The sequence below is a fragment of the Pygocentrus nattereri genome, chromosome 2 (genome assembly GCF_015220715.1).
Source record: "Pygocentrus nattereri isolate fPygNat1 chromosome 2, fPygNat1.pri, whole genome shotgun sequence".
In the NCBI taxonomy this organism is placed as follows: domain Eukaryota; kingdom Metazoa; phylum Chordata; class Actinopteri; order Characiformes; family Serrasalmidae; genus Pygocentrus; species Pygocentrus nattereri.
In genome coordinates this window covers 34,350,777-34,422,865 of record NC_051212.1, presented here as the reverse complement: position 1 = coordinate 34,422,865, position 72,089 = coordinate 34,350,777, and the positions used below count along the sequence as shown (strand labels likewise).

Genomic DNA, 72,089 nt, shown 5'->3' with positions numbered 1-72,089 from the left:
TGAACAGTTTTTCACAAATAGCTTTAAATTTCTTAATTCTCATATGTATTCTGACAAAATGGACAAAAAAGCACAATTTTGAACAGATAAATAGATTAGAACACAAAGTAGTGTGCACAGTATTAGCCTGCTAATATGTTTGGTGGGTAAACTGCATGGCACAGTTGAGTTACAACCGCTCCACATACAGTACCGTGTATGACTGTACATAATTATATCATTAGGTCATTACTGTTTATTCATCATTTCTTGACTAGGTTAAAATAGGTGAAATGCATAAACCTTACAGGAAATGATTGAAATCTTACAGGATTTATTTATTTATTTATTTATGAAACAACATAAACCCCACAGGAAATGACAGAAGCCTCATGGAAAAGACACAAATCTCAGTCTAGGACAAGGAAAAGATCCAGTATGACACCTATAGTAGCAGCAGTTGTAGCAAATAAAAATAGTAAAACACATAATACAATTCTTCAGTAACTCTGTGGGTCATTTTGATAATTAAAGTGTATGTCTATATATGGGTCCTTAGACTGAAGTGGGTTGAAAGATTGCCTAATAAGACCTCATATTTCTCAATAATATCTTTTTACTTGATTATGATTTGCTTATGACAGTGTCTTGTACTGTGTCATTAAGAAGCATGCAGAAGAGGAGCACTCATCCTTGACACCCGACTGACCCGTCACAGTCTTATTTAATTAGCCCACTGCAGTAACCTAAAGGCTGAATTCACTAATGTAAAAGTCTGATTCATCCACGCTGATCAGATGGTCATCAGAGGTCAGTGAAGCCTGGTGGCTAATCAAAGTCTGACAAGTTTTCCATCTCACATACACTTGGAGTCTGATCAGACAAAACTTAGGGTTGCTCACAGTGACCCAGTCAGGCCCTGTGAGCTGTTGTTGAGCACAGTGGGGATTTAAGGGGGGATTTCGTGTTTCATTCGTCCATGTTGGGATTAACACCAATACCGTGTAAATCCGCCACAGCAACATCATCACCGCTGTAATGCCTGTGCAACATTCTCCTACAAAGGACACTGATAGACAGTTCCTTCTTTCTTCTTATCTTTTAATAGTGCTTTGATGAGGACAATCTTTCCTTACTCTAAAACAAAGTCAATTAGCTGAGACACGTTTAGTGATGTTTGGTGCTGGAGCTATGTGGCTAATGTAGCTAACAAACAACGGAAGCATATGTACTTCAGTTATCTTTGCATTCACTGCTTTCTTAAATCATCACACATTTACCTCAGAATGAGTTGAGTTATTAAGCAATTTTAAATAGGCTTGATTATGTAGGAATTAACTACATTGGTAAAATTAACTAGAGCATATTCAAAATGTGCACTGTGCATATGTATTATCTACAAAAGGGAATTATTATCAGCTGATATACTTAATATTACATAACTCAGATCAAATCATGGGAGCAAAAAATTAACTGGTACATCTTTAACCTGAAATAGACTCACTAATGTGTGTTTCTGACACTGTTACCTATTAAAAGTCAGAAAATGGTTTTTAGCTAAGCAATGTACTTTTGTCCGTTACAACAGTATGTCAGTCAGTGTCGGAACCTTCATAAGTAAGTCTGTTTGAGATTAGTTAAACGGCTTTTTAAAGTTTCAAAACAAACTATTTACTCCCCAGTCCGGACAGTCCATGTGAAAAGATCAAGCCACAAAAGCGACCTATTTTGAATTTGTTGTTATTATGATGTCCTGAAAGCCAGCCTGCAGCAGTTTCCACGTGCCCATTCATGTTATTCACAAAGTTGTAAGGAAAGTTACAACCTAAACTGTTTTTTGGATAAACAGCAGCCAATCAGAACATAAATCTCTCATAAAGATGACAAAAATGGCCTGCTTAGTACTAAGAGATACATAGAGCTTGGAAAATGATCATCTAATAATGAAATGATTACAATGACAAAGATGTTATGAGTGGACCTCAGGGGGGAAAAGAAAAGACAAATGTAGGATATAGGCCCTTTAACCACTTGTCACAGTTTGAGGCTAATATGTAATGATTTAGGCAAAACTAATCTAGTGGTAATACACTTCCCTTACATATTAGTGCCATTAGCCTTAGTTCCAGTGTAAATTAAAAAACTAAACCTCAGACACCAAATGTCCCTTGGCTAAATTGTGGTCTAATGCCTCCTGTGAGGTCACTGTTCATTAATGAGTATGAAACTACAGACAGTGTTTATATGTGTGCGCATTCCACATGATATAAAGAGACAATGAGTTTTGGAAAGACACAAAAGTTCCTTTAATTTGCTAATTAACGTCTGACAAGAAAGCCGGAGGGAGGTTAATATTTATTACAGTTCACATGCAGCAATAAAGGGGTATGTAAGCACAAGTTTTGGGCCATAATTAACTCTCTCTGCAGATTTTCAGGCTGTTATAAAAAAAGCCAAAACAAGAAAGTAGTTTAAAACAAACAGGGTGAAAACAGCTTGTAAATGTGTTGAGTAGGAACTACCATAAAATCACAATTACTAAGCATTACTAATACAAAGGAATGTATGTAAGAGCTAAATTAAACAAAAATAAAAGTTATGATCAAGGGGAGTTGAGCCTTGCAGCAAGATTTGTCCAATTAGTGTTTTTTAGATTTCAAAGAGAGGGAAAAAAAACATAATTGGGGAAGATATTTTTGTGCATCAATGGATAATGCTATGCAAAGAGCTCTGGCAGCAATCAGGGAGAGAGAGGTTTTGGATAGCGGTTAGCAGAGTTTCATCCTGATTTATTCTGCTTAGTTCCCTCAACATACAGTATCTCTCTCTTGCTGTCTCTCTCTCTTTTTATCAGGCCATATTCCTTGCAATTTGCAATTTGTAGTAGGCTATAGCCTGCAGCAGAATAGCCCTGTGAATAACTGCAATGTACCCAGTGTAAATAGGAGCAGATAATTCGATGCTAAATCTTGATCCTGTCATTTTAAGTAGCTCGCTTCATTTACACTAAAGGTTTCATGACACGCGCACAATCAGGTCTCAATCACAGTTAAGAAATATACATCACTATGTCTTCTTGTTTCGGCTGCTCCCTTTAGGGGTCGCCACAGCGGATCATCTGCCTCCAACTTGCCCTATCCACTGCCTCCTCTACGTTTACACCAACCATCTCCATGTCCACCTTCACTACATCCATAAACCTTCTCTGAGGTCTACCTCTTCTCCTTCTACCCGGCAGCTTCATCTCCAACATTCTTTGCCCAATATATCCACTATTCCTCCTCAACACATGTCCAAACCATCTCAACCGGGCCTCTCTGGCTTTATCTCCAAACTGCTCCACCTTCACTGTCTGTCTGATCTGCTCATTTCTAATCTTGTCCATCCTTGTCACTCCCAACGAAAATCTCAGCATCTTCATCTCTGCCACCTCCAGCTCAGCCTCCTGTCTTTTAGACAGAGCCACAGTCTCCAAACCATACATCATAGCAGGACGCACTACTGTCTTGTAAACCTTCCCTTTCACTCTTGCTGCTATCCTTCTGTCACACATCAGCTACACCTGACTTCCTCATACAGTACCACAGTTCCTGTCTTGGCACCCTATCATATGCCTTCTCTAGATCCACAAAGACACAATGCAGCTCCTTCTGACCTTCTCTGTACTTCTCTACCAACACTCTCAACGCAAAAATTGCATCTGTGGTACTCTTTCTGGGCATGAAACCAAACTGCTGCTCACTGATCTGAACCTCTCGGCTTAGCCTTGCTTCAACAACTCTTTCTCATACCTTCATGGTGTGGCTCATCAACTTTATACCTCTGTAGTTACTGCAGCTCTGCACGGGCAGCACGGTGGCGTGGTGGGTAGCGCTGTCGCCTCACAGCAAGGAGGGCCTGGGTTCGATTCCCTGGCCGGGCGACCGGTGTCCTCTCTGTGTGGAGTTTGCATGTTCTCCCCGTGTCTGCATGGGTTTTCTCTGGTTTCCTCCCACAGTCCAAAAGACATGCAGTCAGGCCAATTGTGTAGGGTGATCGAATCGTAAGTCGCTCTGGATAAGAGCGTCAGCCAAAAATGCTGTTAAAAATCATCACCCTTGTTCTTAAAAATGGGGACCAGTACACTACTTTTCCACTCATCAGACATCCTCGCACTCTCCAGGATTTTGTTAAACAACCTGGTTAAAAAGTCCACTGCCTTCTCTCCTAAACATCTCCATACCTCCACAGGTATGTCATCTGGACCAACTGCCTTTCCATTCTTCATCCTTTTTAAAGCTGCCCTCACTTCCACCTTACTAATTCTCTGCACTTCCTGATCCACTATCTCTCCCCCAATTGTCCTCCTCTCTCTCATTTTCCTCATTCATTAGTTCTTCAAAGTACTCCTTCCATCTACTCAACACTCTCTGTTCACTCACTAGTACATTTCCCTCTCTATCCTTTATCAGCCTAACCTGCTGTACATCCTTTCCAGCTCTATCTCTCTGTTTAGCCAAACGATACAAGTCCTGTACTCCTTCTTTACTGTCCAGCCTCTCATACAGCTCATCATAGGCCTGAGCCTTTGCCAACATTCTTTTCGCTATGCGACTAGCCTCACAGTACTCCTGCCTACTTCCTTCATCTCTCCCACTTTTTCTTAGCTGCCTTCTTCTTCTGAATACTCTCCTGGACTTCTTCATTCCACCACCAACTTTCCTTGTCTTCTTTCCTCTGACCAGACGAAACACTCAACACATTCTTGCCAGTTTCTCTCACCACCTTAGCTGTAGTTTCCCAGTCCTCAGGTAGCTCCTCACTGCCCCCAAGGGCCTGTTGCAATTTTTCTCTGAACTGCCAGCAACCATCCTCCTCCTTCAGCTTCCACCATCTAATCTTTGGCTCTGTCTTCACTCTCTTCCTCTTCTTTGTTTCTAATCTCATTCTACAGACAACCACCCTATGCTGCCTTGCTACACTATCCCCTGGTACCACTTTACAATCTCCAATCTCCTTTAGGTGGCATCTCCTGCTAAGGATATAATCCACCTGTGTGCACCTCCCTCCACTCTTGTATGTCACCCTGTGTTCTTCCCTCTTCTGAAAATACGTGTTCACCACAGCCATTTCCATTCTCTTTGCAAAATCTACAACCATCTAACCTTCCACATTTCTGTCTTTCACACCATACATACCCAGCACCTCTTCATCCCCTCTGTTCCCTTCACCAACATGTCCATTGAAGTCTGCACCAATCACTAATCTCTCCTATCTAGGGACACCATCTACCACTACATCCATCTTACTCCAAAATTCCTCTTTCTCCTCTAACTGACAACAAACCTGTGGTGCATATTTACTCACCACATTCAAAATCACACCATCAACCTCCAACTTCAGGCTCATGATCCTGTCTGACACTCTCTTTACATCCAACATCCAGAACACTGTTCACAAGCTGTTCCTTTAGGATTATCCCTACTCCATTTCTCTTCCTTTCTACACCATGATAGAACAGTTTGAATGCACCTCCAATGTTCCTGGCTTTGCTTCTTTTCCATCTGGTCTCCTGGACACACAGAATATCTACCTTCCTTCTCTCCATCATGTCTGCAAGCTCTCTGCCTTTACCAGTCATTGTCCCTAAGTTCAGAGTCCCTACTCTAACCTCCACACTCCTGCCTTTCCTTCTCTCTTGCTGCCTTCTAACCCGCCTTCCTCCTCTCCTCTTTGATGGTCTTCGACCAACAGTAGTCCAATTTCCACCGGCACCCTGCTGGTCAACATCACCGGAGGCGGTCGTTGTTAACCTGGGCCTCGACCGATCTGGTATGGCAATCATATTTGTGATCCGCATGATAGTTTTGGCACAAGTTTTACGCTAGATGCCCTTCCTGATGCAACCCTCACCATTTATCCGGGCTTGGGACCGGCACCAGAAGTATACAAAGTACACCCCTAAGGGCTGTTTTGTATACATAGCTATGTAAGCTTTTTTTATTTAACTGGAAGTTTTTGCTGCCTAATGTGGCATTCACACTGGAACAGTGTTTAAAACTCAATCAGGATTTACTGCTGGTAAAATCAGACCATAGGTGTGTATTCTAAGCCAATTACCTATAGATAAAAATAATACTGCTTCTGTGATACACTCAAGTATAACAGCATGAGCTCAAAAACTGAAAGTACTGAGTAACTTATAGAACTGCAGGGGAACTTCTTAGTCCATTCAGCATGTTTTAGCAAAGACACTAACAAGCGTGTATTCTTCTCTGTTTTGGGACTGTTTTGGTCTAAAATGGAATTATAAGCCTCTAAAGTGAGAAGTGAAGGCAATCAAATGTGCAGATGCTGTCACCATCTTGATGTCATGAAATTAAACAGAATGAGTGACTAAGTGTTAATACTGTGTTTTATATGGCCATTCTTTAGGGTCTGTTTCTGCTTGGCTGAGATGAGGGATGTAAGTGCATCAGATGGCTTCCACGTTGGTTCCTCGCAGTCATGTGACCTGTATAGTGCAGTATTGGCCACCTGTGGGGATTTCACCTCACTGACCCTGACTTGTCATAGATGCATGCATCACCACAGTACTGGAAATCTCCATGATGAAACAGTGCTAATGAGATTATTTTCTACAACACCCAAACAAATGTCAGTAAGGCGGGCTAATAACTTTAATAACATGGGAGGACCTCTTGATGCTACTGGACGCTGAGAGCAAAAATCAAATTAAGTTATCCAAGTAGAGTAAAGAAATGCAAAAACTGGAAGGAAAGATAGAGGTGTCTTGCTACATTACCAAAACTAACTTACACCAATCAGGCATAACATTATGACCACCTCCTTGTTTCTACGCTCATTTTCCATTTTATCAGCTCCACTTAATATATAGGTGCACTTTGTAGTTCTACAATTACAGACTGTAGTCCATCTGTTTCTCTGCATAGTTTGTTAACCTCCTTTTACCCTGTTCCTCAGTGTTCAGGACCCTCATGGACCTTCACAGAGCAGGTCCTATTTGGGTGGTGGATCATTCTCAGCATTGCAGTAACACTGATGTGGTGGTGATGTGTTAGTATGTGTTGTGCTGGTACTAGTGGATCAGACACAGCAGTGCTGCTGGAAATGGATAAAAATATCCAGTCAAAAGCGTCCTGTGGGCAGCGTCTTGCAACCACAGTTGAAGGACTATAGGATGACCAACACAAACTGTGCGGCAGCAGATGAGTTGCTGTCCTGACTTTACATCTACAAGGTGGACTGACAAGGTAGGAGTGTCTAATAGAGTGGACAGTGAGGGGACACAGTGTTTGAAAACTCCAGCAGCACTGCTGTGTCTGATGTGTGTGTTTTTTCTCAGTCAGAGCGAGGTGCTTCATAAGCTCAGCAGAGATTATATATTGCTAGCATTAATGTAAGTATCAATACTGACAGTGATGGGGTAGTTAATCAAAAAAGGAATTCATTACAAGTTATTAATTGCTTCTCTGCTGCTGAGAGCAGTTGCAACATAAAGTGAATTTTAATATGACCAATTCATGTTCATGTTGCCCCTTTTTCACTGCCATTGCTTATTAAAACATATATGCATGGGCTTGGCAACAACAGACTTTCAAATAATACCAAAGCATCAAGACAGTTTCTATGCAGCACTGTTTTTGTAGTTCCTGATAGACATTTTCAGAGCTTGAAGATTAGCCCCAGGATTTGGCCTAGTCTCAGTTACAGTCCATTTCTAGTCTAAAGCTTACTAGATAATATGATAATACCACAGGAAACACCTCAGTTTGTGTGTGTGTGTGTGTGTGTGTGTGTGTGTGTGTGTGTGTGTGTGTGTGTGTGTGTGTGTGTGTGTGTGTGTGTGTGTGTGTGAGTTTTTCTTCCTTGCTCTGGTCAATTAAAGTAATGTATCTAGACGCATCTCTTCACACGCACATTAAATGGAATTAAATCTCAAGCCCAAATGAGCTCACAGACCACTACTGAATTGATCGAGCGTGCTAGATTGAGAGAAGGCAAGAACTAGAGGCACATCATGAGAGAACTCAGACTGAAAACACTCATAAGATTTTAATTTTAATTTGAATTGATTAAATCAATGAATATCTAAACAAAAGGACTAAAGTTAACCTTCAGGTCTGTATGTGGGTCTGCACTCCAATTCTTTACTCCCATAACTATATAGCTTACCTAGTAGTTTCATTATAGTTACCAAATAATTATTATCTAGTAACTACTATTAGTAATGAGTATTTTAATCTTAAGATGTGGTATCTAGTAACTACTATTAGTGATGATGATAAGAGTAGTTAATGGATAATAAATATTAAGATTAAAGGACACATCCTCCTAGTCCTGAATTTATCTTTTTTTTTCACCTGAAGGTTTAAGTACCACCAGTAATTTTCCAACTCCTTCTAAATTACCATCCCCTTTTTAATGGGCTTTTTTTGGTTGAAATGCTGTAATAATGTCAGCATGAGTGGGCAGGGCTAAACTATTGCTGGCTTAATAGGTCGACGGGTTTTCATGACATCACAAAATATATGTTGACTGTATGGATTTTGCAGTGAATGGCATATTTTGAATCTTTGACTTTGTTCATCTATTATATTAGTTATTAGTTTATTTATTTGATTGAGGAAAATTAGCCTGTCCATGACACGATCTGTTTAATAACTGAAAATAAGTTTAATGAGATAGGGCTGCACACACTTTTATATGTTACAGTAACATATAGTATAATAATTTCTTTCTGTCTATTTCTTCCTGCTTTGGTCAAAATAGCCCAAAGGAGAGACATCTCACACAGACTGACCCTCATAACACTAATCTCCTTACAGTCACTGAGTCACCGATTCACTGTTTCAGAACATGTTGTTCTTGTTTTTTGTGTTGACATTCTATGATAAGCCTTGTTCTTTATGTTATGACTTATCACACCATTCGCACGCTTTGTAGATCTCGTGATGGAACACATTAAATGTGATATTTCTCTCTCTCTCTCTCTCTCTCTCTCTCTCTCTCTCTCTCTGTGTGTGTGTGTGTGTGTGTGTGTGTGTGTGTGTGTGTGTGTGTGTGTGTGTGTGTGTGTGTGTGTGTGTGTGTGTGTGTGTGTGTGTGTTGATCTGTCCCACGCACCTCGTGTTGTTAATGACAGAGGTCAAAGAAGAGAGTACTGGGCAATTTTCTGAATGATTGAATGAGTAGTCGACACAAGACTCATCAGACAGCAGTTTACAGAGGTGTTCAAAGGCAACAAAAGCAGCAGTGGAGCAGTGATTCAGTGAGTATTGGAGGGAAGAACTTTATGATTGACATTTAGCACTAAGAAACAGCAATAACAAAAAAAATCTATTTTGTGGAGGTAAATGAAGCAAGTAATAGAATGACACTTGGCAGGCAGTAAACAAGGCGATTAGAAAAGCTAGCAAAAGTAGCTTGGATGACAAGGTAAATGATGCATGATAAACCAAAAATTAACATTTTTCCCCCAAATCATTTGATAATAAACCAGTTTATTTTTCATTAAATTTCAATTTACAGAAATTTTATTGACCCCTATAATTAAATTACATACATTTTTATGTATCATTTCAAGTCTCATGCCACCGCACGTATACAGTATCTTTATATTTGCTTTTTTGTCTTTGTATGGATTTTTGTAAATTGCTTTGAGAAGGTGCTATACACTCTACAAAAACAGTTCCTGGCTCGGACGCAAGGCATAACATGTAACATTGATTTTTGCTATGTAGTTAAACAAGTAGAATGTGCTTTTTACATCTTCCTGTGTCCCCATAACAACATAATCTTTGAATTTTGATAACAATTGTAATACTTATATTATTTGGACTTATTCCATTATCATGTTTGTAGATGGTACATTCTGGAAACAAAGTACTGTATTTAGCAGAGATGTGTTTTTTATCAAAAAGATTAATTATATACATTTTTTGCAAAAAAAAGGAAAACAAAGAAACATGTCATACGCATATCACATAGCACTCTCACACCCCATACCATGACAGACCATGGCTTTTGAACTTTACACTGGTAACATTCTAGATGGTCCTTTTCTTCTTTGGCCCAGAGATCACAACCTACATTATTTTCATGAGCAAACTGAAAGGTTTATTCGTCAAACCACAACACATGTTTCCACTGTGCATATTACTATTATTATTATTATTATTATTATTACTATTATTATTACTACTACTGGAGAAAGAAAGAGAGAGAGAAAGACAGGCAGAGAGAGAATAAAGTGTGACAGGTCATTAGCACATTTCCTCTGTTTCTCACTGTGCTTGTGATCATTCTGTACGTGTTCCTGTCGAAGTGCATAGCGGGACAGAGTGGCCTCTGCTTAAGAGCTGCTGACATAAAAGAGCTATTAGCAAGCTTTCACCCAGGGTCTGAGGAACTGCCACAATACAATAATCACCTGAAGACCCATTAGAGGCAGATACGCACAAAGCTGAGGGTATTTGCTACCTTGAATGTAACGTTCATCAGTCACATGTTTTTCCTAAAAAAAAAATAGAAACGGTTCACAAATTACCATCTCTTCCGTCATGCCGCATTGTTTGATTTCACAGGTTCATAGCTCCATCTAAATGCTAATGAATCAATGTTACTTCTTTCCGTGTTTAAAGTGGACACAGAAAGGCATGAAAAGCCTCATTAACCTTTTGAACACCAGTCTTCAGCCCCAGATAAATGTAAGCTGGTCACTCACCCCATGATTTTAAGCTAACTACGAGAGAGAGAGAGAGAGAGAGAGAGAAAGAGAGAGAGAAAGGGATGAGCCATATTATTCCAGTCTGTGCTCTCACCTACGGGAAACACATTGTACCATGAAATTGAGAGCTAAGGAATGAGAGAATTCAGTTTGATTGATTTTGCAGGGTGTCTGCGTGTGTGTGTGCATGTGTTTGTGTGTGTGTGTGTATGTGTGTGTGTGTTTGTGTGCAATTTGTCAGGCCCGTATTTTCGCTGTCTGCCATACAACCATGGACAAGTCAAAGCTAAGCTATTCACTGCAAGGGAGTGGATAGGAGGATATAGAGAAATTTTAGGTGATTATTCAAAACAAATTAATTTGGTTTACAAGCATCAGACACTTTTATTTCTACACGAATGCACTGCCTGGGTCAGAGTTGAAATTCCAGTGTTCTGTGTGCAAGGTCATTGCATTAGCCAATGCACCTCTTTCACATGGATATGATCATTTGTGAAAAAATTTTAAAAACTAAAAAAGTTACCTACCATCTTCAGAGTAAATCCAGAGTAAGATCAAACTAATCTTAAAGTTAGCTGGCTAAGCAAGAAATCCTGCTTTGTGAGACACCTAGTACTAGGCAAAAGAAGTGTAAAGGATTGTGCAGTGGGCAACGCAGTCACTCTGCATAACAATAAATAATAATATAAATAAGCATGTATGAATACTTAACTAATGCTTTCATCACAGACAATTAATGCATGGCCTAATGCTTAACACATCAGGAAATAATAAAGGTAATTATTTTTTTAAAGGTATCAACACATTTCTAACTCTCTTTATTAATTAATACCATTACTTGATATATTATTCAAAACCCTTTCTATAATGCATAATGTTTGTTTGGAGATGATATAGATTAACGCAAATTATAGGCTAATGACTATTACACTCATCTGCAGGGAAATCAGTGGCTTGCATCCAGAAGGTTAAACATGTTTACCAAAATGCAATATTACAGATCTTTAAAACTGTTTTGGGGCTGAGCTCAGACTGAAAAGATTTTCCACAGTCAACCTTCAGTGGTATTATAACAAAGTGGAAGTGATTGGGAACGACAGCAACTCAGTCACAAAGTGGTAGGCCACATAAAATGACAGAGCGAGGTCAGTGGATGCTGAGGTGTATAGTGTGAAGAGGCCACCAACTTTCTGCAGAGTCAATTGCTATTGAATGCAGTGGTGTGGAGCACCGCCACTGGACTCTAGAGCAGTCTAGACATGTTCTCTGGAGTGATGAATCACGCTTCTCCACCTGGCAATCCGATGGATTACTCTGGGTTTGGCGGTTGCCAGGAGAACAGTGCTTGTTTTACTGCATTGTGTCAAGTGCAAAGTTTGGTGGAGGGGGGATAATGGTGTGGGGTTGTTTTTCAGGAGTTGGGCTCGGCCCCTTAGTTCCAGTGAAAGGAACTCTTGATGCTTCAGCAGGCCAAGAGACTTTGGACAATTTCATGCTCCCAACTTTGTGGGAACAGTTTGTTCCAACATGAGTGTGCACCAGTGCACAAAGCAAGGTCCATAAAGACATGGATGAGCAAGTTTGCTGTGGAAGAACTTGACTGGCCTGCACAGATTCCTGACCTCAATCCAATTTTTCTACATTTCTGATGATTTCTGTCTGAACTTAACAGAATGTTCCACATTTCAGCCCAGACTACATTTTATACACAAGGCAAGCCAAGTTTATTTGTATAGGACCTTTCATACGCTGTCATTCAAAGTGCTTTACAAATGAGAAAGGCAGGACTAACTGATTAGTTCCTAATGATCTGAAAGTTCTGCTTGGCTCATATTGCTGCAACATATAAAATTAATATACTGGTCCTACACCACTGAGCAAATTAGAGAGCAGCAATAGCATCTTAAAGTCTATTCTGTAACAGACTGGTAGCCAATGTGTTTCCTTCTTTTATTCCTATTGAGACTCTGGCAGCTGCATAGTGACTCATCTGAAGCTGTTTGATTGTCTTTTTAAGGAGTCCAGTTAGGAGATCATTACAGTAATCAATCCTGCTAGAAATAAAAATGTGGATGAGTTTCTTCAGATTTGGTTTAGTCAGATAATCTCTGATTTTGTTGATGTTTTAAGGTGATAAAAAACTGATTTAGTAACTGCTTTGACATAAAATAAGATCAGAGTCCATTAGTACACCAACGTTATCTACTAATTTCAGGGCTCTTGAATCCAGACTGGCAACTTGTCTTTGCCTCTCAGTGCTATTCCCTTACAAAAAATCTCTGTTTTCAACTGCTGAACATTTTGCTTGATGGGACAACACTTTGTGCAGCTGAAAACCCAAACACAGAACAGCCAGTCGAAGGACAAGTCATTTAAACATATCAGTTTTAAAGTTGCAGTAATAAAAACAGCCTGTTTAATTCTGCAAGTTGGAAAAAGGTCATGTAAAAATAAATTGTTTTTTCCTACACACATCCTAAAAGGTTTTCCACAATCACTAATTGGACACCTGAGGTAAAAATACAATAAATAGATTTCCTTTAAAATCTTTGAGAGGATTCACTGACACTGTTTCTACCACATTCTGATGGTCTTAGTGTAATACTTTACAGAGCCTGATTTTAAGCTTTGCTGGTGGAGGTGGCAAAAGGCCCCCAGGCATTTAAATCACAGAACTCCTGCTGCTGTTCTGTTCATCTCTTCACAGCCTATGAGGAAGCTAAACCAGAATGTCTAGAGAGATGAGCATGTTTGCTGGATGATCTTTTTCCAGAGTGAGTCAGTTGAAGCTACCTGATGGACCTGAAGTATGTAGTGATAGCATACAGCGTGGATCAATTCAAATCTATGTAAGACTTTCTCTCTGATGGTTATTATTGCTGTCCAAAAATAATATACCTCTCTATTTATTATTTTTACTTTTCTTCATTATTCATATAGAGCAGGCATCCTTTACGTTAGTCCATAAAGGCATGGCTGGGTGAGTTTGGTTTGGAAGAACTTGACCAGCCTACACAGAGCCATCACCTCAGCCCCACCAAACATGGGATGCACTAGAACAGAGATTCCAAGCCAGGCCCTCTTGTTCAACATCAGTGTTCGACCTCACAAATGCTCTTCTGGATGAATGGGCAAAAATTCCCACAGACACACTCCAAAATCATGCACGAAGCTTCCCAGGGTGGAAGCTGTTTTAGTAGCAAAGAGGATACCAACTACATATTAATGCCTATAGATTTAGAATGGGATATCACAAAAGCTCCTGTGAGTGTAATGTGTAGCTGTTCCAATACCTTTCTTTATATAGTTTGTACATGTGAACACTCAGCACACAAATGTGAGCTCAGAGTGAATGTGAGCAGTGAGCCATGCCACATGCCATCAGTGAATGGAGGTTTCAATTGGAGGCTGGGTTTGGGTAATAAGGGTTATTCAGGCTGATTTAAGTGTCCACAGGGAAAGCTGCACAGCAGAGACACTCAAATGAGGTCTTAATGAGGCCGTGTACTGAAATCTGCAATGTTTTGACCCACGAGTACTGGATTCTGACATGTACTATAGATACAGAAAAAGAGTGGCTGCATGCAAAACCAAACACAACCATACTAATTAGTATCAAACATCAAAATGAGTACGCCACCATTAGAAGCCCATTCATCTGTATAGCATGTATAGTGTAGTAGTATTTATCTGTTGTTTTTGTACACAGCCAGTATCTTTCTCACACATGTACAGATACACAGAAGCAGTGTGTACACAGTTGTAGTTAGGAGTGCCTTTACAGAACAGTGCTATTGCCCTCTAGTGTCGACACTGCTCCTTTTACTAGACAAACCCTAAAGTAATGCCATCTTTAAGATTCAAAATCTTTAGTCAACACCACCTTTATGTTCATAAATGAAAGATGACAATTGGAAATGGGCGATATGCCTAACATGTAATATCGCAATATTTCAAGAAATTTTCACAATACGTTATACGTCACAATATTTCTTTTTAAAAATGTATTCCAAGCTGGAAAAACAGGCTTAGACCAGCATGCATGATGGAATTGTGCTGGCTTGTGCTGTTTTTTTCAGCAGTGTGATCAGTTGGAATAGCGAAAAATGAACCGGTACGGCTACATTTAAAAAACATTCTAACTTTAAACACAATGATTTTTATTCAATGTTTGTCATGCTATGTTGCACTAAATCAATTTAAGCAGTTTTTATAATGAAACATGCAGTTGTTCAGTGCTCTACAAGGATGACATAACAGTATGTCCATGATATGTTCAGAAAAGCACAGTATATTGTATTTTAACATAATTTATCATGAGAAAATTGGTCATATTGCTCAGCTCTAAACTGAATTTGATGAAAAATTAGTTTTGTATATGCCACCCAGTTTTGCCATGTTTTTGTCATTGTTTAACAAAAAACAGAATGTAATCCATTAAATTGATCATGATAAATGTCTTTGAACAGTGAAATCATATATCATGATGTTATGTATTTATCATATCACCCACCCTTATTTAATTAACTATGCTGTCAAAAATGGTTACTTAACAAAATTATGACAAGTGACGTAATATAATTGAATACATTTTGTCTAAACTTTGATTAAAATGCATTAAATAAGTGAACTAAATTTAAGCAAAAAAAATCTGTAAACGTTAATAAAAGCAACAGTTCAAATGTGCTGTATTTAGCAATAAAATGCCACATTATGAGCTAATGTAGCCCACAAATATTGAGTAAATACAAATTAATTCAACATTTAGTAATATCTACCAAGTGAAAATTTAGTAAGATTTACCAAGTGTCTGAGCAAAATTGCTTAATATTTACTCAATATCTGGGGAAAATGTATGCCACGAAGAATTAAGGCAGTTCTGAAGGCAAAAGGGGGGTCAAACCTTTAACTAGCATGGTGTACCTAATAAAGTGGCCGGTGAATGTATAGTGTAAAAGTCATTACAGTATGCTTTTTTGCCAACCATAAATTTCTCTGTTGAGAACTGTTGTTTGTTTACGGTTAATTACTTTGAAAAAAAAAGCATATTGTAAATCTGTACACAGTAAATTATTTTGAAAACAACAGATATACTATTAACATAATTACAGTCTATCAGTGATAAACACAGTACAACCAAATGACACATCACAATATTTTATTGCAAAGTTAAACTTTACAGTCAATTACCAGCAGCTGTGGTTTCCAGAATTTTACTGCAAAAAAATACAGAACAACCAATAAGGAATTACAATTAGTTAGCACAGATTTAACAGTTAACAACTGCTTATGGTAAATTACAAAGGAAACAACAAATAACACCCATTACAATCCAAAGTACAGACTACATCGATGAACTTCAAGACACTTTTCTTGGATGATTGAATAAAATGTCAAGGATACTCACAAAGCTATGTCGAGATGATAAAAAAGCAGCATGAGTCCATATATATATAACGGATAATCCATGATGTAACGAATAAAGATCATGAAAAGAATTAGACACTTGCCCAGGTTGATCAAGAATAATGAGTCACTGAGTCCAGACATGACTGAAGAAGGTGCTCAACATAGGATAGAGTCTCACACGGACATGATGTTGGATGATTACTGAAATTTAAAGTGTGCACTGCCACCAGTTCTGCATGAGAACTCACATACTGTCCATCAGGTGTTCACCAAGGACCTTCATGACTCTCAATGTAGCCAGAAAACATAAACAAAGTAAAAGTTAGATCAGAGCTTTGCTTCAGCATGATGCCTACACAAAGATAAACTCAAGGCCTTCTGCTGTTAAAGTGAGCTCCAATGTAGTAAATATATGAGAAACAAGCATTCAGCATTCATACCAATTTCCCCTGGCTTTATCTTGTTTGGTCAACTTCCATAAATGACTGGCTTTACTGACTGATATCGGTCAGCACTACTATTTACTTCAGCTAACATTAAGTTTGAGCTAACTATTAAGTTTAAAACACTGACTTCAATTAAAGCCAGACATATGCATCTTAAGACGACTACAAAAAATGAGCGTAAACAAACCATCCACATACCAGAGAAAGAGATGTAAATAAAAGCTGCTTCCATACTGGAGAATGCTGATGGTAGGTGTAGGAAACTTTAGTTAAATTAACTGCAAGAAGAAAAGATCTGGTTAAGCCTGAAAATAGTGACTTGAGGAGAAGAAAGAACAGATTTCACAAACTTTAGTGTGATGTAGGATTGTTAGCATGTAAAATCACTTGCCAGCTTGTTGGAAAATAGAAGCTCACTTGACCTTAATAAACTAATGCTTTATCTGTACCAGTCACTCGACATCTCTCCCTCAGATTTCTGTGTTTTCATCGAACATGCTGTGGTGTGCAAGGCCGTTAGTCTGCTGGCCACCAAGCCAACAGCCCCACACATCACAGACCGTAGTTAGCCAGGTAAGCTAGCTAGTTCCTGCTTTTCTGTCATTCTAACACCAGTCAAGTCTCTCGACGTCTCCCATTCAGATTTGAGCCCAGCATGGTCAGCATAGGTCAGCCGCAGTGAACTGGTCGTGCAGCAGACCTATTCACTTAGCCTGAGCTCGCGCATACGTAGCTAAGATAGCTAGTTAGGTTATTCAACTGTCTAGCAACTCTAAGTGTACACATTAGTTTATTATGCCATAAATTCGACACCGTCTCACTATAAAATTGTAATTTAGCTAAAAAGGTGCCTCTCATATTTTGTGAGAGCAAACAGTCATCTAAAAGAGGTGACTCGCTAGCGAGCTAACGTTAGTTAGCTAACTTACGCTACCTGTTAGCAAGTGATGCTTATTTTTGTTTTGACAAAACCTACAGAGTTCAACATTCACAAGTTACAGAATTAGGTTTGAAGAAATATCCGATTGAAAAGCTGCAAACAAGCCAATAATTTAATAATAATTTTCAGTTATCGTCTCTGCGGTGAAACGTTGGTGACGGTTTGGAGCTCAATACGGGTAATAATCTGGTCTCCTCAATACGGGTGTAATCTGGTCTCCTCAATACGGGTATAATCTGGTCTCCTCAATACGGGTGTAATCTGGTCTCTTCAATACGGGTATAATCTGGTCTCTTCAATACGGGTGTAATCTGGTCTCCTCAATACGGGTATAATCTGGTCTCTTCAATACGAGTATAATCTGGTCTCCTCAATACGGGTGTAATCTGGTCTCCTCAATACAGGTGTAATCTGGTCTCTTCAATACGGGTATAATCTGGTCTCTTCAATACGGGTGTAATCTGGTCTCCTCAATACGGGTATAATCTGGTCTCTTCAATACGAGTATAATCTGGTCTCCTCAATACGGGTGTAATCTGGTCTCCTCAATACGGGCATAATCTGGTCTCCTCAATACGGGTGTAATCTGGTCTCTTCAATACGGGTATAATCTGGTCTCCTCAATACGGGTGTAATCTGGTCTCTTGAATACGGGTATAATCTGGTCTCTTCAATACGGGTATAATCTGGTCTCCTCAATACGGGTATAATCTGGTCTCCTCAATACGGGCATAATCTGGTCTCTTCAATACGAGTATAATCTGGTCTCCTCAATACGGGTATAATCTGGCCTCCTCAATACAGGTATAATCTGGTCTCCTCAATACGAGTCTAATCTGGTCTCCTCATTACAGGTGGAATCTTCCAGTATGTTTTCTCGCCTCTGTCTGTACCCCAACAGCAAAATCTGTAGTTTAAGTCCAGGCCTGGCTTCTAAACTAAGCAATGCTAAAATGCATTACCTAGCTGCTATCTTACATTTGACTTAGAGCACATGTTTGGTAGCTGCAGTAACTTAAAAGAATGGACAACTGCCACAGCAACATACTTGGAAATTGTTTGTTTCCTAGCAATTACCTTTGGGAAGTTGAAGGACTGCAACTCCTGAAACATGTAGTCACTGGTGTCCATGAGGCACAGAATGCCTTGGGCAGAAGTGTGAGGTGATTAAAACCAATGACCTCCCAATGAGTAAAATCTATTGATTTTCTGCTTCACTGTTGTTCCTGATAAAACATAAATAATTTCTACTCAGTGTATCACAGTTACTGCATAAAATACAATTAATAAAACATTCAAATGTATTGAATTCAGCTCAGTTGGATTTCTAACTGAACGTAGTCTTTTTTATTATGTAGAAGTTACTATTAGTTTATTTCTATAGTAAATATTAATTAACCCCAGTCTCACTTTTTACAGTGATTACATTATTCCATTTAAACAGCAAAGCAAAAAACACAATAATAACTCTAGATTATAGTCCTTCATGGTGAAGCCATTCCTGATTATGGCCTCCTCCCATATGGTGATGTAATGCCAAAACTCATTAGGCCAATTAGAAGGGCTGCCGTTTAGAAACTGCTTGTATACAAGAACAATGTACAAAGCATAATCTGGTATAAGCAGCACAAGTGAGCTTTCAGCCTTTTTTTCAACCTCTGTATCTAGATGTGTTTATGTTTGAAGAAATCTAAAGACCATTTTCATTTCAATGTCAGTTGAAACTGTTTGACTCTGTTATAATTATACTGGTATGTGTTGCAATCTTGTCACTCATTTTGCTGTTTATTGTTGGGTAACAACAAGAATTTGAGCCTGTGATAGACCCCCACAGTGACATTGTCCCTATATAAATTACTAAATATATTCAAGAGTGATTTCATGAATGTCAGGATGGAACACTGAGCATAACCTCCCAGACAACATTGCATTGAACTTTTCTGGAATGTTCTGGAGCAGCACGTTTAAAGTAGATCTCCATCTCTTTCACCCTTCTAAGAGCAGGGACTTTTCTCCAAAACGCACAGTCCAAGAAAGACTGACGCTGATCCGATAGCAAAGGGAGGGCTGAGTAATTTTAGCTAGGCCAACTGGTTATTAATATAGGGTTTGGCATTTCTGCTATGTACACCCCATGTCCATATTTATGCTTCAGTAATTAAGCAGATGTTAAACATGTTAGCAGATTTAAAAGCAGAACAAATAAGCCCTGGAGTCTACTGTCACATCTTAATAAGGAAAGAGCCAATAATATAGCTTGTAATCATGTCTGGACAACATTAACTGATGAGAGGCCCGTACCTTTGTACTGTTACCTCTTTATGGGAAAAGACCATAATAGATCAGCCTCAACTTTGAGTCCAGCTTTTTGATACCTCTTTGTTTCACATGATATTTGATGGTTCTGACTATGCTGTATGTATCTTATGATGGTGCAGCATTATTAGAGAATATTGTTTTTCCGGTCTGACTCAATTGTTCTGCAGATAATTACAGAGTTATAGACTTTGCTTGTGCAGGTGATGAAAGAACAACTTGCTGGCCTTTTTCTTAAAGTACTGTACCAGATGAATTTTTTCAACCTCTCTGCCTTAAAATAAAATTAAAAAAAGACAAATAATGGTTTTAAAAATTAACAAACTTCCAGTGCATATATTCACTTTGAATTTGTATGTATTTCATATTTGTATATATTTTTATATGCTTGTTGGCTTTGTACTCATAAATATGAATGTAAAAGTTTGATCATGCCTGGTCAAATTACATGCTTTGTTGATTTGAGCACAGGTTAACACATCGTCTACAGAGAGCACACTTAGATATGAGATTTTCAGCAAATGTTAGTGCACAGCATCCATTTATTGAACATAGTGGAAAAACATTTTGCCACATAGATACATATGCAATATGTAAAGTAAAGCAAATAATTAGTAATTGCACATTCAAATGAAAAAAAAAGTTTTTCATATCATTTGCACTTTTAGTGCATTTGCATTTTACATATTTAGTGACAGTAAGTTAACAGAGCATAAATCTCTCTCATGTTAAGACATCAAAACGTTTACAGTGTGCTTAGTACTATGCAAAGTCTTAGGCTTCACAGAAAAAGAGAGTATGTTTGTGGGAAGTGTACACAATCACCCCCATTCTTGATTTTATACTGTAATGTATGTTATTGCTTATAGGTGGAAAATAATGAAAATAAATAAATAATTGATCAAAAAAAAAAGAAAAAGAGAGTATGTTATTTGTTTAAATAATAACATTAGAACAAACACAAATGAGCAAATAAACAATGAGTTGTGTATTAGGATTTAAATGATAATACTACAGAGCCCTACTGGAGACATCATGTATAATTAAAAATAATACATGGCCATGACTTAGTAAGGCATGATAATGACATAATTAAGCCTTGATTTGATTTGATCACAGCTTAATAAGACATGATCGCATTCCCACAACTTACTAAGCCACAGCCACAATTTAATTATATTCCCACACCTGACTAAAGTCATAGCCAGACATTAGGATCTTGTTCCTATGCATTAGTATGGGGTGGCCACGCATTATTGATATTTATACAGGATGTCACCAGCAGGTCTCTGTCAAATTCCAATGTTTTGTTTTTTTTTTCTGGAAAACTTTCTAAGATGTACACGACAGCATTCAGAGTGGTTTGATGTGAAGTGCTCTGTTGTAGAGGAACTTGCAGAGTCAGAATATTTCACAGCGGTGGTGGTGATTGGAACTATAGACGTCTAAAATGTGTAATGCTTCTAAAAACTCCCTTAAGAAAATGAAATGGTTAAGAATTCTCTGTTTTACGCCTGATTGCACTGCTTGATTGTTTTGTGGAACTTATGCACTAAGAATTTGACCTAAAAATATTTTTTTTCAATGCATGCAGAGAGCCCTAAGGACAAGTAGTTCACCGAGAAAGCATTTTAACACTCTTTTAACGTTATCATCACACTCAGGATGAGTGATTAGTAACTCATAAAGGATCATGTAGGGTCACTGATCACTTTGGATTGTAAAAAAAATGGCTGTTTTCTTTGCTGACATTGCAATCGCTGGTTCGTATCACCACCACTATAAAGAAATCAGAGTTTGTAAGCTTCACTACAAATAAATCATATCACATCAGACCTCTCTGAATGACTTTGTTTACATCTCAACCACTCAGTTATGCACATATTTTAAAAACAACTGGAATTTCCCTTTAACAGGTCCATGCGATGTCTGGAGTCCACTGAGAAGTCAGGAACCACACTTGTGCCCTTCTAAGCAAGATAGCAATGACTTAAAAAAAAAATCTTGTTGTCTCATACTGCATTTGTGTTTTATGTATTTATTCTGAGATTATATCACATTTTCACTGGAAAAACACATTTGTTGCTGAGGTAAATCAATTTAAACAACTTTATTGGCTGCCTAAGGCTTTTCCACAGAAGTATACAGTACTATATGTACACAGTACACACACAGAGAGAGAGAGAGAGAGAGAGAGAGAGAGAGAGAGAGATGCAGAGGTGTAGAGGAGTGCCATAGCCTGACAGAGGCTTAATATAGCATTCAACACATATGTGTATGAACTGAACTGTGAGTGTGTGTTTGATTTAATAGGCTTAACACTGCCATGTGCCAGTAAAGCTTTTTAAAACTGAATTAAAATTAAGGAAGATAGATAGATAGATAGATAGATAGATAGATAGATAGATAGATAGATAGATAGATAGATAGATAGATAGATAGATAGATAGATAGATAGAAAATTTGAGAGAGATAAAAACTGATAGAGAAAAAGGGTGGAAAATAGAAAGTGAGCGTGAAGGAAAGACAGGAAGAGTAAGAGAGACAGAAAGAGAGAGAGAGAGAGAGAGAGAGAGAGAGAGAGAGAGAGAGAGAGAGAGAGACTATATATTATGTAATAGTAAGTGGTAAAGGTTGGAGAATAAGTTCAGTATCTTATACTTACATTATTAGGCCCTATATTATCATTATATATACAGTACTAGGTATTATTCCATGTATTCATTTGAATATGAAGGTAAATAATTGTATAAGATGTAAATAGATCAGTTTGGTGCTGCTGTGCTCCGTCAGTGTTTTTTTTTTTATTTCTTTTTTCGTTTTTCTCTGAGGACGGTTGGCAGCGCGCATGCGCATGGAGATGGACGCGGACTGGAGGAGAGCGCTGAGATGATGATGATGATGATGATGAGGATGAAAATGAGGATGATGAAGATGGGCGTGTGAGACGCGCGCCAGGAGCAGTCCACCCCGGGCACCAATGCTTAGACGGTAAGTCGCGCTAAAATGAGCAGATTGACGTTCAGTTTCGGTGCTGCTGCTCGAGCCTCGCGGTCGAGTGAAGGAGCGCCGTCAGACACCGAGAAGCTGCACTGATGGACGGAGCGGAGTGGAGGGGAATTTCAGCGTCCCAGCCTTTCATGCTCGAATAACGTGCTCAGACCCGAAAGGGCTGTAAATAACTGATATTCGGTCGGTGAGTAGTGCAGGTGCTAAACATACAGAGCTACAGTTTTACGGCCTGAACCGGAGCCGTTTTCTCTGGGATGTGTGCTGCTATGCTTTATGGCCTATTGGACGTATTTATGTGCTTCCTAAATGCAGTGAATTTTCCTTGACTGGATATGACTCGCCTCAGGTTCTCAATTTACAGACTGATTCAGGCACAGAGTCTTTCACAGGGAACATATTTGCTTTTTGTCCTGCTTTTGAAAAAAAAAAACATGAAGAAATGAGAATCGTAGATGATCAAATGTAGAAATGAATGGAGTAGCCATTCAGTGTATGTGTTGTGGTGCTGTGCTCAGGTGCTGTGTTGTAATTGATCTCAATGGATTTTAGTCATTGCTACATGCCTGCTGTGTATTGTGGCATGCAGGCTTCCTGCTTGACTAGTCCCAGTGGACAGCTGCTTAAATTAATTAAGAATGTTTCAGCTCTCAGTGCTCACACACTAAATTACTGCACTAATTTCAGGACATGCACCTGTATGACTGCACTAGACTGTGTAGGATTGGACATTACATTTGTGTTATGAGCTTATGGACTGTGCAGGCCAAAAAATACAGTTCATGCAATGTTCCCGATAAACCAAGACATGTTTACAGTCTGACGTTTGTTTCTGTAGTTTTGCACTGGAACTATGGGTCTAATGTAGCTAACAAGTACTGGAAGATGAAACCGTGCTGCGTTGTTAAGCAATGCCAAACAAACTTGCTTATGTGATTATTAAGGGTCAGAGATCAGAGATTTACAGAGTAAAAAAGCAACAGTGATGTTATTAAAGCAATGAACGTTATGAAATAGCAACATTTGAAACAAAACCTGTGCTTTGTCTCAGTCTAATGCTTTATTCACAGGTTGATGTTAGACCAAAGCTAACATACTTGCCACAAGCTAACATGCTGTAATTATGATATGATCATGCCTGTCGTTGGCCATGAGACTCACACAGCGGGGCCAGATCTCATGATCTCACACCAACTCATTCAAATTTCATTTATTACTGAAAATTTCCTGCTTAAGATTAATTTAACAAGTGTATTAGTATATAAGTGTATAGTATGGAGTTAACCACTGTGTGCTGTATTAAGATATAAGATATAATTAAGATTTCAGTATATATATATATATATATATATATATATATATATATATATATATATTTTTTTTTTTTTTCCCCCCCAAGTAAAACCATATTGGGTGCTTAAATAAACCTTTTTGTAGATTCCATTTTTCTGGATTTCTTTTCATAACCATATTTAATAACTGAAGCAAATCTAAAATATTTTTATTGGGGTGAAACAGTCAAAAGAGAAATTATGTATGACAGATTTCAATATTTGTTTTTAACCATAATGAGATAAAGACAAGTGGATGTAAAGCCCACAGCAGCTACTCTGAGCGCAGCAAAATGTGTATGAAGCTAACATAAGCTTCTTTTTCACCAGCTTCTTTGAATTTTCCTGTACCTTACATGTAACTGCAACACCATTTAGGTGGAACTGCTGGAATTTAGTCAATGTTACAAGCCGTTCACACTGTCAGTTTTAGCTGAGAAGCTGTGGAGCCTCTCGGCTTGTAGGCCGAGATTATAGTGATGCCTGAAGATGCTGGCTGAGCGAAGAGCACTGACTAGTCTCCATGCTTGGCTAATGGTTAATGGTTAACCCCAAGAGACTGATTTTCCTTGCACACTCTTTCTTACCCCCCCCCCCCCCCCCCCTTACTCATTAAGTCATTATAGTCTACTTTCTGCTCTTTTGACAATAAACTGGACTAACCTGAGGCTACAACTCACTACTTGTGAGGTGAGTAAATCAATGTGTTTTGCACTGTTTGTACACCACATTATCTACATGTGCATGCCTGCTGGTACAACTGTAATAACAAAACTAATACCTTAACAAGAATTGCAGCTGGCATGCCGGATATGCTGTTATATTGCCCACTGCTGCACAGGGGCAGATAATTTTTCAGTCACTCAGATGTGTCACTGAAACTAACTGTTGCATAAGGAGCCATTTCTATGTATTTTTCCAACTTTCTCCTGCTTTTAACTGCTGGGTGAGGAGCTTCCTTTTGCCAACCAAGGAGACTGTAAATCTCACACATTGAAATTTCTGAATTTTTATACATTTTTTTATTTATTTTTATTTAATTTTTTTTACACAGTGTCAGAAACTACATTAGCCTCATAGCTCCAGTGTAAGACTAAAGAATAAAATGTCAGACACTTTACATGTCTTGGTAGATTGGCTGTGTTTGGGGTAAAGACAAACATTAGACACTAAATGTGATTTTTAGCGAAATGGCTTTACATACTTCTTTAAGTTTTACTTTGGGTACAGTGTTGTAGGTTTCCTTTTAACTTTAGATGGTGGACACACTACTCACATCACCTGACCCATAATATGATTGTTTACTTATGATTAGAGATAAGGGTATATTACATTAATATTAATGTTAATAAATGTTTATTTAAACAAATAAACAAATTTAAACAAACAGGCTGAACTGTCAAACCTCTGTTCACCAAAAAATATTCACAATTATAACATCATAACAATGTTGTAACTGGCTTCTTGATCAAATTCGTTAACATTTGGTTTTATATAAAAGTGTTCATCACCCTCAGTAATAGATGCTTGACTAACATTGAATCACTATTACTGTTGTATTTACTAAAATAATATACTTCTAAACAAATAGCTTCATTGTGATCGGCGTTACCAACAACAGAGCTCAAAACCAGACTCTCTGGTCCAAAACTGATCTCTGGCAAGCCTAGTTAGACATACATAGGTGTCACACAGACAGAGCAGTACACTATTAGATGCAGGAGCTCTTTTCTTGGCTTAATGAAGTAAATAAACCTGCAAGACATGTTAAACTAGTTAGCTAAGCTTACAGTAGTCTTTTTAATTCAGAGGAGATCAACACTAGATAACAAACAGGCAGCCTCTTACATTATCACAGGTAGTCTGTTTAGTTCTGCCCACATTTGAACATCCTTGACAGTCTTGAACATCAGAAAAGTCAAGATTGGACAATCTGCTACAGTAAAGGAACATGAAAGATTGCTGACTGTATACAGGCTTCATATATATATATATATATATATATATGTATGTATGTATCGCTATTGTCGGAAAAACCTCATATCTAGAAAATGTTAACTTTACAGGAGAAGGAAAAAACACATTTTGCTTTTAATGTAAGTCAGTGGAACCAGATTTTTTCCAAGACATTTTAGGTCATTTCTTTTAGTCTTTTAGTCCATTCGTCATGGAGATACAAGGTAAAGAAATGGAGATACAACAGCAGTATATGTTTATATATATAAACAGCTTCGTCCTCCTCCAAGCATTAAAGGATACACTTCCCATCTCTCCTCTATATCTACAACTATGTTTCCAAAATGAAAATTTTATAGAAGCAGTAATTGTGCTTCACTTTAATTGATGTCAATGTCACAGGACTTCCATGTAATGTTTGGCCATCTCTATTGGTCTGTTAGTGGAGTTGTGAGGTTTTGATATGATAGCAAAACTTTTTTGATGTGATGGTTCATGAAAGTTCTTGTTCTGCTGCAGCTCATGGGGTCAGAGCGGGTGGAGATGGGGAAACGTCCACAGCAGGATACTGGGAACGCCGGCCACACAAGGATCACTTCTTCCAACTCACACATGCTGGACAGCGTGAACACACACACTCTGGGCTGGCTTAATGCACCCCCCAATGCCTGCTGCTTCTGCTGGTGCTGCTGCTGCAGCTGCTCCTGGTAAAACACTCACGCTTCTGCCCGCCTCTGGACAGAACAACACATACTCTGCACATATACAGACTACAAAGTGCAGAATGTGCCACGATAGTTTTTTAAAACAGGCACTCACAGAGTCTGCACTCAAATCAGTTTATATAGAAAATAAATAAAGCCAGACCCAGTCTAGCACATGTGAATCAAACCTGTTCTTTGATGCCATTACTTTTCACACAATTCTCTTTTTGTGATCATAGAGTTTTTTTCTCTGCAATTGCATTTTGTTTTAGTTTGTTGAGCAATGGACATTATTATTTTAATTTAGTTTTTATGCCATTTTACATGTCATAATTTTGTTATTGTAAAGAAATTATTTTTTTACTGCTAGTTTTCATTTTAGTAAATGTTTCTATTAACAATAAAAGTCTGATGGTCAAATTGTAAATAATTGGAAGGCATATTGAGAGTTCAAATACTGAGTTTAAGTAGTAACATGTATAAATATTAATATTAGCATATTGCAACATTGGCTATGAAGCGTGCACTCTATTTTAATTAATGTGATAATAGAGTTCTAAGAGAAGCCTTCCAAGATATATAAGCTCATTCACTTGTATGCAATGTTTGGGCACCTTTAGCAACATTGTTACTAAACTAACTAATGTTTACTTAATTTAATATGTAATATAATTAATTAATAGTTCATTACTAAATTGTGTTTCGTTGTTTTGGTTTGTAGGGAATATAAGTTAACATTCTCTACAGACAAGGTTGATGTGGTGTTTTTCTGTACATTTTATTGTAAAATTTCTGTCTATTTTCTGACTTTAACATTATTTGAAAAAAGAAACACCCGACGTAAAAATTGCCATATCTTTTATACAGGCCACATTTTTTGTGATATGTTAAATTCAGCAAATAAACAGTAATTTTGCATTAAATTGTGCAGAAGTGTGTTCTCTGTAGAGAATCTGGAAAAAAAAAATCAACAAAACATCATTTGACCACAGGCATCCAAACTTTTGCATTCTTCTGTTTTGTTTCATTAAGTATACATATTTTCACTTTGAGTCAATGCTGGTTATAACAGGCTACCTGTTTTTTCTCTTTCATTTTGAAGAAAATCTGTAGACCTTGCCAGATCAATAGCGGTAGCTTTGCCCCTTCTGAATATGAAGGTTTAGTCATCTTGACTGAATCACAAGTCTGTGAAAAACGAAGTTGCGCATTTCTGCAGAGCTCCCAAGTCTGTGCACATGTGCTCTGCTGACTGTAACTTATGATTTAACCTGAAGAGCCCCAAACTCATTCAGGGCAAATTGGTGTGTAAATCTCAAATATGGATGAAATTAAAGTATAGATGACAGACATCTAATGTAACATCACATAACAACGTCAATCCAAAGGGGATGGAAAGGGAATAGTAGAAAGGAAATGATCTGAATAATTTATTGAGCCTTGCTTATGCACTACTGAAGACTGTGAATGTGCTGGGTGCACCTATGTTATTATTTTGTATGAGGGAGTGTTGGGGAGGGGGGTCGTGGATTAGGTGCAGGTGTGCTGGGAACATTCATTAAGCTTCAGGACGTTTGTGGTGTTATCCCAGCGGAAACGCACGTACAGACCTGTATACACAGTGGAATACTGCTTACTCTCGAGTCTCACACTAAGAGTGTGTTTGTAGTGTAGATAAAAACATGTTGTTGCATTATATGCATGTGTGTATAGTCTTACAGCACGTCCTTTCAAGGATGAAAGGATTCCGGAGGGGATCCGTGAAAAACAAACTGAAGCTGAGGCTGAAGTTGAGGAACTGTAAGTACCAGCGTCATTGCAAACTGTTAAGTTTTAAAAAAACTTCAATAATATAAAAACTATTTGGTTACAGACAAAAAAACAGGTTTCAAATAATTAGTACATTTTATATGGGTTCAGAATGATGAACAGAGCTGTAAATGATTCTAAAATGACTGCGAAAGTTGTATCAATAATGAAGTTCTAAAATAAAATGAATATATATACAGAGAACACAGCGATTTTGAAAGATGGTGATCAAACCTTGAGGCAGATAGTGTAACAAAAACACTGTAAATAGATAATTGCATTGAATTATTTAGGATATTTATCATATCAACAAGAGAGCCCATTCATGTCAGATGAAGGAGAAAAAAATTATGATTTACCTCAGTTTGCTCAAAATACTCTAATAAAATGTTTAGTATATCAAAATAATGACTTCTCTTCCCAAGTTCTTAAGTTATTAAGGTGCCACTGAAGTTATTAATTTACATAATTGTTTGGGTATATACATCACTTTGAGATGTGTTAGATGTGAATTAAACTGATTCACTACCATTTTACTTAAAATATTGCCTGCAATGCTGTGAAAATAAAGACAATGTAAGTTTTAAGCTTTTAAATGATCGTTCAGTTTATTGAAGATAAAGATTTATTCACAACCTATATCACCCATGTGAAAATGTTATTGCCCCTAAACCTAATAAGTGGTTGTGCCACCCTTGGCAGGAACAACTGCAATCAAACAATAACTTGCGATGAGTCTTTTACATTGCTCTGGGGAATTTTGGCCCACTCTTCATTACAGAACTGTTTTAACTGGGCTACACTGGAGGGTTTTCAAGCAGGAACTGCCCATTTAAGGTCGTGCCACAGCATCTCAATCAAATCAGGACTTTGGTTTGGCCACTCCAAAACCTTCATTTTGTTTCTTTTGAGCCACGCAGGGGTGGACTTGCTTGTGTGCTTTGGATTATTGTCCTGCTACATAACACAACTGCACTTGTGCTTTAGATTACAAAATCATCCATCAGGATTTTCTGATAGAGAAAATCCATCAGTGATGACAAGTTGTCTAGGTCCTGCAGAAGAAAAGCAGCCCCAGACCATCACACTACCACTACCATGTTTGACATGTTTAAGCCAGATGTAATGGGACTCATGTCTTCCTAAAAGTTTCACCTTTGACTCATCAGTCCACAGAACATTATCCCAAAAGTTTTGGGGGTCATCTAGATGTTTCTTTTGTAAATGTCAGACGAGCCTTTGTGTTCTTCTTAAACAGCAGTGGTTTGCGCCTTGTGGCTCTCTTATGGATGCCACTTTCGCCCTTTGTCTTTCTCATTGTAAAACTATACTGAGGCAAATGAGGTTTGCTTTTCTTCAGATGTTCGTCTGGGTTCTTCTGTGACCTCCTGGATGAGTTGGTGAAATTTTGGTAGGCCGGCTCACCACTATTCCAAGTTTTCTCTATTTGTGGACAATGGCACTGTGATTCGCTGAAGTCCCAGAGCCTTAGTAACATCTTTGTAACCTTTTCCAGACTTTTTCAATGACTTTGTTTCGCTACTGTATTTGAATCTCTTTAGAATGTGGCATCATGTGCTGCTTTTAGTCTGCTTCACATTGCCAGACAGGTACTATATAAGTGATGTCTAGATTCAACAGGTCTGGCAGAAATCATGCCTGGGTGTAGATAGTGAAATTGAACCCAATAGCCAAATGAATTTGGCTAACTTGTTGATAGAATAGCTAAGGGGACAATTACTTTTTAACAGCTGAACAGCATTTTTCCTTCAATAAATGGAAACGTTTTTTTAAAAACAGTATCCTATGTTTACTTGGGTTATCTTTGTCTAATATTGAAAGTAGTTTCATGATCTGAAACATTTAAATGTGACAAATATTCAAAAACAGAAGAAATTGGGACAGGGCAGATCATTTTTCACAGCACTGCACAGCACAACAGAATTAATGTAACAAGTGATTATATGAATAGATTTTACATTTACCTGCATCACTGTGCAAAAGTCAGAGAATCCTCTTCATTTGTAGTCAAAAGCACCATTAAATACACTCTTTTCATTTTTCAGGAAACATTTCTGAGGAGGTTAGATATCAGACGACCTACATGTATAAGAAATGTTAAAACAAATAAAAATGAAAATAAGTAAAAAAAAACAAACAAACAAACAAGAAAAAAAAAAAAACAGGAATTCCAAAACTGAAGTTCAGAAAATGGGTCTTCTAACAACTGCGCAAGACCAGGCAGAGCACCAAAACTGGCAGCAGCCGATAAACAGTACTTAAAGTTTTCATCTTTGAGTGGATGTGATTTCTGCTTCTCTTACACTGAAAAATGAAGAGCTTGTACCTAAAGGCTGTTTTGATTGGAAATGATCTAAATGAAAGTGTGGTCTCTGACTGTTGCACAGTACTGAATAAAAAATATGAAACATAAATAATATGAAATGAAAATGAATATCCATCTGTGAGAAATAATGCTTTGATCATTTTAAGCAGGTGTAAATCAGTAGAAGACTGCACCAGTGGTTAAATCAGAAGTGGAATGCAATCTTTCACGGAGTGTTTCCTTTTTTCCTATTTGGCTGTATAGACGTGGCCCCACGCTGGAAGACGTGCATTTGTGGGCGCAGACATTCGAACAGTTGATTAAGAGCCCTCATGGCCGCGCTAGCTTCCGGCAGTTTCTGAAGACAGAGTTCAGTGAGGAGAACCTGCTGTTCTGGCTGGCCTGTGAGGAGCTGAAGAAAGAGACCAACCGAACTGTGGTGGAGCAGACTGTTAAGCAAATATACGAGGACTACGTCTCTATACTATCACCCAGAGAGGTATGTTTACATCCATACACACACAAACACCCAGAACATTCAGTCAGACCTATGAAATCTGTGTCTCCTTAGTATGTAGCCGCTTTGAAAATTGTCTAAAACTACACTGCAAAAAAGGGTTCTATTATAGTTACTTGTAATAGCAGCAGAACCCTTTAAACATACCAAGAACAATTTGTGCAATAAATGGTTCTCTCAGATGTCACAGTTAAACAGATTAAAAGTAAAAGTTAACACAAAGAGCAAAAGTTTACAAGAGCAAACTTTTCCTTCATTTTCATGCAGTTTATATTGATTCACGTTCAACATATTATAAAATACAAAACGTACCATAACTGCACATTTTCCTGATATCTTCAGCAAATATACAGTAGCAGTGGTATATTAAACCGTACTGAGGTGTGTTCTCTGTAGAAGACGTGTAACTTCACTTAGAAAATCAACAAAACATGTTTGACCAGGAGCGCCCAAACCTTTCCATACAACTGTAAATGTGCAAAATGATTCAAATATATTGTGGGTGCAACATTATGTCTGTCAAATCATTAAAACTGCAAAAAAAAAGAAGCACGTCAAGAATGTTGAACGGAGCTGTAGATGATTCTAAAACATCAGATAAGATGTTCTACAGGGTTGTCCAACCTTACCCACAAACAGCTGCTGTGGCTGCAGGTTTTCAATCCAGCAAAGCAGGAGATCACCTGATCAGCAGTTTGAAGACTGAAACCAACTGATTAAACAAATGTCAGTCAGGTGCGCTCCAGCTTGTTTTGAGTGAAAACCTGCAGCCACACCGGTCCTTTGTGAATAAGGTTGGACACCCCTGCTCTAGAACATCGGCAGTGAGGTTCTAGTAAATTTATATGAAAATCAGCAAAACATTTCATTTGACAAAGGGTGCACAAACCTTTGTGAACAGAAATGTTTAAAACATCTAACATTTGAATAAATACAGGTAAGTACATATACAGTAAGATTTTTAGGGATTTTTCTGAGTTATTTATATCTTGGTTACAAGAATACAGTCAGAAATAGCATCGGGCCAGTGAGGCTGCAGGTTTTCCTTTCAGACAAGCTGACACATCTCATTAGATTCAGTTGGTCTCAGCTGTTAAACGATAGATCATGTGTGCTCCTGCTTTGTTGGAATAATAAAACCAGCATTTGCCAATGAGATTAGACACCCCTGAATTTTAAGAACACGATGCTTGGTTCCTGGTTTTTTGCTGAACTCCAGTCACTTAATTGATTTATTACATTCCATCAGCAGCACCTGCTTTAATCGGATGGTAACTGTAAATACCGCAGTTACTTGCATACTCAAATCACGTGACAAATACAAACAATGTTTATTTGTATTTATTCGAGTTAGTAGTTTTTGAATAAATAAGCACTTTGCTGCCCAGATGATTTGCTCATTTACTCAGATGACTAAGACATTTGCAAAGTGCTTTATATTTGTTTTGTTGTGTGTTTTGCTCTGCGTAGGTGAGCCTGGACTCTCGTGTGCGGGAAGTGATCAACAAGAACATGCTGGAGCCGACCTCACACACCTTCGATGATGCACAGCAGCAAATATACACACTCATGCAGCGAGACTCCTATCCACGATTCATCAACTCCAGTGTATACGCAGATCTTATTAAAGGTTTGGAAGAACCTCAAACACCCAATGAGTCCTAACACACACACACACACACACACACACACACACACACACACACACACACACACACACACTTATTAAGGCCATAGAGCAGCCTGATGCTTCTTGACACAGCTGCAGTGAAACTGTTGTGTGATAAGTAAACATGCCCAAGTCCCAGCAAAAAAAAAACACCTTGATAAAATGAAATGTTAGAAGCATTTAGAAGCATCAGTGACTCTGAATCAGGTCTGAATCACCATACATTACTTATATACTGTCTGAAAAAAGGGTACTGGACAGTTACATTTTAGTTTATCAAGGTACAAACAGTGTAAATGTACCCTCGAAGGCAAAACAGTTGTCCTTAAGGTCTAACTCTGTACCTTAAATGAGTTTTAAAGGACGCTACATTCACTCATCAGAGGAAAGGTGCATATTTGTGCCTTTTCATAAAGAAAAGTCTTAAGATAGAAACATTAAATAAAATAAAAATAAAAAGGATGTATGAAGTCTGTGCAACCTAAAAAAACATAATTACAACAAAATGTGGTACAATTATGTTCCCTAACTGAAGACTGAAGACGTAACCTTGAGGGGATGACCCCACTGACCAGGAGGGGACACGCTAATGGCAGTTTAGTACCTTTTTTTCTGGGAGTGTACACAGCACCTAGACCACACTCACTTTACAATGTCTCTATGTACTGTAATGCGGTTCCTGTGTATTTTTATAACACTTTGACTCCACTGAATTATTTAGTTGTTGACTGAAAAGGGAAAATGTTAGTGTCTTGCTTTGGTTTTAAGGTTCCACAAATTATATGAAGATATATTTGACTATTTTTCTGCCTCAGTTCTGCAAAAGGCACTGATAATGGCAGATGCATACTTGTGCCTTGCTATACACATAGAGGATCTAGATTATGTATATATATATATATATATATAATTGTTCTAAATACACATCTCACGTCAAATCAAGGTGCTTTCAGTTATACTAGAGCAGAAATTACTATTATATTTAAAACAAATCTACACCCATTTCTCTCTCTCTCACATACACACACACATAAACACACACACACACGCATAGATTAAAGCAGAACTGAAATAGATCTCCTTGGACCAATAAAACTCAGTTTTGTGATCTTATATTTCTGACGACATGCATGTTTTTGAAGTTCAGAGAATGCATTTGATATATTCACTTATGTATACCGGGATAAACTGTATAAAGAGAGATAAATCAATAATAAAGCACAAATATTTGCCAATGATTTTGTCAATCATTTAAGTAATTGTGATCGCCCTACATAGAAGTGGAATAACTACTGGGGGTAAGTGTGTGGGGCCCCTCTTTTTGGGCCCCTGATATAGATGCTGACAGAATTGTACCAGTTGTGCTTTTTTGTTTTTCTTTTAAATAAAGTACTTGACTAATTAGTTTTCATCAATACAACACAGACAGCACTAACATCTCTATCTCACTTTTATTCATAATGCATATACATGAAAACTACTTTCAAACATATCCTTCACAATGTTATATTAATATAAAATAGTCTATATTTAACATTTATAAACGTGTGTGTGTATATATGTATAATTAATATATGTATAATATATTTTAAAAATATATTAATATATATATATATATATATATATATATATATATATATATATATATATATATATATATAAAACCTAATGTCCAAAAATAGCTGTGACGCTGTAAAAAAAAAAAAAAAAAGTAATGATGTGCAAATCATTTAAACCCTATATTTCAATTTATATCTATTAAAAATAGATATGATTCTGTAGTGGAAATCACTACATGGGCTCAGAAACACTTCTGAAAAACATGGTCTATGAAAACAGTTCAGCGCTGCATCCACAAATGCTAATTAAAACTCTTGAATGCAAAGAAGAATCTGTAAATAAATAGGATCCAGGAATGCTGGCACCTTCTCTGGTTCTGAGCTCATTAAAATGGACTCAGGTGAAGTGGAAAAGTGTCCTGTGGTCCAACAAATCTAAATTTGAAATTTGTTTTGGAAATCATGGAAACTCTGTCCTCCGGGCTAAAGACCATTCAGCTTGTTATCAGCACACAGTTCAAAAGCCAGTATTCATGATGGTTTAGGGGTGCATTGGTGTACATGGCATGGGTGACGTGCACATCTGTGAAGGAACCATTAATGCTGAATGATAGATGCACGTTTTGGCAACATATGCTGCCATCCAGACGACATCTTTTTCTCCTCAGTTCCCAAACGTTTACAGTGTTGTTAAAAGAAGAGGTGATGAAACACAGTGGTAAACATGCCCCTGTCCCAACTTTTTTGAAACATGTTCTTGGCATCAAATTCAAAATGGTCATATATTTTTCAAAAAACAATGTCATTTCTCAGTTTCAACAACTGATGTTGTCTTTGTAGTAGTTTTAATGACATATGTGGTTTAAATGATTTGCACATCATTGAATTTAGTTTTTATTTACATTTTGCACTACTTTCTATTTTTATTTGCATTTTACCTATTGTCCTTTTTTTTTGGAATTGGGTTTGTGAGGAGAATTCCACCATTTTTTCAAATTTTGTATAAAACTGCAGAATGGTTTTGGTTATATATATATATATATATATATATATATATATACATATATATATATATATATATATATATATATATATATACATATATATATATATATACATATATATATATATATATACATATATATATATACATATATATATAATATATACATATATACACATGGATGGATGGATAGCGAAAGAGAGAGAGAGAGAGAGAGAGAGAGAGATGCAGAATCATTGCTTTGAAGCATCTGCACTCTCTTTAATGTATTTTTCAATATATTAAGCAGGCTTTCCTTTTCTACATACAAATGTAGCTTTACTCAGCAAATACAGAATACAAGCACATGCTGATGTTTTCTTCACTTCGATGTGAACATTATCTGAAGCTGCTGCATGATTTTATGCATTACACTGCTGCCACACAATTGGCTGATTATTGTATGAATGAGTAAGTGTACAGGTGTTCCTAATAAGGTGCTCAGTCAGTGTATATATATGAGTATTTCAAGTGAGCTTTCATAGACCTGCAAGATACCCACTAATACCCCTCATACCTTAAGAGTATCTGAATTGTTCTTTCTTTCTTGTCCTGGAGAAAACAACTACCATTGTTCCCATAACCAAATCTGAAAGGTTTGAACTTGTCAGACCACAATTTCCATTGTGCATCAGTCCATTTGAGATGAGTTCAGTCCCACAGAAGTTGGTGGACTTTTGGGATGTTGTTGACATATGGCTTGTACAGTGCATAGTAGTCTTGACTTGCATTTGTGTATGCGGCAAAGAGCTGTTTATTGACAGTGATTTGTCAAAGTATTTCCGAGCCCATGCGGTGATATCCATCACAGGATCATGCCATTTTTTATTGAGGAGGATCAGAAGAATTTAAGGTCTTGGGAATTCAAGACATTTTTTTTTGCCTTGCAGAGATTTCTGCATCTCTCTAGCATCTTCTAGTAAATAAAGCTCAGTGAAAATGTTTTCTATTAGATTTTTTGATGATGGCAAAGAGGTAAGCTTCAAACCCTCCTTGCCCATAAAGGACTCTTTCCTGGATGCTCCTTTTTTACCCAAACATGATTGCATCACCTCTTTTAAAATGTTTTCTACAAATTTTAAAATGTTCTGGGTCTTGAACTACACCTTCCCAACTTTTTTGGGGAACTGTTGCAGACATCAATTTTAGAATGAGTGTATATTTACAGAAAACATGGAACTTAGTAAGATAAAACAAAACTTAAATATCTTGTCTTTGTACTATTTACATTTAAACACAGGTCTAAGTGGATTTACCCATCACTTCTTCCTATTATTATTATTTGCATTTTACCTTTTTTTTAAAAATTGAATTCCACAATGAGAATTCACAATGAGAATTCCACCGTTGTAGAGTGGTTTTATGTTAAATGCTTGGTTCTAGAGAACAATTGTCAGAATTCTTCACAGTAGTGCCGATAGGAACCAGATGTCTAAAGAATTTAATGCCTCTAAAAGCTTCCTCACACAGTTATTACATAAAATGGTTATGAATCTGCTGCCTGAGGCTTAAAACACTGTTTTGTGATAGTTTTGAAACTATTTTCAATCTAGAACTTTCTTTTTAAATCTATTAATGATGCAGAGGTACATGCAGGGTACAGGCAAAACAGTGACTCAAAGAAAACTTGATTCAAAACTCTCTGGTTCACTGCCGATTTTGGATATTAAATAAAATGTTTGGGTTGTAGACATTGTGATCTCTGGTTCATATCACCACCACTGTAAAGAAATCAGAGTCGGTAAATTTCACATCAAATCGCTCTGAATGACTGGTTATATCTCAAAGATTTAATTACACGTAAATAAGGAAAAATTAGTGACGTTTCCCTTTAAATTCCCTTTGTGAACCTTAATGAGAATTTACCCTTAAAAGATATTTTTGTGAAAAGTGTGCAAAACTGATGCATTTTAGAAAAAGAATGTAGTGACAAACATGGCTGCTTTCCTGCTTGTTACATATTCACAGATATGGTCAGACTCTAGACATAACCATGAAAAATGTATAAATATCAGAAACCCACAGAAAAAGACTAAACAGCAATCAAAAGGCTCATTTCATGTTCATTTCTTTTATTTAAATCAACTTGACATTAGGAGCCCTTTTCCCCCCAAAACAAACACTGTCCTATTATCAGATGGCTTTGTAACTTTAGCTAATGCCCTACAATTTAGACTACTGTGTTACATGAGCCCTACAGCAGTCTTAGAAACTGTGTTTCTGACGGGTGACGTGTCTGTGACGACCAAACCTTAGCCTGAGCAAGAGGTTACAGTGTCACACAGTCAGAGGTTACTATGGCAACTTTGTTTGTGGCTGACTCTGAGGATATGATCCAAGATGGTTCTAGTTAGGCTTAGTATTAAAGTTAATACCACCTTCACATTTAGTCCAAGTTGGGTTGGGGGTGTTTTGCTGTGTTCAGTACAGTCAGATGAAGAAATAGCAGCTGAAGAGAGTCTGGGATTATCGGTCAGTACAAATGATCCATCAGGCTTTCCTAATTAGTCAATCGGAGGAAGCTGCTTCTCAATGAATTGTTTTATATCCATCATTTCCTGTTGAGTGAAAAGACCAAAGAAAGGTTTAAATATAAATCTGGATTCTCAAAGTTTTTGGCTGTATTAGCTAGTGCATTAACTCAACAGAACTCCTACACTGTTTAAATGATGCTACACACTTCAAACCATTCCCAAAGCTGAAAATCAACAGAAATGCATGATAGGCAAGTTTCATTAATCGGACCTCAGGGCAGGCGCTGTGTGGCATCCTGGCATACGTTTTGAAGGTGATGTTGTTGGGATTCAGCATGGTCTTGAGTTTCTCCACTGTGAGACAGCCAAAGATCAGTGGAACCAGAGGATCTGCCTCCCCATGACACTGTAATATTGCTATTTCCTTATTACTGCCAATCACTGACTAGAGAGAGAGAGAGAGAGAGAGAGAGAGAGAGAGATGCACAATCTCAATAATCTTACAACCACACTACAGATAAAAATAGAATTAATAATTTTAAGAAAAACATTCCAACACACACACACACCCACCCGTGGGTTGTTATACAATATCAGGACGTTGGGTCGTAAACACCAATAAGCCAAAACATTATGACCATTCCTAATATGCAGTTGGTCCTCCATTTGCTACCAAAACAGCTCTGACTCGCCGAGACTCTACAAGACTTCTGAAGGCACCCTGTGATACCTGGAACCAAGACAATAGCAGCAGATCCTTCAAGTCCTGTAAACTATGAGGTGGATCCACCATGGATTGGTCATATTCCAGCACATCCCACACATGCTTGATAGGATTGAATGGCAACACCTCGGACTCTTCCTCAAACCATTTCCAAACAATGTGCAGTGTAGAAGAGAACATCACTCTTTGTTAAGAGGCCACTGCCATCGGGAATATCACTGTCACAAAGAAGTGCGCTTGATCCACAGCGATATTTAGAGAGGTAGCACGTATAAAACTGACATCCACATGAGTGGGAGCATCACATTCCATCCACTGGCTTGTCTTCTTCTCACAGTGCATCCTGGGGCCATCAATTCCTCTGGTAAATGGGACACACGTACCCAGCCGTGCACGTGAAGTAAAACAAAATGTTTTATTGAACCACATCACGTTCTCCAACTGCTCCAAGGTCCAGTTTCATAATAATAATAATAATAATAATAATAAGTTCAATTTATATAGAGCCTTTCACAAACCCAAGGAGGCAATCACATGCTCACTGTAGGTGCTTTCAACAGTGGCATGGGCATTCTGACTGGTCTGCGGCAATTCGGCCCCATATGCAGCAGGAAGCGATGCACTATGTGCTGTGAGAGATTCCTCCTGTGGCCATCATTAAAAAAATTTTATGACTTGTGCCATAGTAGTGCTCCTGTCAGTTCAGACCAGATGTGACAGCCTTTGTTGTCATGAGCCTTGGGCGCCAAACATTTTGTCGCCGATTCATGGTTTGCCTGTCCTTGGACCTCTGTCAGTCTCTCACCACTGCTGACCGGAAGCACCCTAAAAGCATCTCTATTTTGGAGATGCTCCGCCCCAGAGGTCTAACCATAACCATCCGGACCTCACCAAGGTCTTCACTCCTGCCCATTTTTTCCCACATCTAACACAACAATTATGAGAACCAACCTGTCAGTTACGTTTGATAAATCCCAGTCATTTAAATGCTCTCTGTTAAAGCACTGTTACAAGATAATCAACATTATTTTATCTAGCAGAAATTACAATTTTGCTTAGTTACCAGAAATAATGTTTGTACCCTTTGACATCAACTGGAACAATAAGGCCTTGCAGACACTCAATTCACCACTTCTCACATTGCATGAACCACTGACTTACAGGCATGAACCAACGTACACCCAGAGTCTTTCAGCCATGGAGCCAAAGCACAAAACATTGTGTTCATAAGAAGATTTTTTTGTGATATTATTATGGTTTCATTCTGACCGAGACAATATGTAATGCTTAAAGTTAGTCAGTAGGTGGCTTAGATGATCAGACCTCTCTCTTGCCACTGTTCCACTTGCATGTTTTAGCTAAGCGTTTTTGTTTTTTTTTTCCTTTTGATACCAATGGATTTGCCCCACCAGTTTTGGACACATGGTGCCACTCCTGCCCTTTTATTTTTTACAGTGAATCATGAAGAGTTTTCAAAAAGCATTTCCCAAAGTCAGGATCTTTTTGTTGACCCTGATTTGACATACATTTTTTTCTCTGTTTTTCCTTCAAAGTCAGGACATTTCTGTCATGTCATGAAAACGTAGGAAAACAAAAATCACAAACACTACAAATGTGCAGTTTACCTTTGACAGGGAGTTCCTGAGGGGAAGCCAGCAGCTCAGAGCAACAACACCTGCGAGTTTCTGATGAGTAGTTAAAGCTGTATAAAGAGAAAGCGCACCACCCTAAACACACACACACACACACACACACACACACACACACACACACACACACACACACACGCACGCACACACACACACATTTTTGTTAATAATGAAATGTTCCCTCCAGTACAGCATGTAAACTGCATGAATGAGATTTTAACCATAGCAAATGAACTCATTATTTACGTTCTACAAAATCACTGAGTGTCAGTGAGTTATTACAATTCTTTCCTCTGGAAAACTAATCCCATCTCTGGAAGAAAGATTTATACTGATTTACAGCTTCATTTTATAAACTGAAGAATTCATGAAGGTGTTGTACATGTTTTGCACAAGGTTTACTGACAGAGTTCAGCAAAATTAATGTCCAGGGTAACTGACCATACACTACAGATTAGATTATGTTGCAACGGCACAACTTGTGACACTTTACGTCTCACCTGAGAAAAGCCGCCTAGTACAATCCGATGAGATGGAATTCCATTCTTTACCTCCTGATCAATCAAAGCCTTGACTGCAGACATTTAGAGACATTCATTTGGCATTCAATATATTTCTAAGCATTGTTAAACTTTTTCTAAACACCAAAGATGAACGTACTGCTTTCTGCAGCTTTTTTGATCCCCGTCTCATCCTCTTCTGCATCTGGACTCAAACCGATGATATCAAACCTGAGAGTCAGGACACAGTTTGATGGAATTTTATAAATAGCCAAGATAACAGCTGCTTTTGGAGAATCTGGGACGTTGCACAAAGGAAAACATGAAACATAAGCAAGACTCACCAGGAAGGCATTGCCATGTTCATGTTGAGGCTGACTGGCATGACCGGTCTTGCACAGCGAATAAGACAGAAAGAAAGATTACAAAAAGAAGTTTAAAAAAAAAAATAAAAAACTAGTTTTCCGTCTTTCAATAGTTTGGAGTGTCAAATGAGTAACACAAAATAAAAAAGTTCCATGTGTCCAGAATGAAGAACGGAGCTGTAAAGGATTCTGAAATGACTGAGAAAGCTGTTTAACATTGGAAATAAAGTTATAATAAAATTAATATCTAGGATGGCTCATATTTAAAAATTGGTGATCAAATATCAAGGTAGATAACCTGACAAGGGTCAAAAATGATGCTTTTCACATCATTTAATAACTTCTTCTTGCCCTCAAAATACCTTGAATAGTACATAAATTTATAACATACATACATTTATAATTACCTTTTTGTAACATGTTTGTTAAAACAGTGTACCATTTTACAATAAGACTAACCTTTAACTACGTATTATTGATTTTAAAGTGTTTATGATATAATTTCTACCCACTAATAAACTCATTTTGAACCATAAACTTTTATAGAGGAGAGTCTTATTGTAAAGTGGTACTGGTTATTAATGAAATAAAATAACAAAATTATTAATATGACAAGTGATTCCAAACGTTTGATTTGTAGTGTAGACCAGTGGTTCTCAAACTCTTTCTAAGGGACCCCCAGTCGGTCCACATTTTCCCTCAATCCCTACTGGGACTTCAGTTGGAGCAACTGTGTAGACTGTGTGTGGTCCATGATGACTGGTTTAAGAACCATGTGTATGTTAAGTACGTGTTTGTACAGTGATAATACAGTGCATTGTACATACGCATGAGGGCAAATGTACTTCACATGAGGGGTCCTAATCCCAGCCATAGCTTCAGCCCAGCCATGCCTGACAGAAAAATTAAGGAAAATGAGATAAAAGGTTCACTCACTTCATGCTCCACTGCTTCATACTTTATAAACCTACAGATCAAAAGTCAGGTGTATTGCTTACCCTGTGTCTCCCAGGCCGTGGAGGAAGATCACCTGTAAATAAAAGAGCACAGCCATGTCACTACACATTACTGTGATACCATGGATTTGTGTATAGTTGAAGTTCCCTAGTCTGATGCTGCAGTCAGCCTGTCCTGCACATTGTAGTGCTTTCCCTGCTCTAATACATCCTCTTCAACTTAGTAAGGGCATATAATATGATCTGATTTGGTGTATCAGAGTAGGGAAAACACCAAAACGCACAGGACGTTGGTACTGCAGGACCATTAGTCAGAAAAACTGGCATGTAACATTAACCTATGTCTATAGAATGACACCCTGTACGGCATTACAGTGTGTGTATAGCCTTGTACTCTTAAGCAGGGGTCGGTGATATAACAAAAATACATCACGACACTTCAAGTCATTTCTACAAACTATGAATAATTATGATTTATATTCAATGCTTCACTTACTGGGTTGAAGTAAATCAATTTAAATTGGTATGCTGGCCAATTTTTCAAAAATTCCAAATAATTAAATAGATAAGATGTAAACTAAGTCATTGAGAGTGGTCTGTTGTGAAGTATTCTGTTCTAAAGAAACTTAGCGAGTCAAAATTGTTAAGAGTGGTGGTGATACGAACCAGATATCCACCTCTAAAAGCTCAGTTCTGTGATAGGTCTGTGTTTTGGCCTAAAATATTCATTTTTAATAGTCCATTCATGACGGAGAGGTACACGCAGTGGTGTTCTAAGGCAGAACAGTCCCCAAAGAAAACTCAGAAGATGTGTAGGTTCACTGGTGGCTTTTGATGCTAAATAAAACAGTTTGTGTTGTAAACATGGTGTCCTCTGGTTCCTATCACCAACACTTTAAACACATCAAAGTTGGAATTCCCTTTAAACGGGAATAATTACATTTTCCTTTTAGTGAAACATGCAGTTAGTAGGGATGCACTAATCACACTGGCCAAAATCCACATTGATTTTTGCTCAAAACACACACAAAGCGCACAAGTGCTGTATTAAAATGCTCCTGGTACATCAAGAACCAAAATGTCATAGCATAATTATGTTTGACTCACTGTGCTAAATAGCCAGTCACCTCTTACTTTTGATGCAGCATTTTATTTAATTCATGGTATTTAAATGCGCAACTAATTTAAAATTAATATCCACTAAAGAGCAAAATGTGTTTTTATTGTAAGTTTGGCTAATAAAAAGCGCTGGAAACATGGTAGTGTGTTTCATGTGTTCACTTACAGTGGGACCTTTGGCTAATAAAAAAATTTAAAAATAAAATCAGCCAAAAAATAGTCCATCAGCCAACTTGGCTATAAAGAAATCAGAGTTGGCCATAAAAATTCAAGATCAGTGCATCCTAGCAGTTAGCCTGTATTCTTTAAGTACAATGTCTGCAATATGCTCAGAAAAGCATGATGTGCCACAATGACATAATTTATCATAATAACAAGTACAGTCATTTTGCCCAGCTCTAGTCGTGTACTCGGAGAACATAACATCACAAGAGCTGATATCCATGTGTGTGTGTGTATATATATATATATATATATATATATATATATATATGGACATCAGCCAAGACCTAACACCACCTACTCAGTGTTAATGAAACAATAGTGAAGAACTGACCGTATTTATTTAACTGACCGTGTTTTATCTGACTGTAATAGCACCTACAGGTAATGGTCGTGTTTTCTGGTCAGTCAGAGCTCTCGGCACACCTGAACTAAGACATTAAAACAGTGAATGCTGAATGCCTCGTACAGGTGTACTGGAATCTAGATAAACGCGAAGAGCTGAGAGCTGTGTGGTGGGCCCTGAGGAGCTGAGGAGGGTGGGCTGCTCTGTGCTCCACTCACTCACACCGACTTACCGCCGCAGTGGCTTTCCGGGCTGCTGGGACTATCGCAGGCAGCGGCGCTGACATGTTATTACCGCACATGCAATGGACCGGAGTTTTACATTCAATAAGAGAAATAAACCCGTTACAGCTAGCGAGCTACCGACCACGGCCACCCAGCCTGCCAGTATAAACACAGCGAACTGCGGCCGTAATGCGCTGACACTAAACAAAAACACAACGTCGCGCTGGTCAAGCTGATCAAACTGAAAGCGGAATGCGTGGCCAGACAGACCGTTTCACAGTTTACGGAGTTGGAAAACACACTAGTAGAGAGAAGCACCGTGACCCTTCACGCTAATGTCCTGTTCTGACGCAGCCAGCGGGTCTCAGTCCAGCCCGCTGGTTCCCCGCATATTAGAACGCAATGGAAATAACTGATCCTGGATCAGCATTGCTAAGCCAATCAAAACGCATTACCACGCCAGGACTCACACAGGAAGTCTCGCCTTTAGTCCCGCCTCCTTTATGTAAGTGCGTCCTTGTTGGTGCATTTGCAGTGAAATGAGCGATGCTCGAGTGCTATTGGCTCCTCAGATACACGTGTTTGGTTGCTGTGCGGTGGGGTGTGCAGTGAGGTCTGAGCTCACACCTCTCTCTTTTGACTTTTATCATTTTATTTTAGAGCAGAAAGAACAAAGAAGAAGAACTGCGCCTTAATGCACTTCACTTCCTCTTTTGATAGGTGCGCGTAGGCATAATAAGATTCTCAAGTTATGGTTTTTACAAAATGTCCAAATGTTTGTGGACACCTGCTCACCCCGTTTCTTTTTATTAATGGGGAGTTTATTTCTCCTTTACAGTTACAGCTACTCTTCTGGGAAGCTTGTACGATCCTGTGAAGATTTACTGCATTCCGCTACAAGAGTTATTAGTCGGGTCAAGTACTGATGTTGGATGAGTAGTTCTGCATCACAGATTCAGCTCCAGTTCATCCCAAACGTACTAGATGGAGCTCCTCGCCCAAGAGAACCCAGTTACACCGTCCCCCAGACCGGTCCTGGGCTTTATACTCCTCTATCTGACGCTTGTTTTTGACGCATGAATCGCTTAATATCCTGATTTTTATGCGGAGATTGTGCGATTAAAGTATCTGCGTCCACAAATTAGAGGCGTATAATCAGAGTGACGTGATACTTTTGGGTGCATACGATTGTAGTGTGAAGACGTGGTGGCGCATCGTCAAGGACGGTAAATCTGGGCTGGAGAGTCGTGGGGGATGTAGCTCAGTGGTAGAGCGCATGCTTTGCATGTATGAGGCCCCGGGTTCAATCCCCGGCATCTCCACGAGGAAAAACTTTTTAATAACGTCTGACAATTCAGCAGCAAAACCATGACACAAAACAATACGTTTTAGCAGACATTCATAGAAAACATCTAACACAAGTTAACTTTTCACCATGATTAGCCAACAGCCGTTAGTCTTGAATTATTCCGAGTGGCGCTCTAAGACCAAAATTATGTTGGTGTGTAATTCATTTGAACAGCGTTTCTGATTACACGGTGGCTTGTACTGTCATGTACTGTCGGACCGCCTGAAAAAATGCACAGAATTCATATTTTATTGCATTTTTCTGGTCATGAGAAATGTTTTTCCGGGTCGCTGAACCACGTGCTTCTCCGCCATGACAGTTGTCCTTGAAAGCTGCTGTGTGTGAGTGCGGAGAGAAATGTCTGTGTCCAGGACCGGCGGAGGGAAAAGCCTCGACATAGTGAAGAATTTACCGCGGATAACACTAGCCAACCTTCGCCCAAATCCCGGAGCAAGGAAAAATGTAAGGGCCCGTTCCGTGAAAACGACAGATAATCACTTTAATGCCGCTTAGCTGGTTAGCCTGTTAGCTGGAGCCGGCAGCTTTAGCCTCAGGGAGTCTGTAAAAATCCGACATCTCGAAAATTGTCTGCAGTTTTAGGCTTAGCTGACAGGTACCGGTTTAGAAAATCTACTCCTCTTTCCTCTGCTGCCAGCGACAGTGACAATATACACTGTACTGTGCTATACTGAAATCCGTAGTGTGCAGTACTGTGCCGTGCCGTGCTGTAGTGTGCAGTACTCTGCCGTGCCGTACTATAGTGTGCAGTACTGTGCCGTGCTGTAGTGTGCAGTACTGTGCCGTGCCGTACTATAGTGTGCAGTACTGTGCCGTGCTGTAGTGTGCAGTACTGTGCCGTGCCGTGCTGTAGTGTGCAGTACTGTGCCGTGCTGTAGTGTGCAGTACTCTGCCGTGCCGTACTATAGTGTGCAGTACTGTGCCGTGCTGTAGTGTGCAGTACTCTGCCGTGCCGTGCTGTAGTGTGCAGTACTCTGCCGTGCCGTATTGTGCAGTACTCTGCCGTGCCGTGCTGTAGTGTGCAGTACTCTGCCGTGCTGTGCTGTGCCGTACTATAGTGTGCAGTACTCTGCCGTGCTGTGCTGTAGTGTGCAGTACTCTGCTGTGCTATAGTGTGCAGTACTCTGCCGTGCCGTAGTGTGCAGTACTCTGCCGTGCCGTAGTGTGCAGTACTCTGCCGTGCCGTGCTGTATTGTGCAGTACTCTGCCGTGCCGTACTATAGTGTGCAGTACTCTGCTCTGCTGTGCTATAGTGTGCAGTACTCCAAGCAAGTGAACATCAGCAAAATGCTAAGCTGTCTCAGCTGTTGTTTCACAGTTACCTTAGAGTCATAGACTCCTAAAAGTATAGAAATGCTTGTCATAGGGTCTGCATATGTACATAAAATATGATGTATGATAAATTGTTGAATGTTGGATATTCCTATGACAATATGAGAAAAAAACTATGATGACTGACTTACAGTGTATACAGCAAGTACAGACCCTCAGATCACTGTAACATCTGTTTTAAACAAATAGCAAAAAAAGAAGGTAAACTAAATCACCATACCCCACTGTGCAAAATGGAAAAAATAATAATACAAAGCAGAAGAGAAAAGCTCTCAGCAGTGCCTGAATGGCATTTTGTGTATAAATGTCCAAAAAGAAATAAATATGTAATTCCTTCAAAGTTCCTTATGGTGATACATGTTTATTGTAGTCACATTTTACACAGCACTGGGATTAGGAATACTTGTTTACTTGTAATGAAATTCACAAAAAATAAAAATCTGCTTATTTGTGAAGTCCTAATAATTGGCATTGGTGATGGTTGGTATGAATGTGGTGGAGCCCAGCTCACCTTGTTTCTTCTAATGAGCTTCCTGTGATGAAGGATCCTATGTTTTATGCTACTAGTTTTGTCTGTTTGAGGAATTTGTCTGGGATTTTTTGACTCTATTTGCTGCACTATAAAAGTGACCATGAATATGCCGCACTGAACGAGAAAGCAAAACCGTAGTCACATATCTTTTGTCAGTTCTGGTATTGCCCTGTATCTGAAAACCAGCAAAAGCATGCACTCACTCATGCACGTTCTGCAGACATTCATATTTGTCCTGCTAACATTGCAAGTCATAGTGTTGCTGTAATCTAACGATTTCTTCTGAAATAACTTGTGCATATTAATTATGGTGACCTAATCTTAACAGACAATGCCATTGTCTTGGAATGAAGAAATCTCGGCAGATCCCAAATACTGATTAAACAAGTGCACTTAAGTGTGCTCCTGTCTGATTGGAATAAAATCTGCGGCCACACCAGCACTTTGTGGATAAGATTGGACAACCCTGACAAACAACTAGACCTGGATGATGCAGCCAAATACCAGATACTGACTGTCTGCCAGTGAAACACAAGGCTATTGGAAGATAAATCGGAGAAAAAGAAACATTAGTTGCTTTTTATGTGAGGGCAAGTGGCTTATGTAGGTAACATTTGTTCACAGGAGAAACGTCGGGGCCGTGGCATGCATGGTGGGAATAAGAGTGGACGAGGTCACAAAGGTGAACGACAACGCGGGAACCGCCCCCGTCTGGGCTTTGAGGGGGGACAGACCCCGTTCTACCTGATCATTCCTAAATATGGCTACAATGAGGGACACAGGTATGATGACAAACACTGCTCCTTTTACGAGCTTGAGGCATATGCAAAGAAGGATGTTAAATTTCACTGTTGTCATTCCATTTTTTTCTACGTTTAATTTTTCTCAAGTCTTCGGCATCAATACCCACCCCTGTCTCTGCGGAGGTTGCAGTATTTGATAGACGTTGGCCGGTTGGACCCCTCTCAGCCCATAGATCTCACCCAGCTGGTCAATAGCAGAGGGGTCACCATTCAGCCACTCAAACGGGACTACGGAGTTCATCTTGTAGATGAGGTGTGTACATACATCTATTTTATTTGACCACAGGGAAAGGGGAATCACTAAAGAACTACTCAAGTGCTATTTACAATGGATTAGTTTGATGAAATTGGTCAAGATTTGACTGGCCAGATCACACGTGACAAGTATCTTTCTCAAATTATCACAAATATCTTGGAGTGAAATGTCATAACCCGGATGTACACGTAGGTGTTCGATGCAGCTGCGGCATTCAATACTAATAACAGCCTGTTTAGCACGTTTAGGTGTTTTCTCTGCTCTCAACTGAACTGAAGTGTTTGAGCAAGAAAACCCCAAAGATATGCATTACAGGAGGTTCTCCAGGACCACAGTTAGAAACCTGTGATTTGGTTTAAAAAGCATGTAGGCAGACAGATTGTCCAGAGGGGGGCAGCAGTTAGTCACATTTTAGGTCACCCATCTAGTTGTATCAAGAATTCTACTTCTTGACTTAACTAATGTCTCTGTCTGTGTGTCTTCATGTTCACATGACTGTTCAAGGGAGCTGACATATTCTGTGCTAAGGTAAATCTGGAAGTACAGCTGGCTTCTGAAGCAGCTATTGCTGCAGTGGAACGCAATGGTGGTGTTATCACAACCAGCTACTATGATCCCCGCAGCTTACGTGAGTCTTCTATGCACAAACATTCTTGCATTCGAGAGGTGCACCATAAAATATACATTCAGTGTGTGCTTTCATTATAACAGTCAATCACAATAGGATTGGACAATTTAATAGTTTTATCACAATTTGAAAGAGTGCCGTTTTCAAAGTACAGCAGCAGCACTTTTAATTGTATCCTGTTTTTCAGCATTGCCTTAACAAGTTTTGAGTAGTGAAATTTTTGTCTAATAACAGAGAGCTTGTGAACTTGTAGTCTACCACACTTTGTTCAGCATTCATGCCTCAAGCCCAGTAAAATGAACGTGCTGGTCTATTTGAGAAAAAATCTGGAAACTTATTGTATATAATGCAGACACATTTAAATTGTTAATATTTTGCCTGAATCACTTGTTGTCAGGTGACATTAAAAGAATACTTCAGCCAAAAATTTAAACAATTTCCCCTTACCCTAAATTAGTCACTCAGCCTAGATGTGTTGTCTGAAATTTGCTTTTTTAATTTTGCACTGGAGCTGTTGTATCGGTAGGCATCAAGTAAATAAGCCATCTATTAGCATCACTGAAACTGCACTGTAATCTCAAATAGACATATGTGGTTTCCTTGCTTGTGTGCTCCAGTGTAAAAGCACAGCTAAGCTTTTAAACACCAAAAATGTTGATTTGATTTGACTTAATTTGGAGCGAGTACATGTCTCATTTGTTTAAATTAAGAGTAAAATGTTTCTAAAGCACTGTCTTTGGCCATTACATAATATTTTGTACTTGTTATACTTTTCTTAAAATTTGTTCACCAAAAGTTTTTTTTGAAGATACAAATACTGGCCATTCAGTATTTCACTCAGGCAGACTTGTGTGTTTGTGTGTGTAGAGATCCTCATTAAGCCAGTACCATTCTTCATGACTGGCCAGCCCATTCCAAAACGAATGTTTCCTGGTGAAGACCTCCTGCCGTACTACATAGATGCCAATAACCGAGGTTACCTTGCTGACCGAGAGAAGATCCAGGCCGCCCGACTAGCACTTGCAAAGAAATATGGCTACACGTTACCAGACATCTCAACAGAAATGGTGTGTAAAATGTTAGCTGAGCGAAAAGACCCCCGGCAAATCTTTTTTGGTTTGGCACCAGGCTGGGTAGTAAACATGGCTGAAAAGAAGATTCTTAAACCCACTGACAAGGACCTGTTGCAGTACTACAGTTCATAGTATTTCGTGTCGCTCATTGATACCCAAATGTAGGTCTGCTTCTTTGAATAATGTTTGAATATGTAAATATGTATTATTGTTTACATTCACTAGTAATAAAATGTCACCATTCTTTACACATGGCCAGCTTTGCTGATTGTGAAGAAATACGAAAACAGACATCCCTTCAGTAGAAGTGGACAATATATTTGTGTGTGTGTGTGTGTGTGTGTGTGTGTGTGTGTGTGTGTGTGTGTGTGTGTATGTATGTATGTATGTATGTATATATATATATATATATGTATGTATGTATGTGTGTGTGTGTGTGTGTGTGTGTGTGTTTGAATTTACTATAAGATTATCATGAGAATTCTATGAGTACTCACAGAATTCTCATGATAATCTTATAGTAAATTCAAACATTTACTGTAGTCTACTACACAAGTATTGTAGATTACCATAAAACAGTATTATAGGAATGGAGATAGAAATATAATTGATTATGTAAGTACAGCACTAAAGCAATCATATAGTAGTACCAAGTGAAACTTTTTGTAAGTACTAGTGACTAACATTTTTAGAGTTTAACCTGTCAAACTCCTTGCACTTCATATCATCACTGTCGAAAACAAAACCTTGTTTCTTCCATGTGGAAACTTTACTGGAAAAGCAAAAACACTATAATGGATGATAAAGTCAAATATTTTTCTCAAGTCATTTTGGAACACTTCTATTGGTTCATTCATCTTGAAGTTTTCTCATAATGTAACTTTTTTACAGTTGTGTAAACAACAGTCAGCAGAGAGGGAAATACATGGTTTGTTCAGGCAGTGCCGATTATATGGCTTTGACTCGACACTGTTTCTTGCTATGAGTGATGTAAGCAGTCTTGTTTCTCAAACCAGTCCACACAGACCATATTTTTTTATACATATTTATAATGTATAATGTTGGGAGTAAAAATGCATTATATTTTTGTTTCATAATAAATCTAAATTATGTAAGTAGGATGATTGTTAGGGCCCCTAAATGCTCAGAAACAGCCATGTTTGAACTTGATTAAAACCCATAAAATAGTGATTAGTTATCAGTATCGGCCACAACAAGGTGTTATATATTGGTTATAGTTATCAGCTTAGACACTCCATATCGGTGCATCCCTACATGTTTGTTGCTAGAATTATTTGCTGCTTATCTTAATGGAGAAAGTAGTCTCTCCATAGCCCGCAAGAGATTGTGGAGGAAGAAATGTGGAGCGGAGCAGGTGAGCGGGAAACGGGGAAAAATAAGAGCCTTCAGGGCCTGAAAACAGGAACCAGCTGCATTAGTGCGGGTCAGTTTTGTGTGTGTATGAACAAGGCGAGGGGCTGCGAGCATAGTAGCCCATTACTCACCTACAGCTGTATCCGGGCCTCTACAATCAACCGGCACGACAGCACCTCACTAAAACCACCACCCAAAACCCAGGCAGAGTGACTCTCAGACACAAACACTCAGAGTCTACGGAACTGTCCCATCACTTCAAAAGCATTTTACAGACACATTTCCTGAATTTTTCCAAAGGACCATCATGGTTGCTTCATACAGTATCCTCAGCATAATACACTAGCCTGCTGGAGGCATTCTTCAAATTCTTTTCGAGCTCCGACATAAAATGTAAATCCTCCAAATGAAACAACCAAGTTGAAATAAAGTGTGATGAATCATACACATCCTACTGTTAACATTATGAATCAGTTCAATAACTGTGTTATCTGCTCAGTTGCAGGGGAAAGTGTTCAGGATTAAAAATATTTCTGTGATAAGTACCCATTTCAGTCACGTCACTAGTTTGCATGTTCAAGCCTAAATACCCTCAACACCAAGGTCAGTAGAGACACATTTAGCAGGTCTAGGCTACATAGGCCTGTTAGTTGACATGTTTCAGGCAGATTTGTAAGGGCGCATTAATCTTTCTTTTGAGATGTTTTATTGTATTTGTGAGGTTACTAAAGCCTATATATAGCACACGCTTACAGATATTGTCCTGAGGGACTTCAGTCTCTGCTGCTGTGCTGAACTTTATCGAAGGAAGCACATGTTTGTGTTGTTGGTGTGTGTGTGTGTGTGTGTGTGACCGAGAGCAGAAATGTGTTGCCCGCTTTGTGTAAACCAGCTAATAATTCTCTCTCTCTCAGATCCTGAACAGGATGCAATTGCCTCATTTTTGTTCTTTACTTCTGCAGCAGAATCTTCTATTTTGCAAGGCTGCTGAATATACTCTTTTAAAAGAAATGACTAGTTTTAATTGTATCCTTATAGCCTAGTGGTTGACTACTGTTTTATACTCTAATATTTGAGCTCATTAATGAGAACTTTTTCTTTTTTTGTCTGTGAAACAGAAGTAAAGAATCGTACAATGTCCATTGTTTTCACATGTACTTTTGTATATAGATGGAATCTTTAAATCAGTGTACATACATTTTCAGTCCTAAAAGGAATGTGAATGTGTGGGCAGTGTGAGGCTACGAGGGGCAGAAAGGGCAGGAAAAGAAGGCCGAGTCCTTTCAGCCTAGTGTAAGAGTGTAAATAAAGCAGAATCTCAGGAAAGCGACTCGCGGTCAGTGTTTATGAGAGCACACCACAGCTTATCTACAAAGGAGCAGAGAGGCAGCACGAGGGCGCTGAGATTGGAGCACTGAGAACGAGGACCCGCACTCAGTGTTTGATTTGGGTGGTAAAAGTTCATCTGAGCACATTTTTTGCAGTCCTTATTTGTGAAATGAAATGAAAGCTTTTATTTGATGCAGAGCTATAGTAGTCAAATAATTCACTGTATGGAGTCTTGACTGAAATCTGGTCAGATGCCAAATCTGGGATTGCATTGTGAAATTTTACTGTAAACTTTACACTACTTTGCTGCCAGATATATCATAAAAATAAATGTACATTGTAAAGATGGTTATGTCACATTTCTTCAGTCTACTCTTTTTGCTAGGCTGTTCACTCTTCACATATTTTTTCTCTTTACTGACGCTCTTACACAATCATACAGTGGCATGCAAAGGTTTGGGTACCTCTGGTCAAATGACTGTCACATTTGGTTGTTTTTCTAGATACGTTTGAAAAATAAGTGAATACATCTCCTACAAAGAACACACTCATACATCTTTATGCACAATTACTGTTAATTTGCTGAATTTAACATCTTGGAAAGAAAATATGTGGTCTGTGCAAAAGTTATGGCACATTTTATATGTTTTTCCCCCCATATGTTAAACTCAACACATGTAGTGCACAGAAATTGTGCACTACAATTTGCCGAAATGTGTCATATACAAATGTGTTCTCTGTAGATGTGTTAACTTGTTTTCACTTTTACAAAATTAGCAAAACATGTCATTTGAAAAGGGTTCAAACGTTTGAATGTGACTGTATTTCAAATGTTACAGTGGTTTTCCAGTAGATTTTTAAACAATTTTACAAAAATGTCTGCATAAGTTAAGTTGTAAACAAAGGATAAGATGCTCCATGCTAAAAAATGTCAGAATTGTTTGCCGCAGTAGTGAGGGAAACTAGATGTCCAATGCCTTTAATGGTTACAAAATGCTGCCACACAGAAGGATATAACTCTAAAAACGTAAAACGTAATTTTTCTGGGGGTTTTAGATAATAAATATAATGGCTAAACTGCCATTGTAAACATCAAGACCCCTGGTTCGTATCACCACCACTGTAAAGACATCTTAGTCAGTAATTGATCTACATTTAACTGTTTCACATCAATCCACTCTCACTTTCTTTACATCTCAAAAGTTGAATAATTCAGGAAGTCTCAAATATCAGTGAACTGTCTTTACATGGACCACATATAGCTGATAACGGCACTTATACACAGCTAAATACAAAATGGTAAAGTACTGTAGACAGACAGATGCTGTAACTGTTAAGTACTTAAGTGTTACATTTTCAATTTCATTGAAATTTTACTGAACTTACAGTGTAGACTGGCCAGTTCAAGAGAGCTTAATCACTTAGACTTCAAATTCATTTACCCTTCAGTAGATCAGACAGAGAGAACCTCAGCTTAATGTGACAACTCAGTGTCTGATGGAGAAGAGTTTTATCTACCATACCGATCTCCTGTCTGAGTGGGCCATTATTAGCTTTACTGTTGTAGCCTAATTAAATCTCAGAAGCCAGACCCAAAATAATGCCAGACAAAGGTGGATGGCAGGCTGTGTAAAATCTTTGGCTTTACTTTTTTGTGTCAGACATCATGCCCCCTCACTAATTAACTGTGTACAGTACTTGATTAACTAACTAAACTAACTGGAAGCTTGTAATTCTGACTGGACGTAAGCAGGGAAGGGTCATGATCTTGTGAGGCCCCTCTTGGACAAAAGTCTTTGGAGGCTCCCAGTAAAGAAATAACATTTGTTTTGAAAATAAACAATAAAACAAAATGTATTTATGTGCATTATTCTTCTAACCATGATCTGCTAGATTTAAATCATAATTTCTTCTCTCTTTCTTTGAAGCTAAATCATGTTGTGAAAAGGTTGGTTAAATGCTAACACCACTATCACACACTGTCCAAAACATCCTATTAGAATGGGATCCACATCCCAAGTGCCAATAATATTACAAAACCTGATGGGCCTGTGAACAGATCACTTCAGATGATTTCTTCATTTATTTCACATTAATTTTAGTCATTTGAACATGCCGAAGGGCTATTGTTCATGTTCGTCTAATGTTTACATCTGCGCTGGATACTGCCAAGTATTTGGGTCACCTCAAGCATAATGGTCTAAGGTCCCCAGAGATTCCTAGCAGTCAGAGGCCTCCGGGCACTGGCCCCGGTGGCCAGGTCACTAATCCGTATCTGTACATAAGCCTGAAGAACATTTGTGAGAGAGTGTATTCATGTATTGTGATATTGTTCACTTGATGCTGTAGCTATTCTTGTTCCTGGTTATTTTATACTAATTTGTGTGTGTGTGTGTGTGTGTGTGTGTGTGTGTGAGTGAGTGATGTGGGAACAAAAAGTTCTGAAAGTGACAACAAAATATAAACAGTAAATTCTGACATTGTGGGTTCTTACTGGTACCCATGAAGATTCATAGTATTGTATTTTATTTTAAATCCACCTTTGGCTTAAAAGAAAACTATATAGTACAGCATACAAAACTTTGGGCACCCCTGGTAAAAGGGCAGGTTTAGTTGATGTTTTTAATTGAAGTGAAAATAATTCTATACAACTTCTACAGAAAAGACACGTCTGCCTATTTGAATGCAAAATACTGCTTATTTACTGAATTGATCATTTTGGTGAAAAACTAAAATATAAAATGTGAAACAACCAAATGTTATGGGACATTTTTCCAATATGTTACATTCAGCCAATAAATAGAAATGCAAACATCTGCCAAATTCAAATGTGTTCACAGTAGAGGATATGTTAACTTATTTATACTTAAAAATACATTTAAAAAATACTTTTGCATCTGACTGTATATCCAATAAAGTTAAGTTTAATATTGTCATATTTTTGACATATGTCAAAAATGGTAGTTTTTAAGGGAGAGACAAACATTTTCAATGTTTGTCTTTTTTTTTTAAAGTTTTTCAAACTTTCAGCGGCATTAGTGTACTGAGATTTTATTCTGGATCATATCTATCGATCCTTCGTTATGAATTGTAAAAGCCAACTAGTGTTTTCAAAGTCTACAAACAAATACTAGGTTTGATATGACAGCAACTATATGTAAAGGTGTAGGCATACTGAGAATTGCAACAACAACCCACAGGTCTGTATTTTAATGGAAAACCCCAGTAAAGATAACACTATTGTGCGTGTGTGTACTGGCATGGCTCTTTGAATGCATGTGTGTTGGTACGGGAGCTGAATACAGTGCAGTAGCCTGCTGTGGCATACAGTAGTTGATCACACTTGGTTGAGAGGTGAACAATAGTTGAGGAGGGCCACAGGCTGATAATGCAGCCTTATCATACACTCAGAGTAGAATACAATTCAGCATTAGCACTCAATGCTGCAGAGTAATAAATCCTCTCAGACACACGCGCTCTTCAAAGGATTGTACCCTACAGGCCTGCACCTTCAGCTAATGCCGCAAAAGTGGACTGAATTGAAGGGGTCAGCAGGACGTCTTCCGCAATTTTGAATGAGGAAGAGCCTTTTATACTGAGTCAGTATTTATGATTTAGAGAATAAGGGGTCTCCCTATATTTATACCTTTTTGTGCCTCACCCATGTTGCTGACATTTGACAATTAAAACGTGTCAGTGGGTTCAGATTTCCCTTCTTTTCACTCCTCACTCACACATTATAGTAATTACTGAATAATTTACAGTAGTTACTGAATAGTTTATAGGAGCTACTGGGCCTTACATCTTTTAACAGAATAATAGGTTTGCAGTTTAACTCTTTCAACTATAAGTACTTATATGTGGGTTCAAACTTCTCTTCTCTCATAATGTATAAATTAGTAATGTAGTAATTACACAATAATTCATAGCAGTAACTGAACATTAATCCTTAGGACTGGTAGCTGAGTAACATGCTTAGAGCATATGAAGTGGAAAAGCAATACAAACAAATACAAGATCAGTGCAAATTTCAACAACTTTTAGTCATATATTGTATGTATATATTTTTTTGTCTGGACAAAAATGTCCTGACATGGAAGAAAAACCAAAGAATGGTGCTTTTTACTTTTTGAAATGGTAAAACTATTTCTTTTTGTCTAAAAGGGTTAAGATCAGGTTTGAAAGTCCCTAATTTCATGATGAATGGACTAAAAGAAACAAACGACTTGGAAAAAAGTCTGGTTCCATTGACTTACATTAAAAGTGAAGTAGGTTTTTTCCTTCTGTAAATTTATCATTTTCGGGATACAAGGTTTTGTTCCCGACAGAAGCGATACACATCGTCACTGTCATGACACAACCTTGTATCTCCAAAAAAGCAACTTTATATGAGAAGGGACAAATGTTCTTAACTTTTAATGGAAGTTAACTGAACAAGACATTATTTTAAGTAATTTTGGAGCATTTCTATTTCTAATTATGTAAAAAAAAATAGAGATACAAGGTTTTGTTCAGACAGCTATGATATGTATGGGACATGTATATGATTTCATGTCCTAACATTGTAGAAAAACAAATGTGTGTGTGTGTGTGTGTGTGTGTGTGTGTGTGTGTGTGTGTGTGTGTGTGTGTGTGTGTGTGTGTGTGTGCGTGTGCGCGTGTGATTTATCTACTTTGAGAGGTGGGGTGACGTTGTGTTTCACTAATGATGGCTCTGTAAGCAAAGTGCCCTGGGGGTCTTGTAATCCTGGTGTGTGCTTGTGTGTGTGTGTGTGTGTGTGTGTGTGTGTGTGTGTGTGTGTGTGCGCCTTACAGGCCAGACTCCTGTTTGTGGAGGGGGCGTGGGGAGCAACACACTCACGCTGTGTTCATTCTCTCCTGCTTATCTGCTGGAATGAGAGAAGGAGAGAGAGAAAGATTGAGAGAGAGAGAACGAATTGAATGGAGTGTGTTTACCCATCTGATTCCACAGCCTGCTGCCACAATACAGCACAGATACAAACACAATGCTCATTTAATGCAGCACTGTGTGGACATGCTGAAGGATCTCACTCTCTCTCACACAAACATATTCACACTCCAGGTGACAGAGCTCTGTATGGAAATTTGAATCGGCATATGTTAGTGGAAACATGGCTCCTCTCGTTCCTTTTTACTTATTTATAAAATGCACTCATGTACATCATAATTGAGGGAAAGCACATATAAGATAAATTACAAAAACTCTCAATACACACACCCACAAATACGACACACAAACACAAATTAATTCACACAGCGCAAACGCAGTGTAAAATCTCCCTCCTCTATAGTCTCATCAGGCCGACAGCTGTGAGCACACAAATATGGACAGTATCCCTCCTAAAGGTTTGCTTTGACTTAATTCAAATATTCAGTTCAGTTTATCTCAAGCCACTTCAGTTAAGTTAGTCCAGATCGGTTCAGTTCATTTCAAGCTTTCGACTGAGTGTAACAGTCAGTCAGAGGAAGCCTGGCTGTTCGCCTCAGAATATCCAGCCGAAAGATCCATCCAGCTCTACAAGACCCAGTAACTTCCACACAGTATATCCCAGTAAACGTGATCTGTCTGTGGGGAACGAGGGTCAGGCTCTCCACAGCTCCTCTCTGACAGCAGCCGCGCTCTGTTCTGACAATGTTCTGCTCAGTCTCATATATGTCCGCCGTCCAATACAATAGAACATTGTGTTCTAGACAATCCCCATTCACTCAGCACAGAGGCCATTCAATCACACACAATCTAGCTGTGGATTACCGCATTCCAAGAGATTCGAGCCAAGAGTCACCACAAACACACACACTCACTTATATATATATATATATATATATACAGTCACAATTGTTGATTATTTGCTGAATGTAACATTTTGGTGAAAAGTAAATTTTAAAATGTGATTTGATTATGCTAGACTGATTTATATATATATAATTGTTGTTTTTACACCAGGGTGTGATTGACCTAACTGGAACAGAATTAGTGCTCATTTTGACCATTTGCATAAATATATATATTTATGATTGTTGCAAATGGTCCAAATGAGCACTAATTCTGTTCCAGTTAGGTCAATCACACCCTGGTTTAAAAACAACAATTATGAAATATGAAAAAGCTCAGGTTGTAAATGATCAACTGTTGTTATTCAACTGTCTGTATCTTCACACTGTAAAAAACATCGTCAATTTAACCTAAAATTGTGCTACATGTGGTACTGAGCAGTTCAACTGGTTTAAATCAAACATAAAATACTGCTTCAGAACAAAATCAGCATGTTTTAAATCAACTTCTGCCCTCTTCCACTTAAAATATCAACAAGCATATCTAGAGGATATGACAGGGAGTCCTAAATGCTCCTAGGTATTCAGCGCCCAGTTTCCCAGAAGCATCTTAGCGTTAAGGTCGTCTTAACGGGTAGTGTTCACTGTGAAGCTTGCACTACCATTTAAGAATCTTTGCACTAAGATGCCTTTGGGAAACCCAGCTCTGTTCAGCTCAGTTCAAAAATTCAACTCCATTCAATTTTGTTATGATTTGATTTAGACATTCTAATACAGTTCAAATATCAAATGTAATATAACTTACATTAAAACAAAATACAAATCATGTCAGACCATTCAAAATATGTCATTCAGCTTGGCCTGTGCAAAAGTAATGGCACATTTGATATATTATATTAAATATTATATATAAAACGCCCAAACTTTTGCTTAGAGCTGTATCGCCGCAGACTGGATTATACCGCAGTGTACTTGTACGGCTCTCTGCAATAGCAGTCTTCGCTCTGGACTGCTCTGTACGGCTGCGGTCTCTGCGCTCCTACCGAAACTCCGCTAAACTGCGGTTATTGTTTCCCCGCTGTGCGCGCGCGCTAATGAGCTGCAGGTTGTTAACACCGTTAGTGGCGCGCGACCCATGTGGATTCCGCGCCTTCAGCTGGAGCGCAGAGAGAGAGAAGAGAGAGAATAAAGGAGAAAAGGGCCAATCATCAATCATTTATTAGTGCAAACCCACATTACGGGCATTAGCGGAATGTGTATTGGTGCGCTGTGATTTCACTTCTTTCGTATGCAAACGCCTCCATAATAGGAAGTGTGTATTCACACCAGGCTCATACGGGATGGCAGCTCGAGGACGGACATTCATTCATTTATTCATTCATCCATCCATTTATTCATCCATCCATTTATTCGTTTATTTATTGTGCATTTGCTCACGATGTGGAGTAAACCTTCCACCTGTTGATGTTCACATCTGAGTCGTTAATATTTGTTTGGCTATACCCTCAAAATGAGCCAACAGGGCTGTTGGACTTCTACAAACTAAAAGTATGTCGACCTTAACCGACAACGTGTTGCATTTACATCATTTATTACGTAAAAATGACAAAAATAAGTGAAAGTCCAGGCCAATGAAAATACATTGCAGTTCAACGTTTCAGTTTAGTTCCATCAACTGCGCTGAGTCCTTTCACACTGACTCTCAGTGACTGAATGGGAATGTGTGGTGTAAAGGAAGTAAATTAAGCTCATACAAGTTATTTTGTCCAGTGTACATTGTTCTCTAAGTATAAAAATATTATACAGCCATATGCTGAAAAGTGAGCTTTTATCAGTTTATTTCTATACGTCGTGCTGAATGTGTTCACAACTGGCTTGAAACAACGGACTAATGCAAATTCAATTGTGAATAAACATATAAAAACTAAATAAAACATTAATTAGGTACGAATACGACTACACGCATTTGCATCACCTTAGACCAATCAGAACACATTCTGCCCCTTATTAATATTAAATTCAGCTGTTGGATATGAATAGGCAAAAGTGAAGTGTCTGCCGTGCTGTTGAGAGTGACTCCCACTAATGAAACTGATGAATGAAGGAACACAAAGGACGATATTATGTGTGTGTGTGTGTGTGTGTGTGTGTGTGTGTGTGTGTGTGTGTGTGTGTGTGTGTGTGTGTGTGTGTGTGTGTGTGTTAGCGTTTTTTAATGGGTTCGGGTGTGTTTCATCATTCTTTCTGACTGAATGAACATGAGAGCATTTAAAAGCCTGTACGCGTTTGGTGTGTTGTGTGTGTGATTGAGCAGGTCATGGCTTTGATCAGTGCAGTCTCGGTTTAATGTCGTTACGCGGTTCTTCTTTAAAAAGCTCATCATAATCATCACTGCTCAACCAAGATCAAATTAGTCTCCAATTAACAAATGCTCAATCATCAATGATAAAACCAATTCGATTACCCACAGTATCATTAGACTGTCTAACATGCATTATTCTCAGATTGTATCGATTAACGAACGCTCGTCTCTGCTTTGTGTGTGTGAGTGTGTGTGTGTGTGTGTGTGTGTGTGTGTGTGTGTGTGTTGGGGGAGCAGGTTTCGCTGGTCCGGCGCGCAGACAGACCTGAAGATAAAATCTCTGCTCTGATCACTCAGACTGAGTGGACTGTGTTTGATCGAGGTGTCAACGCGGTGCAGGAGTGTTACAGCAGTGCTCGCTCTCTCTCTCTCTCTCTCTCTCTCTCTCTCTCTCTCTCTCTCTCTCTCTCTCTCTCTCTCTCAGACACACACAGCAGGTGCATCACACAGCTTCTGAATGCTGGTTAAATTGTTGTTTCCTCTCATGGAAAACCTGAAAGGCGCTTCTTTCAATAACATTTTAAATGTTCTGTAAAGCACCAAAAAGGGTTCCGATATTGTTACAAGTCTCAAAACCCTTTAGACGTTTTCAGTCGCTGTAGGCCAATGCAGATTCCTCACAAACACAGCAATACAAACGTCTGTGTGTATCTAACATGGCTACTGCTTAAGTAGAGAAAGTGCAGTTAAAGACGGACGCACCACTGAGGAATGTTTCGACTGCTTTTGTTCTAAAATAATGTGAACATTAACAGACAATTCCCATTCATTTTATTACGTCCGTACGTTCAGATTATTACATCTGAACCTGCTGTGTGAGGAAAAATCTAAAATAAACAAAATAACCAACCAGTCCACGACCAAAAAAAGACCACCAACTATCCAACCTACAAAAAAAAGAAAGAACCAACCAGCTAATTGATCAACCAACTAACCAGCTAACTAAGCAACCAACCCAAAAAACAACCAGCTTATCGATCAACCAACTAACCAGCTAACTAAGCAACCAACCCAAAAAACAACCAGCTTATCGATCAACCAACTAACCAGCTAACTAAGCAACCAACCCAAAAAACAACCAGCTTATAAATCAACCAACTAACCAGCTAACTAAGCAACCAACCCAAAAAACAACCAGCTTATCGATCAACCAACTAACCAGCTAACTAATCAACCAACCCAAAAAACAACCAGCTAATCGATCAACCAATTAACCAGCTAACTAATCAACCAACCCAAAAAACAACCAGATAATCGATCAACCAACTAACCAGCTAACTAATCAACCAACCCAAAAAACAACCAGCTAATCGATCAACCAACTAAACAGCTAACTAATCAACCAACCCAAAAAACAACCAGCTAATCGATCAACCAATTAATCAGCTAACTAATCAACCAACCCAAAAAACAACCAGCTTATCGATCAACCAATTAATCAGCTAACTAATCAACCAACCCAAAAAACAACCAACAATTCAAACAATCAAACAAGCAAAAATAAATAAATATGCAAATTATTTGTGTCGTTGACCCTTGAACAATACACTAAATGTAATGACGTCTAGCTCAAGGCCACCCTTAAGGTCAGTGAACAGCAGCCAAAACAGACATAGTTTCTTAAAACGTACACCAGTCGGTAAAACTCAGTTCAATAAGTATATAAATATATCTCTCCACATATGTTTTTGTTCCTCTCTAATAATTTTGCACGGAACGCGAGCAAATAAAAACATTCACATGCAAATAAAAACAAACTCTAGATCACAGAATCAACTGGACATATAATCCAGCCAAATCATATGTTCCATCCATCCATCCATCCATCCATCCATCCATCCATTTTCTAAGCCGCTTCTCCGTCAGGGTCGCGGGGCAAATCATCTGTTCTCTTTATGATTTTTATTGTATTTATTTATGTTGTTATGTTGTCGACAGTGACATTATGCGTTTGTTTAATTACTCGTCGTTAGTTTTGTACTTTCTAATTGTGCCGTGCGGGCAAGGAGCTCGTTTAAAAGTGAACTAGTCGTATCAACAAGCTAAACTATTTTGTTTGTTTGTTTTTGGTGGACTGTGACACGGGAGCTACTTTTCCCTCGTGTCTCGTAGTTGCGTCATGCTCCCGAAGTGATTATGTATGCAATCAAATCAACCCGCCAAAATCACGTTTGAACTTTTACCTTCTTTAACTTTCTTCTGTCGACTTTGACATTGACTTTGTTTTGTTTAGATGGACTCTCGGGTGTGTTATCACTCTTGTGTGACAGAGTTGTGGTTCCTCACACCTTTAATCCACTCCTCCGCGCTCTCATTGGTCCGCGCGCTGCTTAAAGTCTCGGGGATGGCCGCAGGTCTTCAGAGCTTCACCTTCACTCGGTGTGATAGAGGCCATGATGTTGTCTAGTGTCGAAATGGTGCAGCTGGAGCAGCGCTGTAAACAGGCCGAGCTGGAGCCTTTCCCTCAGAGCCCGCAATCCGCCGAGTCCGAGCTCAGCTGCTCCAGCCCGGAGGGGAAAGCCCCCAGAGTGAGGAGACCCCTGAATGCCTTCATCATCTGGACCAAAGAGGAGCGCAGGAGACTGGCCCAACTCAACCCTGAGCTGGAGAACACTGACCTCAGCAAGATACTGGGTAAGAACAACTTTACACATAGACACACACATACACTCATCTACTCACACACACACTTTTCTGAAGTTTTTCTCTTGTGGTCCATTTATAAAGTTTGTGTGATTTTACATACCAAACCCACACAACTCATTGTCCATTTTACAAACCATGATACACTTATATGTGGAAATGGCCTCTCCTTTGATTTGTTGTCCTTCCAAAAGCAGTCCTGGTCAAAACACTCCTTATTTAGCTGGGGCTAAACTGCTGTAGCCTGTATAGGAAGACAGATTAGATGCATTTGTAGATATAATTTAGTTTTCCATGATGGACCTATGAACTTCTGGATCACTCTATTTAGTTAATCAACTATTTTCTGTATGTAATTAGTGGGGTGTTGTCATCTGACACAGATATGTAAAGTCAAAGTTAAAGGCCTTTTTATGGCCTACTGTACACCTTTATCTTGCACACACACACACACACACACACACACACACACACACACACAGCTCAGTAAAGCACATGTACACGTGCACACTAATGTAACTGCATACCAGAAGCCATAATATTTACTAATCCTGTTTTCTTCTTTTCTCTGTGCAGGTAGAACATGGAAGGCCATGTCTCTGGCTGAGAAAAGGCCATACATGCAGGAGGCAGAGAGGCTGAGGGTTCAACACACCATTGATCACCCCAACTACAAATACCGGCCTCGCAGACGCAAGAGCAACAGACGCAGCTCCAAAACCCCGCCAAGTGACACCAGCACCTCCTCTAACATCCACCTCAGCTGCATGCTCCACAACCAGGCCCTGCACTACCCCTACACACACTCACACACACTGTCTAACACATACACACACCCACACAGTCTGGCTTTCCCCACTCATCAAACTGCAGCTCAGAATGGTGTGGGGTTTCCAAACGGAGGAGTGTCCTTCTCAGAGGGAGCCTTCTTGAGCTCTTTGGCATACCCACAGCAGGCCATGTGCTCAGCACAGCCTCAGTACTACAGTTCCCAGCATGTAGTGCAGCAAAGAGTAGAGCACTGGCGAGGGACGGAGGTGTGTGGATGTGTGCTGTGCTCAGGTGGACCATCACTAGAGTTTTACCTGGAGCAGGTCCGAGTGGACATGTTGGACCAACTTGACCGCAGCGAATTTGACCAGTACCTCAATCCAGTACCAACTAAAGACCAACACTGACCACAAATATCCCAAAATGAATTAATCAGACTTCAAGACACTTTGCATGGGTCAAACCACCAGGATGACCACTTAAAAGTGTTGCTGTTTACTGTTGCTGCTAAAGACTTTTTATGTGATTGTGAATATGTGTACATAAATATTTGTATTTATTTATGATGATATTGCAGTTGTCTAGACCAAGAATAAGCTGTATCCCAAGTCACACTATCACTAGAGAATCTCCACAGAAATTCATTTTGTACCATTAATATTTTTTAACAAGTTCTTTGTTTCACTGTTGACAATGGTGAAATCTGTTCAGATCTTTGTACGTTTCAAATATGTATTCATGGCTTGTTTACTTGGGAGAAAGTTCACTTTGAGCTGCTATAAATAAAAGAAGTTTAAATATATTCCTGTGTTTTTGTCTCCGTACATGAATAATGATAGATATTTCAGTTAACTTCCTTATATTCCAGAAGCATCCACAGGTTCATGTAAGGTCATGAGACAAAGGTCCTGCTATTCTTTCATTGTTTTTAATTATGCCTATTTGTTTTCAAGGTTGATCAAACCAGGGTTGTGACGATGTCAAAAGTCTGGGGATACCTAGCTTTTCAAAATGTTTAGTAAGGACTAACATCAAAGAATGACTTGATTTATTTAGATAAAAATGCTGTGACAAAAAATATCAAAGCAAAACAATTAAACTATAGCTTTATCATAGTACCTTGCTTATCAGCTATTAGTGCTGCTCACACTACTTTCACAGAAACATGACTAGATAATCTGGAATGCCTGGAAAACCACACTGCTTATATGAAGAAACTGTGTACAGCAGGTGTTTTTAATAAATGTAAAGTGTTTTTATTTTCTTGGTGTTTTTTTATCATTTTCACAGACATGTACTATTCAGGATGATCATATGGGTAGTGTTCCTCCAGAATGTTCTCTCTTCTGTTTGGTTCTTTAGGCTTCTTAATGCTTTGTTCATGATTCATCTTATAATATCCATCTATTTTATAGCTTGTTGTCCTCTTCTTTTTTCCTTTAACTATTTCAAGCCTAATTGTCTTTCCAACTGAACTGGTTCTCCTCACATGTCTAAAGTACAAGAGCTTCAGTTTGATTATCTGAACTAGTGATTCTTGATTTGGAAAAAATCCATTTTTTATTTTTTTCCTCTTCCAAGCTACTCTGAAAAGTCTTCACCAGAACCAAAGTACAAAGGCATCAATATTTTTCCTGTCTTACCTTTTTATTGTCCAGCTTTCACATCCATGAAGAACCGCAGAAAAGCAACCCTGACCGTTTTGTTTGTAGAGACAAATCATTGCATGTGAAGATCTTTTCAAGCTCATTCATCCTTGTTCAGCTGAGTGCCACAAATATTGACAGATGAAATATTGTTTTCTTCAAAATAAACAAAATACTCATTTATTAAAAAATAAAGCAAAAAAAGACCAAACAAACACATTTTTAAAAGTTAGGTGTTCCCAAGCTTTTGACAGCTGTGTATCTGACATGCACCTTCAACGATTTCATAAGAAAAGTCCTAAATAATAACACTAAAGGAATATTTTTAAAGTATGAACCACTGGGTTCAGAAGCTGGGTTCTGGGTTGGGGTGCTACAAGACTTAGTTTATTAGGTCAGAGCCCAGCCAAATGTTTGTACTTTGGGTGGACCTGCAAACCCCTTACCAAATCACGTTACTATAAGAATCCTAAAAACCCCCAACTACACCCACTTAAGACAGATTAGAATTCTCATCCATAAATAAAGACTATAGGCAATGCTAAAGCTCCCTTAGATTAACGTCATTTGGATTACTTCTATAAATGCTGCAGCCATGACCTAATTCAGCTACAACACACAGCACTGTGGTAGCCTAATAACTTCTCTAAAGCTATCTACTTCCATTAATATAACAGTCAAATAGTTACAACAGCAAAATGTAAATATTGAGTTACCTCTGAAACTTTGTCACAGTATTTCCCATTTTTTCTTGTTTACACTGTATTTGACTGAAACATATGCACCATATCTTTTTAGGATATTTGCATTTGTCTAAACTATCACATCTGGAGAATTTAAGGCATTTGAAACTTGGTATGTAAAATATGCAAAGGGTAGTAGGCAAATGTTCCACACTGAAACAAAACAGATCAATTTCATTTCTATACTAAAATCTCTGGAATGTGAACAATTGATTCAGAGTTTCAAAAATGACTCAATGTTTACTTCGTAGTTCACATTTGCTTAAAATTCCTCACTGCTTAGAGCTTCGTGCTGAAAATGAAATACCCCGCATTGTAACCCAAACAGAAGTACAGATTATTTCCTGTTGGATGACCTTTGGAGGGTTAAGGCCAACTTTGTAGCTGTGTCAGATCAAGCCTGAGCCTGAACCCATTTGGGAGGAAAGTTCCAGCAGTGCTTGAATGCTGAAAAGATGTTGAAGAGGAAGAGAATGGTAGGTGGAACATTCAGGGAAAGCTGGACAGGGTTTTGTGGATGTTGGAAAACAAACTGAAGGAGGAAGGTGGAAGTGAGGTAGCAATCTGGACTTGCTTATTATAGATTACAGATTTATAGGCTAGCATGAAAAAGAGCAAAGAAGAAACTTTTTTAACTTCCATATAACTTTAATGTACTTAAATTAATGTAACAACATTTATTACAATGTGTTTCTGGACCATTTCCATGTATAATTAACGGTTCACACCCACTCTTAAAAAAGAATCCCTAAGGAACCATCCACTGAAAGGTTCTTGAGGGAACCAAAAGTAGTTGTACAGCATTGCGCACCTTTATATTTAGAGTGCACTGCAAACTTTATTTGCTGTTTTCAAAAGGTACTTTAAAAAGATAACAAAAAAGGAAGATACAAGGTTTTGATATGAAAACAATCATATACTTTCAAAATGAGTGAGATAACTAGAACTCTAAATTCTAGAAATAAATACTTTTAAAATGACTCTTTAAAAAGGGTTCCTTGATCAGTAGAGGATGTTCTACTAATGGGACATTATCAGACAGAGTTAATAAGTGATTTGCCAAAGAAGGTATTCACTGGCTTCAGGAGGGTGATCAGCCTGTGTTTACTGAACCTCTCTACATTGATCGTCTTCCTTTGTGTGCGTGAGCAAGTCTTTGATCTCTCGTTGGTATTTTTATACCCGGAGAGACCAGAGACTTGAGGGTGAGTTAGAAAGAGAGTTAGAGAAACAGAGAGAGAGGGAAAGACCTCTACATTTCCATACAATGGGAAAGACAGGGGCTCTGTGTTACCCCACAAATACCCTATTCCATCTTCTCTTACAGATACAGTGCATGTATGCATGTGTGTGTGTGTGTGTGTGTGTGTGTGTGTGTGTGTGTGTGTGTGTGTGTGTGTGTGTGTGTAATTATTTTCCTGTTCTTTATACCTGCATCAGTGGCACAGCTGTGTGTTGAATAAGTTTTTGCAAAACAAGGATGAAAGAACAGACTCATGTTTCAAGCGACATGTCTTCCTCAGCAATGATAATGTAAATATGAAGAAAGTAGTAATTAGTAATTATTATGGTAGATTGGCAGTATTTTGTATTTGTTATTATAGGTATATGTATATATTAAATAACATGTTTTGTTGTTTTTGTAAGTGGAAATAATAAAAAAATATTAAGTTAAACATGTTAAACATGTTACATTAACACATGCTATGATCTGTTTAAAGGCATTAACTGATATAATAATAAAATAAATGTATCTGAAATAATCATTTATAGGGTACTTGGGTGTTGGGAGGTGGCTGCCCCAAACCCTAACCCTAAGTTTACACTTGTGAAAATAACATAAATAATCTTATATATATTAGTCAAAAGTCAGTTAAAAGTCTGTGAAATGTGTTTTCAACTCTGACCTTGAATGAGTTTGTTAGCCTGACCCATACATATCTTAGACATAGAGAATTTAGTGGAATAACAGCACTAATTGTACAGTGCAGTTTGTTATTATTTCATAATTGACCTAATATATTGAATTATTCTCTTAAAATACTTAGATTGTTCTAGTGAAGAGAGTAGTTATCTTAACACTACATGACTCAGGTTTGCTGAATGCTCCTGTCACCTGCTCTTCTATGACTCACCATGTGAGGGAGCTATCAAGTCTCATACAAGCAACTGGAAAACAGGTTTTCAAAGAAGAGGATAAAAAAGAGAAAAGCTGCCTTTTTTCTATTTATATTTTTCTACCTCACTTGAACACAGCAGCTGTCTTCCACATTGTGTAAACATTTGTAATGAATAGACCAGTAGAAATGCTTAAAATGTGCTTGAAATACAAAAGCTTTTTCTATTATACTTACATCAAAAGCTCAGAAAGCCTTTGCCCTCTCCTGTAAAGTTATTACTATATAGATATACTTATTTTAAGACCTAACTCAGTTGCTTATTCACAAACTCTTAAGAAAAAACACATAAAACCTGTCTTCCAGGTGCATTTAAGAATTATTATAGAGATAAGTAACAAATTGAAGTTTTTTTTTACATACACATAGACATAGTATTTCATATTGAAATCAACGTTTTCAGCATACAGAAATAGTGTATCATGAATATGTCTTCATTTTTGACTGTTTGACCTACATGACTGTGTCTACCAGAGCATACAAAGCTGCGAAAAATTAATTTTGGAGAAAGGGCTTTCCACAGGCATTATTCACCAGGAATGTGTGTGTGAGAGTGTGTGAGGGAATCTATGAGGCAGTTCAGACAGATAGGGTCATTTACCTTTACTGCTAGAGATTAACACAAACCCAGATTAAAATCTCAAAATAGAGAAATCCATTTTGAAGGGAAGGCATGATCAAAAAAAGATACACAGAAAAGCCAAAAAGTGCTTTTGTGGTTCTTTGTGTGTGTGTGTGTGTGTGTGTGTGTGTGTGTGGAGCTAGACAAGAATTGGGGAGATGTTAGCATCATAATGATTTATAGGTCTTACAACATCATAATGTCTTATAGCTTCATAATGTCTGCAAGCTTCATAGTATCTTCTAAAACCTGTAGCATCATAATGTATAATAGCATCATAATCTTCTAGATCTTACAGCATCATAATGGCTTATAGGTCCTATAGTATCATAATGATTCATAGATCTTACAGCATCATGTCTTACAGGTCCTATAGTATCACAATGATTCATAGATCGTATAGCATCATAATGTCTAATAGCTTCACAATGATTTATAGGTTTTATATCATTATAATGTCCTATAGATCTTATGGCATCATAATGATTCATACATTGTATAGCATCATAATGATTCAAAGGTCTCACAGTACCATAATGTCTTAAAGATCTTATAGCATCATAATGTCTAATAGATCTTATAATAATATCATAGATCCTATAGTATCACAATGTCTTATAGATCTTATAGCACAATAAGGTCTAAAATATCTTATAGCATCATAATATCTTACAGCATCATAAAGTCTTACAGATCTTACAACATTATAATATCTTTTTTAGTATCATGTTTTGGAAATCTTATAGCATCATAGTCTCTTATAGATCTAGGTCTTCTTATAGGTCTTCTGTCTTATAGCGACATAATGTGTTATAGATCTTATAGGATCATAAAGTTTCATAAATCTTACAGCATCCTAATATCTTATAGAATGATCTTAAAGCATCATAATGTCAAACAGCATCACAATGTATTATAGCACTAGTATCATCATAACAGCTTACAGAACTGATAGCATCATAATCATATAGTACTATAACCAGAGGTGAGTAAAGTACACAAATCATGTACTTGAGTTAAAGTAGAGATACCCAAGGTAAAATATTACTCCAGTAAGAGTAGAAGTCCTTACTCTAGACCTCAACTTGAGTAAAAGTACAAAAGTATTTGGCTTCAAATGTACTTAAGTATCGAAAGTAAAAGTACTAAAAGATTAATTATGGCTCTGATGTCCTGTTATCATTTTATAACAAGACTCGCTTCATGAACTCAGTTTATGTGAAAATCCTCCAGTGTCTCTCTTGGTAAACCAGTCTTTTAATAGAACGTCATTAATTAGTGACGCTGACGTCTATTAAAATGATCATAAGCACAGAACAGTTTCCATCAGGGAGAACCGAGTGGCTCTGAAATCACTTTTACAAACAAGCAAAGTTTCAGTTTAAGAATACTTTGTAAATTAGTTACAAGTCGTATAAAAACTTTAAACACAGTCTTTAAACACAGTCTTTAAACACAGGATCACAAATGAGTTTTCCTTTACTGTATTGATCTGTAGGGTCTCTGTTCATAAACATAAACTAACTGTACTAATTTACTATAAAATGAAAGTGTTTGTATGAATTCAGATAAAAAGAAACATGCCAGCCACGACTGCATATGTGTACATATTTCTATATTGTGGTCTATTTACACAAACTTAGGTTAGTTCATCATTTATGTGACGTATGTGCTCCCAAATTTTTACGCTGCTGCACTGACGTTGAACCGTGTGCTTGCACTGGGTTGGTATGACCAAAAGGTCAAAACAAGTTCAGAACAAAGTGACCGCTGTGCCCTGATTGGTGTTCTTGCTTTGCACTTCTTTTGTTTTGACATGTTACGTTTTTATACACACAGAAACCAAAAGGAACAACAGATTTCTCAAAATGTAGCAGAGTAAAAAGTCAGATATTTGACTTTGAAATGTAGTGGAGTGAAAGTAAAAAGTTGCCCAAAATGGAAAAACTTAAGTACAGATACACGAAAAAACTACTTAAGTACAGTAATGAATTACATTTACTTAGTTACTGTCCATCACTGACTATAATGTCTTACCGATCTTACAGCATCACAATGTCTGACAGGTGTAATAGCAGCATAAGGTCTTAAACGTCTAATAGTAGCTTAAAATCTCACTTTTAACATCATAATATCTTTGAAGACTTATAAAATCACAGTGTCTTACATGTCACATAGTGGCATAAAGTCTTATTTGTCTTACAGCATTATAATGTCTTATAGGTCTGCAGTAAGTATGCTAATTCTGGGTACACCAGTATTAGCATACTGGTATAGACTTTACTAGGTATTTAGGTATTTACTAAGTATTTACATTGA

The 72,089-nt window shown here is 38.2% G+C and overlaps 4 protein-coding genes and 1 non-coding gene across 9 annotated transcripts; 4 read left to right on the top strand and 1 right to left on the bottom strand.

The window, feature by feature from the left end:
* The first annotated feature begins 22,670 nt into the window (after positions 1-22,670).
* LOC108436135 (regulator of G protein signaling 20) lies at positions 22,671-34,375 on the top strand. 3 transcript variants are annotated; one of them, XM_017712423.2, is made up of 5 exons: positions 22,671-22,810; positions 26,635-26,822; positions 28,533-28,619; positions 31,219-31,453; positions 32,942-34,375. In XM_017712423.2, exons 2-5 carry the CDS (start codon positions 26,638-26,640, stop codon positions 33,134-33,136), a joined length of 702 nt encoding a protein of 233 aa, XP_017567912.1. In that variant the 5' UTR covers positions 22,671-22,810; positions 26,635-26,637; the 3' UTR covers positions 33,137-34,375. The 3 variants fall into 3 exon arrangements, with proteins under 3 accessions (XP_017567912.1, XP_017567913.1, XP_037391662.1); XM_017712424.2 differs by lacking the exon at positions 22,671-22,810 and adding an exon at positions 22,824-23,015; XM_037535765.1 differs by lacking the exon at positions 22,671-22,810 and adding an exon at positions 24,777-24,849.
* Positions 34,376-37,793: 3,418 nt separating this feature from the next.
* Positions 37,794-44,691, bottom strand: lypla1 (lysophospholipase 1). 3 transcript variants are annotated; one of them, XM_017712425.2, is made up of 9 exons: positions 44,329-44,691; positions 42,452-42,483; positions 42,281-42,346; positions 41,433-41,480; positions 41,249-41,319; positions 41,089-41,162; positions 40,565-40,666; positions 38,487-38,660; positions 37,794-38,299 (listed from the first exon to the last, which is right to left on the bottom strand). In XM_017712425.2, exons 1-9 carry the CDS (start codon positions 44,395-44,397, stop codon positions 38,246-38,248), a joined length of 690 nt encoding a protein of 229 aa, XP_017567914.1. In that variant the 5' UTR covers positions 44,398-44,691; the 3' UTR covers positions 37,794-38,245. The 3 variants fall into 3 exon arrangements, with proteins under 3 accessions (XP_017567914.1, XP_017567916.1, XP_017567915.1); XM_017712427.2 differs by having other exon boundaries at positions 44,623-44,641; XM_017712426.2 differs by having other exon boundaries at positions 44,591-44,632.
* An 879-nt stretch (positions 44,692-45,570) lies between these two features.
* trnaa-ugc lies at positions 45,571-45,642 on the top strand. The gene has a single exon. It is a non-coding gene; the product is annotated as a tRNA-Ala (tRNA).
* A 321-nt stretch (positions 45,643-45,963) lies between these two features.
* Positions 45,964-50,560, top strand: mrpl15 (mitochondrial ribosomal protein L15). Its single transcript, XM_017712387.2, has 5 exons — positions 45,964-46,130; positions 48,175-48,332; positions 48,441-48,606; positions 49,114-49,237; positions 50,105-50,560. Exons 1-5 carry the CDS (start codon positions 46,026-46,028, stop codon positions 50,440-50,442), a joined length of 891 nt encoding a protein of 296 aa, XP_017567876.1. The 5' UTR covers positions 45,964-46,025; the 3' UTR covers positions 50,443-50,560.
* Positions 50,561-61,750: 11,190 nt separating this feature from the next.
* sox32 (SRY-box transcription factor 32) lies at positions 61,751-65,365 on the top strand. The gene is made up of 2 exons (XM_017712388.2): positions 61,751-63,802; positions 64,388-65,365. The coding sequence occupies exons 1-2, from the start codon at positions 63,562-63,564 to the stop codon at positions 64,987-64,989; spliced, it is 843 nt and encodes a 280-aa protein (XP_017567877.1). The 5' UTR covers positions 61,751-63,561; the 3' UTR covers positions 64,990-65,365.
* The last annotated feature ends 6,724 nt before the right edge of the window (positions 65,366-72,089 follow it).

What these genes read in the sequence shown, in the direction of transcription:
- LOC108436135 (XM_017712423.2), top strand. Translation starts at nt 26,638, where the DNA reads ATGGGGTCAGAGCGGGTGGAGATGGGGAAACGTCCACAGCAGGATACT. An exon ending in TGCTGCTGCAGCTGCTCCTG is followed by an intron (nt 26,823 to 28,532) that starts GTAAAACACTCA and finishes ATGTGTGTATAG; the next exon opens with TCTTACAGCACGTCCTTTCA. An exon ending in GAGGCTGAAGTTGAGGAACT is followed by an intron (nt 28,620 to 31,218) that starts GTAAGTACCAGC and finishes TTGGCTGTATAG; the next exon opens with ACGTGGCCCCACGCTGGAAG.
- lypla1 (XM_017712425.2), bottom strand. Translation starts at nt 44,397, where the DNA reads ATGTGCGGTAATAACATGTCAGCGCCGCTGCCTGCGATAGTCCCAGCA. An exon ending in CAAAAAAGCTGCAGAAAGCA is followed by an intron (nt 41,163 to 41,248) that starts GTACGTTCATCT and finishes AAATGTCTGCAG; the next exon opens with TCAAGGCTTTGATTGATCAG. An exon ending in TCAGGAACTCCCTGTCAAAG is followed by an intron (nt 38,661 to 40,564) that starts GTAAACTGCACA and finishes CTCTCTCTCTAG; the next exon opens with TCAGTGATTGGCAGTAATAA.
- mrpl15 (XM_017712387.2), top strand. Translation starts at nt 46,026, where the DNA reads ATGTCTGTGTCCAGGACCGGCGGAGGGAAAAGCCTCGACATAGTGAAG. An exon ending in ATCCCGGAGCAAGGAAAAAT is followed by an intron (nt 46,131 to 48,174) that starts GTAAGGGCCCGT and finishes ATTTGTTCACAG; the next exon opens with GAGAAACGTCGGGGCCGTGG. An exon ending in GAGTTCATCTTGTAGATGAG is followed by an intron (nt 48,607 to 49,113) that starts GTGTGTACATAC and finishes TGACTGTTCAAG; the next exon opens with GGAGCTGACATATTCTGTGC.
- sox32 (XM_017712388.2), top strand. Translation starts at nt 63,562, where the DNA reads ATGATGTTGTCTAGTGTCGAAATGGTGCAGCTGGAGCAGCGCTGTAAA. An exon ending in TGACCTCAGCAAGATACTGG is followed by an intron (nt 63,803 to 64,387) that starts GTAAGAACAACT and finishes TTCTCTGTGCAG; the next exon opens with GTAGAACATGGAAGGCCATG.